Source organism: Sciurus vulgaris (assembly GCF_902686455.1).
Source record: "Sciurus vulgaris genome assembly, chromosome: 2".
NCBI lineage: Eukaryota > Metazoa > Chordata > Mammalia > Rodentia > Sciuridae > Sciurus > Sciurus vulgaris.
The window spans coordinates 67,562,543-67,634,631 of record NC_136462.1 but is presented as its reverse complement, the minus strand read 5'-3'; the positions used below and the strand labels follow the sequence as shown (position 1 = coordinate 67,634,631).

Below are 72,089 nucleotides of genomic sequence, written 5' to 3'. Positions count from 1 at the left end.
GTACTCAAGTTGCTATGGAAGAAACCCTAATGTAAGAATGTATGTCTAACTCAAGTTGGGATTTCCACCTGCTACTTCACTCTGTTGGGGCAAAACTCCACATTCTGCACTCAGCCCACCAATACTCCTATCGTCTAACCTAAGGTGGGAGCTGGTTACTCTGACAGCGTATGTGTGAGGTCAAGGGAAGGCAATGGGCACCAGAGTGTGGTCCACAAAATGCTACCCACCCATAATCTGTTACTGGCCTGCAACAAGAAAAGAACAGAAACTGAGTGTAAGTGTTCAGGAACTATTATAATAATTTTTCAGAATAATTTAATGTCTATCAAATCTAATTTTAAAAACCAAGAGCTTACATTTTGTATGTCTTTGCTTTTCCATTTCTTTTTCTAATATCTTATTTTTATTGTATTTTACAAAATTTAAGAGTGCATAAAAGATTGGAAATTTTAGAATATATATACACAAGTCCTTCATTGCCAATTGTTTGAAGAATACTACTTTAAATTCCCCTCCCCACTCTGGTCCAGGCCCCTTGACCATTTAACAAGCATAAAAACACTTGAAGAAGACAGGGATGCAGCTATCCCCTCTCTCCAAGGAAAAGAGATGACTCAAGCAGAAGCAAAGCCTATGGTTTCCATCTGACTCTGAGGAGGACCAGTCCTAGGATCAGTCAGATCAGTGGCAGGGCCTTGGACTTAGGCTCAATTGCTCCAAATGTTCCAGTATAAAAAAGTCTGTAAGACCCACAATACTCTAATAAAATTTAAACCAAGTATTCCAAGCAAGCCAGGAGGCACTTTCAAAAGCAAACTTTGGGGCTGCATGCTATTCATATGCTCCAGAGGTGAGTAAAATGTAAAAGGCTTGGGGGACTTCTAATACCTCTAGTCAGTGCTTCTTTGTGCCATCTCCCCAAAACTCCCCTACACACACACACATTTCATTCCTCCCTGAATCTTGTCAACTTCTTTGTGCAGCATCACTTTCTCTTGCAGCCAGTAGCAAGAACACAGGTGTGGAGGATGCATGGCTGACGTATTTCTTTATACAGACTTTGAATAGGACCTGCTTTATCCTCTCAAAAAGAGGAGGCCACTTGAGTTGGGGGGACTGGTGGTTAGCCTTCAGGCTGTACCCAAGCCTCTTGGTTCTAAATTCTTTCTGGGTAAGTCCAGAAAATGAAACATTGACATGGAAATATCTTTTTTAAAAGAAATATCTGTCTCTTTAACACATAAAAATAGAAAAGTATAAGAAGAGGAGAAAGGAATAAGTGAGAGGGAGAGAAAAAGAGGTGGGAAAGGAAGAAGAGATAAAGGGCTATCAATTCCATATGGGCAGAGATCAGGTCTGTGTCCCATTGCCTAGGGCAGTGCTGGGCACATCATGACTCTCAACAAATGTTTGCTGAATGAATAACAAAAAGAAGAAAAGCAAGGAGGGAGAAGCCAGAAAGCAGATTCCTCCTGGCCTCCTGACAAGGACTGGTTGCTGACCTCCAGCCCTGGGAGTGAGAGCTCAGCCACATGCACGTGGCAGGTGCAGCTGGGCAGGGTGATGGCTGTAGCACATGTACTGCTTCTCCAAGGCAAGAATCCCTGCAGGTCCCCTGCTCTTTCTATTTCTCACCTTCAAAATATTGTTTTAGTGCAGGGATGAGTCAATGATTTCATTTGAAACAATTTCCAAACAGGATGTGGCGTCTCAACAGCTCCTAGGCCCTTGGCAATCATCATGTGCAGGTGTTTCAGACAAGTGCAGGGCCGCACGTTCCACTCTGAGACCCATGAGCACAGGGTGGAGGCCTGGAGAACAGCCCAGGGCACAGGAGGCTTGTGGCACGGAGCCCTGTAGCATCCCCTGTGTTCCAGGAATTGGACTTCTTCCCACAAGCCTCTCCCTGGCCTCTTGCTAACCTCACCTCCAGCACCAGTCTTTAGTATAATACAAATTGAGTTGTTCCTCTTGTTATTTCTGTAACTCATCAGATTTATTCATTTTTTTTTTTTTTTAAATTTAGTCCAAAAAGAGAAAATTAACCTGTGGCAAACAAAATGGAAGAAAGGAAGAATGAGAGCTATCTATAACAACATAAAAAGCTAGGATGAACTTTAGCAAACATGGGCCAGAACAAGCATAAACACTGAGAGTTGAATAAAAGGTTCATCAATAAAAATCAGCACGTGCACACACACACACACACACACACACACACACACACACACACATTTTAAATCTAGGTTACTAAAGGTAAAATGAAAACAAGAGGCATGAGCATAAAGTAATATCTCCAATGCATCAACTTAATAGGTAGCCCTGAACAGAGTTAAACATATGATTCAGCAATTACACTCCTAGGTATATAGCTAAGAAAAATGAAAACATATGTCTAAATGGAAATTTATAGCAACATTATTCACAATAGCTGAAAAGTGGAAACAACTCATAGGTCCACCAATTGATCAATGGGTAAAGTAGCCATACATCGTAATATTATAGAGCCACCCCCAGCCTCTTCCTCATAGCTCAAAAGGAGGAATGAAGTACTGATACATGCTACAACATGGATGAAATGGAAAACATGTTACGTGAAAGAAGCCAGACAACACAATGGATCACAGTATTCTTCTCCCAATTCTATCACAGGATTGGGGAAGAGGAGTAGATAAGGGGCTCAGAATTTCTTTTTAGGGTAATAAAAATTCTAAAATTGGCTATAGTGATGAATGATCAGCTCTATAAATATATTAAAAGCTAGTAATCATACATTTTAAGTAGGGTGAATTATATGGCATATGTCCATGTAAGAAAGCTATTTTTTTAAAAAAGCAGGGGTTCCCAAGCAGAGATAAGAAGGGTAGGGCATGGCCAATGGATTTTTTACTCCTTCTGGCAAGGAAAGGGTTAGGAAAGCATGTTAATTAAGTCCTGCAATGCCCAGAGTAGTTTTATCATATTCCTTTTCTTATGGGAGCAGGGGGATACTAGGAGTCAAACAGCATAGGGCCTTGAACGTGCTAGGCAAGCCTTCTACCATTGAGTCACACCCTCCACAGCTTCAGAGAAGGCCCTGGGAAGGAGTCCCTCCCACTGTGCTTTCATAATATAAATGACTGATAAGTAAAGTATTCCCTTCTAGAGTTATTTATATTTTCAGATTACAACCACAGAAATGTAGAATATTTGCGCCTTAGGAACACACTCTCCTACTGGATTTTTGTGTGCTCCATGAAGACTTTCAGGGCTGTGAAGTTGGATGCAAGAAGGGAAGGGGCTCAGGGCCTGTTATATGTTTTAGAAAAATGTTTTCTTCATATGACTTGAACGATTAAAATAAAATGCTAAAGAAATACAATTATGGCTAAACACTTGACCATCCAGGAAGAAGACATTATCTCAGCAACTCAGCCCTGAAGTTTCAGGAGAATTGACATTTGTACTTTTCCAAACCACAATGCACCATGAGGCCTACATTCCCTTTGGCGAGTTTCACAAAGTCATTCTAAAACTTCCAACACACAGGGCAACCGCCTTTCTCCACCTCTGGACATTACCCCAGACCCTTCTCTAGGCCCTTCCTGATGTGAAGTGCCCTACCATACTCTACGATCCTGTCAAGGTATGGTCAGTGGGCCTCAGGAAATAAATGGCCCGGGTCAAACATGGCCCCAAATACTTGAGTCTCTAGGAAAGCCTTCTGAACCTGTCCCTGAATGAGCCTCTCTCCTGTGTGATCGGTAACAAGCTGTTTCCATAAATAGGCCAGGAAAGAGGCCAGAGGAAAAACACACCTAAGTTTGTCCACCAGTCACATGTTCTCACACACACAGGAAATAAGGGCACAGCAGAATCCCTCGACCTCCGGCCAAACGGCTGAACTCTTGCATGAGGTTAGAAACTCTAAACACAGATGCATGCACACACACACACACACACACAGAAAAAAAACACTACCTTATAAACTATCAGATTTTCTTGCCCTTCACTAAGGTCCAAAGTGATCACCTTGACCAAGGTAGCATAAAAAGCCCCAGGGGGTCAGTATCTGGGAAGTCTGATTTCTATTTACATTTTTTATTTGAATTTTACCTCAGAGCCCAGTTGGTATGGAGCCCTTTCTCACAGCCTGCCTTACCAAAAGCTAGAATGGGTGCCTCGAAAATGTTGTTACAAATGACCTGCATTTTCTGATCAGTTAGCCGAGACCAGTGGCTCATGCCTGCAATCCCAGCAGCTCTGGAGGCTGAGACAAGAGGATTGTGAGTTCAAAGCCAGCGTCAGCAATTTAGCAAGGCCCTAAGTAATTCAGCATGACCCTGTCTCTAAATCAAATATTTTTAAAAAGGGCTGGGGATGTGGCTCAATGGTTAAGTCCCCCTGGGTTCAATCCCCAGTACCAAAAAAAGGAGGAGGAGGAGGAAGAGGAAGAGGAGGAAACAAAAAAATGGCAATTATCAAGAATACAAGTAACATTAAACGTTGGCGAGGATGTGGGGGGAAAAGGTACACTCATACATTGCTGGTGGAACTTCAAATTGGTGCAACTACTCTGGAAAGCAGTATGGAGATTCCTCAGAAAACTTGGAAAGGAACCACCATTTGACCCAGGAATTCTACTCCTCAGTTTATACCCAAAAGACTTAAAATCACCTACTACAGTGACACGGTGACATCAATGTTTATAGTAACTCAATTCACAATAGCTAAACTATGGAACCAACCTAGGTGCCCTTCAACAGATGAATGGATAAAGAAAAAGTGGTATAAATACACAGCGGAGTATTACTCAACCTTAAAGAAGAATGAAATGATGGCATTTGCCTGTAAATGGATGGAGCTGGAGAATATCATGTTAAGTCAAATATGCCAATCCCAAAAAGCAAAGGCTAAATGTTTTCTCTGATATTCTGATGCTAATTCACAATAAGGTGGGGCAGTGGCTAGAGAAGAATAGAGGTATTTTGGACTATGCAGAGAGAAGTTAAGGGAGGGGAGGGGGTATGAAGGTAGGAAGAACCATAGAATACATTGGATATTATTACCCTATGTGCATATATGACTATACAACCAGTGTGATTCTACATCATGTGCAACCAGAAGAATGAGAAGTTATACTACATTTATATAGGATGTGTCAAAATGCATTCTACTGTCATGTATAACTAAAAAAAAGTAAATTGATGAGTTAGCTAATTAAGTGAATTAATTAATGGTTTCAGAAGTAAAATAGCTTTGAACTCAAGAATATTACAAGTTGGTCTTCTCCATTTTTATAATTTCTCCATCATTTTATTTAGGACCTTCTTAACATAGTTTCAACATTATAGAGCTTGAAAGGGACCATACGTACTATTCATTTTTATTAACTTTACACTCTTACCTATAGCAATGTTCCAGAAGCCCATAAGGCCATTCAAGGGAACAGGTTGAGGCGAAGGGTAAACATATCTGAGATCCCCATTGCCATTTTGATTAATATATTAGGACAAGGCTAACCGCTAAAATAAATAAACCTCCATATTTCATATTTGAGGACCTTAACAACTCGAAATTTTAGTTTTGCTTATATAACAGCTCAATGAGGAGGTTTCTGGCCTGCAAGTGGCACTTTGCCACAAGAAGCCAGGCTTCTTCCATCTTGTGGTTCCTTTATCCCCAGGACCCCAGCCAGAAGATAGGTGCATGAGAGTAGAGGGCGTACCTGCTTCTTACCCACCTTGGCCTGCATGTTGGTCAAGGTCTTAGCATGAAAATGAAGCCCAGGACAGATAACATGACAGAAGCAATTTAACAGGGGCAATAGCAAGAACAGCAAAGCCAAGGACAGGATATGAGACAATCTAGAGATTAGCATCAGCAGGAAGTCACTCCCACTCCTGGCTCATGTCTCTTTTACCCCTCTGAACCACAGAGAGGGCTAATGGACAACTCAGACCATGGGAAAAGGGGGTCGTTCATTAAGAGCTGAGACCACAGAGATGTCACCTGAAGCCAAGAGATCAGGCCTAAAATACCCTTTTTTCCTTTCCTCCCTTCCTCTAATATCCTGCCAGTGCCTCCACTGGCCCAACCTAGCCAGAGTGAGACAAGGAAGTCTGGGAAACTGCAGTTGGCAGGAACCAATCCCCTACAGAAGGGGCAGAGCAGGAAGTAGATCTGGGGTCAAGCAGGTGAAGTACAGACAAAATCCAAAAATAAGACACATCACTTTTGCTCTCATTTTGTCATTATAGAGACACACTAAGAAGCAAGGAGTGCTGGGAAATTTCTTGGCTGGGCAACTGATTTCCAATAACATAATGGAAGGAGAAACACAAGGTAGCCATCTCTGCCACAGTTAATCTGGAATAGATTTTCAGTTCACCCAGCAGCTCCATCTTCACATCAGGCTCATGAGGGAAAGAACTATAATAAAAATGAAATGAATCTGGGGGGCTCTATGAGACCTAGAGAACTAGGGGTAGAGAAAAAAGATAATTTGACAGTGGTTGCTTGGTGCTCCTGAGAAGGGGCTTCTTGCAGGTGAAGAGATCCAGAGTCCTGGCTTCTTAAATGAACTATTGAAGTCAGAGGAACTTTGGGATGAACCCAGCAGGGGTGGGGATAGGAGCAGGAAAGAATTAGCAAACAAGCCATATTTGGCTCCCACCCTCAGGGACTCATGACTCTATTAGGAATTGCACAATCAGTCCTACGTAGAAAAGGAATGGAGCCCTGGGATGAAGGGTAACAGATCAGTTTGCTTTCAACACTATTTCAGTCGCCCTGCTTCTACTTCAATTCCAAACATTTATTTTTTGGTCCAGCTTCCTCTGCCATCATCTTAGAGGTATGTTTACATTCTTAGTTCCCATATTTATATTCCAATGAATACAGAAGACTTCCCACTCTTTAATCTTCCAACACAACAACGCATTCACATAAACTGTATTTCTGCTGCACTCTGACCTTCAAGTAGGTAGGCTTGAAGCCCCCATCCACATGGTCCAGAGTAGTTCCACTCAAATCTGTTTTAAAAATATGTAGCTAATCTGAATTCGAAGTTTTGCAAGCCATGTATTAATTCCTCCTTTTACACATGAGAAAGGAGAAGTCCAGTGAACCGAGGAGATTTGCCTGACAACAAGTATGATCAAGGAGATCAAAGTCTGCCAAGGAGACAGGCCTAGAATTTAGGGTCCCAACTCCAATATTCTACAATTCTCCTCAGGAACTCTTAAGAATAACTTCTCAAACATATGTTCTTCATGGAAAGTGCCAAGAAATTCTCTGCCCCTGGAGAGTACAAAGGTGCCTATTTCCTTGTTAATTAGTACTCCTTTGATTGCAAATGACAGTAATCCATTGAGAAAGCTTAGACCAAAAAGGGGGAGAGGGAATCAGGGAGCCTGGGGCAGGAAATACAGCCAGATCCCAGGTACATGTTTGAGCCAAGAATTCAAACAACTTTAGAAATTTCTCTCCTCATCCTCCTTTGGCTCTGCACATCAACTCATCTTCTACTTTCTGCAGACAATATTTTTCTACTTTGTGGCTTTACTATTCACATAGCAGAAGACAGGGTCCTACCAGCCCCCCAGGTTTATCTCCTAGGCTCCTGACTCCACACACACTCTTTTTTGGGGAGGAGGTCAGTTTTAATGGGGTATCACTTATATATGATAAAATATGTCTTTAAGTGTCTAATTCATAAGTGTTCATAAATGTATACAGTCACACAATGATAATATTTAAAATAAGGAAGATTTCCATCATCTCCCAAAGTTCCTTTGAGTTGTTATCAATTAATCCTCTCCACTAGCATTCAGTTCTAGAATCTGTTTTCTTATTCCTAACAGTTTGACTTTTCTAGAATTTCATATAAGTGAAATCATACCATCTGAAATATGACTTTTCTCAGTCAAGATAATGTTTTGGAGGCCCCATTGCTGTTCTGGGATTGGTGGTTAGTTCTTTTGTGTTATTCAGCAATATTACATTGTGTAAACATACCACAATTTGTTTATCCATTGTTGATTGACATTTAGATTGTTTCCAGTTTAGAAGCTATTATGAATCAAGCTACCATGAGCATTCATGTACAGGTCTTTGTGTGGACATATAATAGTGTTTTCATTTCTCCTGAGTAAATACTTATAAATGGGATTAGTGGGTCATATTTTAAGTGTATGTTTAATTTTATAAGAAACTCAAACTTCTTTCCAAAGCAGCCATACCAGCCTATTTCTTCAGTTATGTATCGACATTCCAGAAACTTCACATCCTTTCAAACACTTTGTGTGGCCTATCTTTTTAATTTTAGCCATTCTCATAGATAACACCATGGGATCCCACTGTGGCTTTAATTGTATTTTCTTAATAAATAGTGGTGTTTAGCATTGTCTCATGTGTTTATTTGCCATTCATAGTTCTTCTTTGGTGATAGGTTTAACTCTTTTGTCAACTTTCAGAAGGTTGTCTTCTTAGTAAGATTTTTTTTTTAATTAAGAATTTTTCACACCAAGGAGTGAGCATTCTGATTTTCAAATGGCCTATACATTGTCCCTGCACTGTGGAACACTGGTCTAGGAGATGGACATGTTATATTCAAAAGTGGGCAAAGTGTTGCAGGGCAGGGAAACATGTTGATTGAAAACGTGTTCAATGACAGTTTTGACAACAATGCTAGATGCCAGAGACCCTGTGGAAAGTTGGCAGCCATTAGGGGACAATCTATTTAATTACCTGTGTTTCTATGGGTCACTATAGAAATACCCTCTGTGTGTGCATGTTGATTGGTTCTGTGATTAAAGTTTTGAGTTTAAAAGAGAGAAAAAAAAAGAATTTTTCACATATTCTAGATTTGAGTCCTTTATCAAATAGGTGTTTCCCAAACATTTTCTCCTAGATGGTGGCTTGTCTTTTGCTTTTCTTATTATCACATCTCAGAAAGCAGATTTTCATGTTTATGAAGTCTAATTTGTCAGATTTTTTTCTACTATGGTTCCTACTTAGTACATCCTATCAAATAAACCTTTGCCAAAGCCAAGGACACAAAGATTATCTCATGCTTTCTTCTAGAAGTTTTAAACTTTTCTTCCATGATCCACTTTGGGTTCATTTTTATCTACGGTGCTTCTCTCACTCTTACTCACAATCTTTTTCTCTCTCCTCAAACCTAATTCTCTCCGGTAGGATGCTGGCCAGCGAACTCATACGTCAAACTGTATGGCCAGAGTCAGCGAAAAGTCTTGACCCCAACTTGATCACATGCCAGCCCTGGTCCAATCAACATATCCAGAGCTCCATAGACCTATGCAAAATATGTCTGCCAATAGGCCCATGTGCTTGGGGAAAGGGAAGATCAGTAACCAGAGAATGGGGATTTACTGTAGATCAGAAAGATAACCTAATGTGTCATTTGCTCTACAACCTATCTCTGCCCATTTTAAGCAATTAGCTTGGAATATTGTAAGATGTTTTATCATTAAACAGATTTTTATCAATATTCAACATTATTTTCCATAGGGCCCACAAAGTCTTAGTCCTCCTTCCAGACCTAATCTACTGAACACCACCACCATTGTGAAGCTGTTGGGGACTCCTCAAACACTTAGTACTACTGTAGGACTTAATACTTACTTGTTTCTCCAATAAACTGTTAGCTCCTACGGGCAAAAACCTTAATTTTGTCTCTATCTCAAAGGCAAGTTTAATTCCTGGGACACAATATTTTGGGGTAGTTTTATACTATCAGGCTTCTCCTGTACTGTTCATCAAATATTGTTCAGATAATGAGAGAGGGATGACTTTGAAGGCTCTCAAGTAAAGAAATTACCTTACAGATTTTTTTTTTCAGTTGAACCCAACGGCACTTAACCACTGATCCACATCCCATCCCCAGCTCTTTCCACTTTGTATTTTGAGACAGAGTCTCGCTAAATTGCTTAGGGCCTCACTTGGTTGCTGAGGCTGGCTTTAAACTTGTGATCCTCCTGCCTCAGCCTCCTGAGTCACTGGGATTACAGGTGTGCACCACCACACCCAGAATTTTTTTACAAGAAAAATTCTTACTAGAGATTGATGGCTCAAACTTAATGAAGGGGAAAAAATAAAGGTAGAGAATCCAATATCAATCTCACCCTGACATTTCACCCTTGCCCAGGGGAAACATAATTCAAATGTCTTTCTGCAGTCATGGTGTACGGTGTTGAGGTGAGACCCTCTTGCTAAGAGTTAGCATCATTACTAAAAAGTCCTGAGATCAGTGGAATCCAATAATTTCAAACTGTGCTCATTAACAACATGGTTGTTACTTTGCTAGACCAGATGCTAAGAGAATAAGCAAATATTAAAAGAGGAGTCTATGGTAGTGAACTATGATAAATGAAACATTTTGGAAAATTTATAAAGAAAAGTATTTCCTTCAAGTAGAGGTTTCTGGACAGGATTTAAGGTAGGAATTTTCTAGGAGCTAATCAGATCAGAGTAATAAGTTTAAATAAAAACTGCTATTAAGAAAATTCATCTGAATTCTGATGGTACTAAATATGGACAAAAAGTTATAATTGTCACACATTCTTTGACTTAAAAATAAAACATTTTAGATGTCTAGAACATTTAGAAATAAAATAATATATGGGAAAAGAGAGGCAATTTCCAAAGTAAAACCTTTAAATCTTAAGAAGTAGTGGTGAAAAGTGCACATATCCTGCTTCCGTTTCAAGTGCCAAAGGAGGATCCATGAAGGACACAGAAAGACTCCAGGGCGTGTAGGAATAACAGTGGCACAGGCTTTTCAAGGTTGCCATCATTCTGTGGTCCCTGTGCCCCCAACTTGCTTCCCACTGAGCCCACCCCTGTGTGCTGCATGTTTGGGTAATCCTGCTGATGTCTTCCATGCACGTGTAACATAAAAATGGGGAAACAAAATGGCTTCTGGATCTTTCCATCAAAGGATAAATGACTCCAAATCTAGAGAAGAATAGATTAATAACTCATCTGGAGAGAAGGAAGAGGACAGGTAAAGAAAGAAAAAAAGAAGGAAGGAAGGAAGAAGGCAGGAAGGAAGGCAGGAAGGAAGGGAGGGAGGAAGGGAGGGAGGGAGGGAAGAAGGAAATGGTGAGGGGGAGAGAGAGAGAGAGAGAGAACATACTGGGGATCGAATTTTGAATTCTGAGGCACTTTACCATTGAGCTACATCCCCAGCCTTTTTTTATTTTGAGGCAGGATTTCACTAAGTTGTTGAGGCTGGCCTCAAACTTCTGATCCTCCTGCCTCAACTTCCCAAATCACTGAGATTACAGGTGTGTACTTCAACATGAAGTAAGGGTTTCACTTTTTTGCCCATTTATGCCAGGGCAATGTACAGAACTTGTATTTGATTTACATTTCCTATGATTTTTCTGCCAGTTTAGGGAGCAGTAAAGGGAAATAAGTTCTAAGTTAATAGGGCTCATATAACAAATTCCAGCAAACAAAATTTTATATGCTTATTACTGCTTTATATGCTTATTCCTGCACTAACTTAGTCACCATTCTTATAAACTGAATTTCAAAAAGAAAAAATATAGACTCCTATTTAAGTAATTGCTATTTTAGAAGTCCCAAAAGTTTATTAAAATTTCATACTTATATGTTTTTGCCCCCTCTTATTCACTGGTAGGATTATTTACTATTCAAATTTTATAATGTAGATAATTTCTTTACAATAGTAATTCTCACACTGAATTTGGGGGCTCTGGGAGATTCCTAGAGATCAGACCCACTGACCAGTCAAGAAACGTGACACTGGTGCCTCTGAGTTATCTGGACAGGTAACTGGCACTTCTGTTTCCAAACAGAAATAGCCCCACCTGAATAGCTACCTAAAGTTCTTTTTCCAACTATCAAAAACATCCTGCCTTACACCAAAAAGTAAGTGCTACGGATAAGTGAATTTTTTAATATGATGGACCAAGAAGCTCTTTTGTGTATTTGTTCAAATTTCACATTGGCCCTACAAAACCCAACCGCAACCAACCTAACCAAAAGCTAATTTGGTAGAAAGTAATTGCACTATTCTGTCAAAATGAAAGAATTTAGGTGATGTAAACATTTGATTGGAAAATATTGGTACTGGTTACCAATATATATTTTTTCAAATATTACTAACCTAGAGGCTACACTTCTTAGGTCACTTCTTGAGAATTGTTGAAGTTTTTTTCCCAACTTTAAAAAATTCAGATTTTTGTTTCTTTGTTTTTGTTTTATAATGCTGAGGACTGAACCCAGGGCCTCATGCTTGCTAAGCAAGGGTTTTGAGCCACATCCTCAGTCCTCAAGATGACTTTCAGTCAATCATTTCTTCTTTGCTCTGTTTATGACAGTGAAACTTTGGAACCACCTAAGTGTCTAACGATAGGGAATGAGTCCCACACTTGAGTAGCTAAGAAAATTCATGACTATCATCCTTAGGCAACAAATTGCTTTGTTTTTACCCCAATTCTCCCTCCTCTACTCTAACTCTCAACAGATAACTTTTCTTCCTTCTTTCAGAGCAATTAGAAAACACCAGACATGAGGCTTCATAGTCCTCCCGGACCATCTAAATCTTACCCACATCCTTCTGTCTCAGCAATGAAAGGATCCTGCTTTTACCCAGGACTGCTCCTACTGTGCTCTGCAGCTTGAGCTCTGTGCTTGAAAGTACTTCCCTCCCCCAACCCGTGTGTGTGTGTGTGTGTGTGTGTGTGTGTGTCTGTCTGTCTGTCTGTCTGTCTGTCTGTCTGCCTGTCTCCCTCCTTCCCTCTATCCCTGTGCCATCAAACCCTTCTTTACTCAATCAGCACATCAAGTCAGTCACTAGTGTCTTCATCTTAAAAGACATTAAGAACTTTCAACTTGACCTTCCCCTCCAACTCCTCTCCTTCCTGCCTTTCACAAATCTCCACATGGAGTCATCAGCAATTCTTTCTTCTACCTCCTCTCTTCCCATTCTCTCCTTAACTGGTTCCAGTCTGCCTTTAGCTAAGGTTGCCAAGGCCAATCGCTGTGATACTATCAAGTTCAATGGAGATGTTTTCATACTTACCTTACTTGACCTCTTCATAGCATTGGTTGCCAACTTCTTATCAAAACTCCACTTCCTGCCAGGCAGAGTGGTGCATGCCTATAATCCCAGCAGCTCAGAAGTCTGAGGCAGGAGGATCATGAGTTCAAAGCCAGTCACAGCAATTTAGCTGTGGCACAGCAATTTAGCAAGGCCCCTAGTAACTCAGTGAGACTCTAAATAAAATATGAAAAAGGACTGGGGATGTGACTATGTGGTTAAACATCCTTGGGTCCAATCCCTGGGTTCAATCCCTGGTTTAAAAAAAAACTCCATTTCCTTAGCTGCCATGACAACTCCCCTTTTTGACTTTCTTCTTCCTTCTACAGTCACTCCTGACTCTCTCCTAGGGGCCTTTCATTACCTACTTACCTTTTCAAAGATCACTGTTTCCCACCCCCTCTTCTTCAGACTTCTGCTCTTCTCCCTCTACACAGTCCCTGACCCACCATAGCCCATCTTTGTCCTGATGAACTTCAGTAAAGTGTAATAGTTGAATATGTGGACTTTGAATTCCTTGTCCCATCATTCTCTAGCTGTTTTTCCTCCAACAAGCTCTCATAGTCTCAGTTTCCTCCTCTGCAAAATGGAAATAACATCAGGAGGCTGAGGCACTATCAAGAGTTCAAAGCCAGCCTCAGCAAAATCGAGACACTAAGCAACTGAGTGAGATCCTGTCTCTAAATAAAATACAAAATAGGACTGGGGATGTGGCTCAGTGGTTGAGTGCCCCTGAGTTCAATCACCCGTACCAAAAAAAAAAAAAAAGGAATTAACAAATCCTTTCTTGAAATTAATGTGAGAACCAAGTGTAATAATGAATATCAACAATTAGCATAGTGCTTAGAAATGCACTAATAACTAGCTCACTAAATGTTATCTATTATTATCATGCATTGAGCTCCAAATTATCTGGAAGGCTCAAAAAGTGTAGCTCATTATTAGTAATAATATAACTTCAATCAGAAGATGGTAGGACGCATCTCTTTCTCCTTCCCCTACATCCCCTCCAGTTCATACACAGTTATCCTTGAATGGGAACATAGGACGCTCATTGCTTCGTCTCCAATCATCTTTCATTTTCTACCCTTCTGTCCTCTGTTGGGGTTTCAGTTCCACCCTACCAGCATCTCCTCATGTGTGTCTGGACCATTGTTGTCTCTGCTCTTGGTGAGCACCCACAGACTTTTCACAGGAGTACATCTGGGTTTCCAGAGTCTTCCATGTGAGTCCCACAAACCCAACTCTAGCTAAGAACCACAACTTCTCACAGCATAATTTGATGTTTTTTTTTCCATAAGATTTTCTACATCTAGGGGGAGAATTTGAAGGGACAAGGAACTTGAAGGGGACAGAGAGGCTTATTCTTCCATCATATTATCTTTTGTTATTTCATCAGAGTTAATAAATATTATATGTGTAGCAAATTGCATTTAGGCCAAATATCCCCCTGTACTTTAGATTAAAATACACAATAGCCAAATTTATAGGTAGTAAAATGTCTTACTGGGGCTGGGGTTGTGGCTCAGTGGTAGAGCACTTGCCTAGGATGTGTGAGGCACTGGGTTTGATTCTCAGCACTGCATATAAATAAATAAATAAAGGTGCATCAACAACAAATGAAAATATTTTTTAAAAGTCTTACTATACCTTAAGTTCATTATGCCTAACATTAAATTATCTTTTATCCCTGAACAATTCCTTCTATTGTATTTACCACTTACCCATATGAACCAGCCAGGAACCTAGGTACCTATTCAGCCTCCTCCTTATCCCTTATCCCCTCATCCACTTCTACCTCCTGAATAGCGTACCTGCTCTTCATTGTTCCCACAACTACCATTACTCAGATCCTCCCTTGAGTCTTGTCCTACACCAGTTTATTTCTGAATTAGATGACCCTCTGCTGGTTGCTAGAGCAATCTGTACCTCTCTGTGCTGATTCTATCAGGCTGTGGGAGACCTGTGGATCTCAAACACAAGAATTTCATGTTCTCCGTGTCTAAAAGAACTGAAATCTAGCAAGTGCATTAAATATCTGGTAAAAGCAGGGAGGAAAGGAAGGCAGGGAGAGAGAGATGGATGCAAGAGAGGAAGGGAGGAGAAAGAGAAATAGAGGACAATTATAAATATTACAATTTTTTTTCTTTTTTTAACAGCAGAAAAGATGATTTATTGTACACTCATTACACTGGCCACAATAGAGAAATGATCTAGTCCATAATGCTAAAGATCCTGGATAAGGGACCAACAGGAACTGTTATAGGCAAAGTGGGTCTTTTCTCAGTGTTGGTCTTGGCAGTGGAATGGTGATGTAAGTTCTAAATCCGCAGAGACAAACTCTGGACAGTAGCAGGCAGTCCAATGGCTTGTACCAACGTCCATTCCAGGCCTCTCACGTCCCTTATTCCTACTCCTTTGGCCTCCATGGTGCACAAGCTAGTTTACCTGGACCTCTGCCTCATCTTTCTTCTTTTGCACTTCAGCCTGCATATTTGCTTTTTCCTCCATTTGACTGTCATGGTGCAGAGATTTTCAAGAAGATGGCACTAAGATGGAGACAGCAATCTTTTTCTTTCAAGAACCATTTATAAGCCTATATTTGGGGGACCAAATGCTCAGACCATACATGCACTACCCCTTCTGTCAGGCTCAACTTAGGGCCTGAGGGTTAGGGCTTCATAGCACTGTGAAATCACATAAAATAGTTGTTTAACGCCTTATGGAGAGAAGGAGAAATTTCCTCTTAATGTGTCTCCCTTTACATTAAATATTCCCTAATCTATTTTTACCTTTAAGGACCCAGGTTCAATTCCTTTAGGTTTTACTGGGCCTTCTTCTAAGCTTCTGATCCTGGCTGTTTGCTTCCTCTATGGCTTGTTATTCTCCACAGAGGAAAGCCTAAATGAAGGACCAATGGCAGGAAAGACAATCAAAGACACTAGAGCACAAACAACACACAGTGATTGACACAGAGTAGCATCCCTGGCAATGATAATTCTGTCTCTCCAATTCTTCATTTCCCAATACATCTTCTTGCCTTTGGTATTAAGATTATTCTGCATTGAGATGCTTGAAATTTCTCCCTAACTAGCCAAGTAAATTTTTACTGTTTCAAACTTTTTTTAAAAAGAAGCCTTGGTCTTTTTCTTTTGAACATTTTAATAACTTTTGAAAATAATCAGAATCAAAAATACAAAGAACCCAATCAATAAATGGGCCAAGGAACTGGACAGACAACTTACAGAAGAACAGAAGACATACAGGCAATTAATAAATATATGAAAAAGTGTTCAACATCTCTAGTATTTAGAGAAATGCAAATTAAAACAACTCTAAGATTTCATCTTACTCCAATTAGAATGGCTATTATCAAGAACACAAACAATGATAGATGTTGGCGTGGATGTGGGGAAAAAGGCACACTTTTACATTGCTGGTGGAGTTGCAAATTGGTGCAGCTACTCTGGAAAGCAGTGTGGAGAATCTTTAGAAAACTTGGAATAGACTCACCTTTTGACCCAGTTATCCCACTCCTCGGTTTATACCCAAAGGACTTAAAATCAGCATACTACAGTAACACAGCCACCTCAATGTTTATAGCAGCTCAGTTCTCAATAGCTAGATTGTGGAACCAACCTAGATGCCCTTCAACAGATGAATGGATAAACTGTAGTATATACACAATGGAAAGTTATTCAGCCATAAAGAATAATATTATTATTTGCAAATAAATGGATGGAATTGGAGAATATCATGATAAGTGAAATAAGCCAATCCCAAAAAACCAAAGGCTGAATGTTTTCCCTGATAAGTGGAGAATAATATATAATGAGGGTGGGGGGTGGGGAGTGAGAGAAGAATGGGGGAACTTTAGATTATGTAGAAGGAAATGAGGGGGGTATGAAAGATGGTGGAATAAGACAGACATCATTACCCTATGTACATGTATGATTACACAAATGGTATGAATCTATATCGTGTACAACCATAGACACAAAATGATGTACCCCATTTGTGTACAATGAATCAAAATGCAATCTGTAAAAAATTAAAAGATAAATTTAAAAAATAAATTAAATAAATAAAAATCATGCATGCAATGTTCATACACTGAGGAAGGGAAAATGCCAGTGCTCACTTGTCAGGAGTGATATGGGAGATGGAGTAGAGATGAAGTTGGTCAACACTGTGATTCTTTCAGCAGGAAACTTACACAATAGTGATGTGCTTTTGAAAGTTAACTTTATGATAGTAAAGAGACTTCATCTTGTATAACGCCACCTGCCTAAGGAAGAAAGCGTTTGTTTCTTTATATGCCAGTATAGGCAAAATTACCATGTCAAGGCACACATTTTCCTGAAATATTTCCTCTGAGTTCCCATGGATTCCCTTTCACTCCTTGTGACTACAAAATGGGGATTAGGTTTGGATCCATTCTTTCTCTTTCTCTCTCTCTCTCTCTTTCTCTCTCTCTCTCTCTCTCTCTCTCTCTCTCTCTCTCTCTCTCTCACACACACACACACACACACACACACACACTGCTTGTATCTTTCACAGAAATTGAGATGTTCTCCCTACCAAAGGGGCATTACCTTGCCTAATCAAAAGCAGGATGAGCATACCAAACCCCAGCACTCCTGTGAAGTCATTTCCTCAGGGATTCCAGTCACTTCGTGGCTGCCAATCAGCCTCTTTTCAGTCCTCACCTGAATCAACAAAGTGTTAGTTTTTGTTGATAACCAGCTCCTTCTTGAAGCTCCCTTGATCCACTCAGAGAATCAGTCCTATTTCTACTCAGAACAGAAACCACGAGAATGAGCCTGCCCCTGGTGTGGAGGTTCCTCCAAACGGCCCATGCGGGAATCAGAGAGGTATATCTTTTTGTCCAGATTGCACTCTTAGGCCTGTGCCAGAAAGTAGGTCATTATGCAGTTCCTGTGGGAAGCGAGACTCAGGCTGAGGGAGAAGGATTAAGGTCTTCTACCTGAGGAGTGAAACAGAAGGCAGGGATTCAAGTGGAATTCCAGTTATTACCTCAGCAAAGGAGTCAGGAACACAAAGTGGAAATAAAAGCTCTATGAATTTTTTAAGATTCTCTAAACCTTATGGGTTTGTTAACATCATTATTCCCATTATATTATGCAGCAGTGATTAGGAATAAAATGTACTTCAAAAATAAACAATCAATAAGAAGGCAGGGTTGTTTGTCGTCAGGGACCTAGAGGAGTTCGAAGCAGCTGAGGACACCACATCTCTCTAGAGGACAGAACTTCCAGGGGCTTGGATTTGGCTGTGCCAGCACCAAGGAGGAGAGGAAACAGGACTGTGCCTACAAATCTTGTGCAAGGAATTTGCAAATGAGAACACTATCTGGTCTGAAAAGGACATGTGGGGATTCTCGGTCTTCTTTGCTGTTTCCTTTTCCTTCACCCTCCCTTCAAATGCTTAAAACTCTTGCATCTACAACCCTCCAGCCCTGCCTCTCTCCTGAATCAAGTCCCCCATTCCCAGTGATCTACTCTGCACCTCTAGCTCAGCATACACAAGATGAATTCATCACCTTTCAATCCCCACCCCATATCTGCCCTTTCTCCAGTATTCCTTTTTTTTTAAATAATGATGTGCAGGTTTTTTTGTTCTTTTTAGATATATATGACATACATACTTGGAGTATAATTTATTCTAATTAGGATCCCCTTCTTGTGGTTGTACATGATGTGGAGTTTCCCTGGTCTTGTATTCATACATGAACATGGGAAAGTTATACCCGATTCATTCTACTGTCTTTTCTATTCCCTTCCTCCGTCCATTCCCCTTTGTATAATTCATTGAACTTCTATTCTTCCCTCCCTCACTTTATTGTGTGTCATCAGAGAGAATGTTTGGCCTTTGGTTTTGGGGGGTTGGCTTATTTCACTTAGCTGATAGTCTGCAGATTCACCCATTAACAAGCAGAAGTCATAAAGTCATTCTTTTTCATAGCTGAGTGATATTCCATTATGTACATACACCACATTTTCTTTATCCCTTCATCTATTGAAGGGCACCTAGGTTGGTTCCATAGCTTAGCTATGTGAATTGAGCTGCTATAAATATTGATGTCCTTCTTTAGATTCTTTAGCATTGCTGATCTCCCAAGCAGCAACTAGACCCACAGCATCAGCTCAAACTATCCTCACTATTCCATCAGGGCCCATCAGTTAGAGCCTGTGTCCCACTATGTGTCCCACTCTTTCACTTCTCACAGCCCCTGTCTTATCTCAAGCCCTGTCTTCTATTGCAATTGCCCCTGCCTGCTCTCCTCATCTCCAACAGGTACAGTTTCTATAGTTAATCCTCATGACTCAGTTGAATTTATTTCCACACTGAACTGCATATAGCTCTTGAGGTCATATTTCCATACATGGTTAAAAAATGTGATGCTATCATCTATGGTTTAAAGTTCTTCCAAATCCTCAACTCCTATTCCTTGGAATTGCTAGCCAAAATAAACTACATACATTCAAACCTTTTTCTCAGACTCTTTATTATGGGAGAATTCAGACTAAGATGTCCCCAGTCCTATAGTCTGGAAAGCTTCAAAGCTACACTCCCTTACCCCTAGCATGCTGCAAGCAGCCTAAATTCTACCAATCGTAAGATGTTTAAGGGCCTAAGTGAGCTGTGGGGGATTGGGAGGAGGTAAGGCAAGGAGACAGTGTGGCTGACAAGACTCTGTTCTTCTGTGGCAGATGTGACTGAAGTTCTAGTCTCTCAGTCCCCAGCTCACAAATGCCAAGCAGAGGACAGAAGCTCTGGTGGGGTTTTCCCAAGACCCATTAACTGTTATAGTGTTTGACCCTCAGAGTTCGGGGCTACAGTGCTCCTGGCTGGATACTTTCCAGCCTTGATTCTCTGGTCTTCCTGGAAATTCCAGAAGCTACTAATACCCTGTCACAAATTCCTTTCTATTAAAAATTAGCCTTTGTGGTTCTGTTTTCTGAGATTAAGAATCCTCACTCAATGGTTATTTAAAGTCTTATTCAATAATAGAGATTTATTTTTAGTGGTTTTTTTTTTTTAAATAAAAGGTAGAAGCCATCACTTTATACTTACTGTTGAGCAAAAATATCCAGGTATTGAAAGAAATTTTTATACAAGGTTTTGCTTTTAGTTCCTATGTTCTTATCTGTAGTGATTCATTTAGCAAGCATTTAATAAACACATTGCTCAATCACAATAGCAAGACTTTATCAATTTTGGGTATGAAAGGGCCTATTAATACTGTAATGATAGCTACATTTTCACTATCTACCTTGTGTGTTATTAACGCGCTCTCGGTATCTGGTATCTAAATAACCACAAAAACTGTAGTTGAAATTACACAAATTGTTGACAGATTTAGTATTTTCACTCAAGTCTTTCTGACATGGAGCCCATGTTCTCTCCCCTGTACCACATTCCTCCCTGACCAAAGACCATCTTTGCATCTAAGCATCTAATCTAAGCATCTAAGACCATCTTCTGGCTGGGTTCAAGCCTCCAGTTGACACTACACCAACTCCCAGGGGAAGTGCTAGATTCAGGATATATACACATAAATACATATATAATATATATGGACTTATGAATATCATATATATGATATATATGGACTTAGTATGTGTGTGTATATATATATATACATATATGTATATGTGTGTATGTGTATATATATATATATCTACAGATATAGAAATAGATATAGATATATAAAATCCATCTGCCCTACTCTAAAATGTACTTGTGATCTACTTAGTTGAAAGAAATCATCAAGATATCTTCCTTGACTCATAGTTGTTATATTAAAATTCAATTCTTCTACAAATAACAAAATAATCCAAAACAAGTATAGTTTAATCAAATTAGTTTATTTCTCTTTTACTTCCAAAAACATATAGCAATTGGTTAGTCCAGAACTGAAATGGGACACTACACTCTCAGGCACCTCTTATCTTGCTATTCCCTGTAGACAGTTTCCATTCCCAAGTCACCAGGGCCCACAATGACTGTTGGTGTTAAGCTATCACATCTAAACTGCTGCCAACAGGAAGGAGAAAAGGAAGAACAGAAGCACAAACCTCCTTTCCTGTCAGGACATCTTTATGTTGTACTCAATACTTAACATCCACTAGTAAGAACTTAGTTGTCCATCATAGCTGGAAGGAAATATGGGAAATGGAGTCTCTATTCTGGGAATCTAAATGCCAAGCAAAGCCTAGGTTTCTATTGTGGTGGAATAAGGGGAAGACTGGCATCAAGAGGTAACTGCCAACTCTGGAACCAGGGTCTTTGATGTAAATAATCCATATTAGGCTGGGGATGTGGGAATGCCAGGCATTCCGGAAGCCCTGGGTTTGATCCCCAGCACCACCAAAAAACCAAAAAAAAAGTGTCCAAATGATCCATTTTGGTTCCTTAAACACTTGTTTCATGGAGGGAACAAGAAATGTCAGTTTGTCTTCTGGGAGGGGGAAGGTCAAATCTTAGAGAAATGGGAATGACTAGATTTCTATCTTATTATGTCAAAATATAAAAATATAGCAGCTTGCTTGTCCCCAACTAAGATTCCCCCAAAACCTACCCATTATTTCAGCTTTTCAGGAACTCCTCTTTTAAATGACTCCACAGTTACCTCTCTGCAGGAATTAGACTCTGTAAGGAATCTTCAGTGCACGAGACAAGGAAGATGGTCAAAATCAAGGACAGAAGCTGAACACAGAGCAGAGGAATGAACATCTCTACAGTTCTCAGAGCCATCATTCCTTCTGCACGTAACAGTTTACCTCGACCTTTTCCTTCCCTTTCTTCCCATTCTTTGTACAGCACAACCCGCTTATTCATTCATTCACCCTACAAACATTACACGTTTAGGGTACATCCTAGGGAAGCTCACCACCTGCTAGAGGATACAAACCCTTGAATTAATAATTGTGAAATCATGTAGTAAGCATTATATAGAGGAGTGAAAATGTTCTATGGGAAAATAAAGAACCTCTAGATGCCCCAGAGGAGATGGCATTTCAGGTGACTGTTGATTCTCTTTGAATCCCCAATTCCTAGTACAGTGCCAGAAACAGAGTACATAATTTTTGAACAAAAATCTTAATTATCTTTTGACACTTGGTTCTCAAATCCTCATGATGAGCTTGAAATTATTGTGCTGCTCTACAGACACTGGTAACAAGAAACAGAACAGCTTTTTCCTGGCATGTCCATATAGGTGAACAGTGGATCATCTCTCCACAGCCCAGAAAAAAAAATACTTCTTTTTCCATTCCATTTAAAGATTCTATAAAAATCATCTATTACTGTGATCATCCTTAGAGCAAGTAAGAATATCTTTATAAAAAGTACTAATTTCTTACTGGAAACCAAATTCAGTTCTGATTTTAAAACCTACTAAAATACAAAAATAAGAAGTATTATGCAGACTTGTTTGTGGGTGGCGATAAGTACTTAGCATGTTTCCTTTCCTCACTTAAGATCATAATTTGATTAAAAATATCACTTGGAAGTGAATAAATTTTCCAGAAAGCATTTTTTCCATTTTCCAGAATAAAAGAAGAAGGAGGTCTACTTGTAATGTTAATTCATTTTAGCCAATTGTTTTTGTCCTAAGCTGGTTATAATAGTAAGTTAGAAAAGGTTGAGGTTCAACACAAAGGAATTGATTAAAGAAATTATAAATTATGAAATAGTATATATAACATACATGGAAGTTATAAAAATATAAACTGATTATTGTAAATTGAATTTTCTACAGTTGAACAAAAATGTTTTATTTCATGAAAATAAGACAGGCTTAATTAGTTGAAGATAAATCAAGTTTTTTTCAAACTATCAAAACATTTTCTTTGGCCTAAGGATTTTTTAATTTAATATAAAACAATGCATAATCATTTCTCTAATTTATAAGGGGACAACCCACAGCTGCACATATCAGAACAACTTAATATATAACAATCATTTTTCCATGTATATATTTGTGTTCTACCAAAATGGAGTAAAATCAAATATTCTGAATTATCACCCCCCCAAAAATATGAAGCTCCCCACTATGCTAGCATAGCAACATAATTAATGTACAAGGTTTGTCCTCAGAAACACTTTTAGGAAAGGCAGGAGTTCAGTACAGATTCTAGATACAGAAGGAAATGCTGGTGAACTCCTGCACTGAGGAGGATTGAGGATACCTTCTAACACCTGAATCCTGAGTCCAATTCTGCATCAAACATGCTAGAAGCAATAACTAAATCCTTCTGAATCTCCATTTCCTTCCCCATGACGCAAGGATAATCATGCTTATGTCTCACAAATGCTCTAAAAAATGAGACCAGATTTCTAATAAACTTTGAGTTTTGAAAAATTCTTAATATCTTACTGTTTACACCTGGTCATCATTGGTATTCTTATTGTATTACCTGATTTGGAATTTGAAACTCTTTTTAGGATCCCTTTATTGATTAGTCCCATGACATTTTAATCACTCCTTGATTTTGTTGTTGTTGCTATTTCAAGAGTTTGTCACTTTTAATTTACTTGAATGAAAAGTCTTAATTGTTTTTCATGGATTTTGTATTTTTTTTCCACCTATTGGTAAATTCCCATGTGGACAGGAAGCCACTTGAGGGACAGGGACTGGTATTTCCTGCACATTTCCCTGCTGCCCCCGAGACCCACACCATAGTGATTTTTGCAATGCCCATGTCTGTGGTAGACTCTCAGTATGTAGAGGACACTGTTGTCCCACAAATGCCTCCTTTTGTGGAGAAATAAGAGGGCAGGCCACTGAGGCTCTTGCAGGAAGTTGTCCAGATGGGAATGAATGATGCTGCCAGTAATCCCTTGCTGAAGGTTGCCTGAGGCCATTTCATCAGTAACCTTGGCAGAACTATAACATTAGGACTGAGAAAAGGTCAAAAATTAACACTAAACCACCTATCCTCAGCCTCCACCTCTGCCTCAAGAATGTCCAGCTCTCAGATCCCATAATCAGAGAAGTCCTGTATTTAAAGAACATTCCTTTGTGCTCCTAAGCCTCATTCGTACCAGGAAATCTATTGTGGGCCCACCAGGATAATCCTCTGAGATACAGGTGCTAATCTCCTAAAGACACATAGAACTTTTATAAACTAAATAAGACCTTTTTCTCCTTTAATTCCTTGTGTGTTTCTTTTTCTTCTAATTCTGCACATATGAGAAATAAAATAATCATTTTTAACTCTTCAAAATCTTCCCTTTTTCCTTTACCATAAATTCCTTCTTCATGAAATGAACTCAAGTCACCTTTATTAAGGAAAAAGCCCATGAATAATGTTCAGCCTCACTAGGGAATTCAGAGTCAGGGACAGAGGTGGTAGGGGTCTTTCATAGAAACATCAGCATTTCTGTCCCTTAGAACAGACAGGTTTGGCCCTCTGCCCCTTTCTCTTCACTCACAACCATTCAGGACCAGCAGAGATGGAGCTTTGAAATAACAGGCGAGAAAACAGGTGTCTTCCGGAGGGCCTGGTGCTTCCCAGATGGGAGAAGCGATTAAAGGGACAGGAAGTGTGACTGCTCCTCAGCAAAGCCAGGGACAGATTGAGAAATGTGCTGTTCTTATGAAAGTGCCAAGGTCATTATTAAATGGATGGAAACTATTGTTCATAAAAGGCATTTGTACAAACGTGAAACTCTCTTTATGGCCCTGTTTAAATTATCCCAAACAAAGGATTAACAATGAAGATTTGGACTGCTTCCCCTCCACAGCTTTAACCAAGCACACGAACACCCTGGAAATCTCCCAAGTCTCATTCTGGGAGGTAGCTGCTATCTCCCAACCCCCACTTCCTCAGCGAATCCCCAACCTCCAGTATCCCGTTTCAAAATGTCCAAAAGCTAAAATGCATCTCTACCTTAGAAACTAGCCCCTAATTCTTCACTCTGAAGCTTTAGAAACAATGACAAAAACAAAGTTACTGAATATATTTTCCTCTAGGTTTCCATTTTAAAATACTTTCTAATCATCTCCCTGCCCTCCCCTTTCCCAAAGTAGATTCTTTAGTGCTTTGATCTTTTCACCCCAGGCTGGCAGGAAAGCTGCCTGATTTCCTAGCAGGCTTGATTAAGCCCAGTGCTAGAAGCTACATGAGGTCTTGCCTATGTAACTCCTGGCCTGGTCTGGATTACTCATGCTCTCTCTTAAATAGATTGCATGTCACAAAACCTGATCCCAGGACTTGAGAACGCCAATGACTCCCAGCTCCTGTATCTGGTTCAAATGGAAGGTTTCCTAGTATAGAATACAGAGGCTTATAGTTTGAGCTTTTAGAAGATCAAAAGGCAATGAAGATCCAAAGATGACAACATACTTCTAATGTCAAAATTCAGAATCTGGCAGGCCTGTTGGCACATGTCTGTAATCCCAAAGGTTTGGGAGGTTGAGGCAGGAGGTTCACAAGTTCAAAACTAGCCTCAGTAACTTAGCAAGGCTTTAAGCAACTTAGTGAGACCCAGTCTCAAAATTAAAAGAATAAAATGGTCTGGGGATGTGGCTCAGTGGTAAAGCACCCTACATTCAATTCCTGGTACAAAAAAAAAAAAATCACAATTTGATATATCATCTGGCATTTATAGTCTCCACATGCTGGGAAGATTTAAATGTGTTTCTATTTATAGACTGGATTTGTACTGGTTCAGAGGTTCCCAAACCCAACTACCTACCAGAACTCCCTGGGTTTCTTCATTTAAAAAACATCAATTCCTAGATCCTCAGAATGACTACATCAGAATTTCCAAGAGTGGGTTCTAGAATTTTTCAAAGCCTGGGGTGGTTTGGAAGTCAGGTTTGGAAATGGCTACAACAGATGATCTGCCACATACCTTTCTGCACCCTTCTCCAACCCTAGAGAACTGTATGAGTTACTGAGTTTCCATGCACTGTTTGACCCACCCCCATGCCCCAAGACCCACATGCTAAAATGCAATTCCTTGGAAATCAATAAAAGAAAGAAAAGATAAAAGTACAAATTCATTCCCAATGTAAGTAAAGACACTGCAGTCCAGCCTCCTCTTCTGCCCAGGATACCTCTTACCCCAGCAAACAATGCACAGTGTGGAGCAGAAAGGGAGAAAGGAAGATAGTTGCAAGATTAATGCTTAAAGAGGGTTCTACCCCATTGACCTGTGGCACAGATGTGTTACGCCTTCCCCAGAAACACTGCCTACATAGGTGCCCCATATAGCTCTTGAACTTAACTTCTGATTAAGTCTGCAAGAAACAGCAATGTCCTCTCACTTCCTTCAGTCCATGAAGAGGAAGATCTGCATGCTCAATCCACATACGCATATGCTGTGCTCAACACAAAGGCCAACCTCCTCAAGAGAACAAACTCCCCTAGTAAAACTGCCTCTCACCTTAAGCCAAGCGCACGTGGTTCTCCTGCCACAGCACCCTCACCTCAACCCAAATTGAGCACCATTTAGGATGCAAGGAGGCTCACTTTATGCTTTAGCAAGACCCACACAATTTATTAACAAAGGAAGAACAGCAATTATGTCATTTTCAAACTGAACTAGACCCTTTCCTCTATTCTCCAGCTCAAGTTTAATTCTCAGTCCTTCCACCAAAAAAGATCACCAAAAAACCCAAATGCTCTGAATAGGAAAAGGTACTAGTATAGAAGATACAGAAGTCCATTTCCTTTTTCTCCATGAGCCTACCCTGACCCAAAATATACCTACTTATCCACTTAAGGTAAATGTTCAAAAGATGTAAGACAAAAAATTTATTTTTATGCCTCATTCCTTAAAGAAGAAACAGAATATCACAATGAAAAAGAAATTACATTGTCCAATTTGAGCAATATAAATCAATATCCATTTTACAAAGCTGATTTTTAACATTTAACCAAAGAAAAATGGTAATAACAGTAATTTCCTGACCTTGGATGGTTCTATTGTTTTGTTCTGTGATGGCAACTTGAAAACAAATTATTTTATAGGCACCTGGCTCATTATGCATTACAAATTAAATCTTCATTTATCTATATGCTCCAAACAGTACCTATCCATCGCCATCACTTAAAAACACATTGCCCTTCTTTCTAGCCTTGTTAATTTCCAGATGCTAATTAAATTTAAACTCATAAAAATATCTGTTTAGCATGCATGACAATATCATCCCTCAATATCCATTACCCACTGTACATTCCAGCATGTTTACCCACTGTTTTCAGTTTGCATTCTCATCTATATGCCTCGGTTGCAAGGGACAAAGTGGGGATTTAACCTGAAATTCAATCTCTTTCGCATTTTGATTCTACCCAAGTTGTCCTCTCTGCTTGATGCCTTTGTAAGCAACTTTCTTTCAAATTATCACTGAGAAGAATGATTTCTAGGTAATAGCACTTAAATATGGAACAGCCAAATGATAAAGGAATACAGGGGAAGAGCTATATTTCAGCCTCTTTTGACCAGACTATTACACAAAAAGAGAAGACTTTCGATCTCTAGAGATCCACAGTCACTTATTTATTGCCATAAGAAGGCTGACAGACAGTCTGAAAGCCAAGCGGATAATGAATGGCATTGCTCACAACCAGCACCTAACATAAAACATGCCACCATCCCAAAGGGGCATCCCAAAGGCCTGGGAGAAGATTCAAAGGATCACCCAGTAGGAAAATGATTTTCACATTCTAAGTGCTCGCTGACACAAGTCCTCACCAGTGAGAAAATGGCAGAAAAAAGAGAGAAGAGCCCTGAATGGAGATGGCTTGTATTGGGCCTGGCCCTCTGCCTCTGCAGAGATGGCTCAACTCTGGCCTGTCTTTCTCAGCTGGAGAGATGGTCCTGTCTCAAGAAAATTCTTACACTGTGCCTTCAGATTCACGTGTCCCAGGTAAGGATGTTCCCATGCCCACCTTAACAGAGATACACAGAGGTACGTCAGCAGAGATACACAATGAGACTCTGAATCAGAGGATAAGCAAAGGCTCAATGAATATAAAAACAGGCTGTGGTGCCCCTTTTCTTCCTTTAAACCAAAGAAAAGGTAAAGATAAGCACTCTGAGTCACAGTTCTGACATGACAAGAGGCATCCCTACCCCTCCAACCTTTATTACAAAGTGCAACAAACTTTTCTGAGTCAAATAGCAAACATTTTAGGGTTGTGAGTCACATAAAATCTTTATCATGTGTTCTTTTTCTTCAGTTTTTTGTTTGTTTTTGCAATCTTTTAAAAATATAAAACCATTCCTAGATGACAGGCCATACCAACACAGGCCATGAACCAGATTTGGCGTATAAGCCATAGTTTGACTATCCCATCTTATTATAAAATACCAAGTACAAATTGTTTGAATACCTCAAATGCATGTAATACACAGATGCCTTTTAAAGAAAAAAGAATCCTCATTGTTCTCTAAGAATATATTCCCAAATTCTGCTGCCACAAATCCCAAACTGAGAACTCTATTAAAATTGACTCTCTGATTTTAAGGAATCTCCATCCTATCCCTGATGCAACTGTTGCAGATGAACATACAACACAGACATTCTTAGTCATAAGGCAGTGGTCAAAGAATCTAAAACTGCTTATATTCATGTTTTGAGATTGCCTCTGAAATGAAAATGAACCTTCCAAAATAGAGCTGTGCTCTCCCAGAAGGCTGAAGTCAGTGATCATGTAAGTTACAGAGGGGAGAGGGAAGCCACATTGCAATCAATGGCAAAACTCAGGTTAACGTGACTGTGAACTTACTGGAAAAAGAAAATGTACTAAGTACTAAGTACTTAGTACTAAGTGGAAGTACTAAGTGGAAGTACCAACCACCTGTGTTTTCTCCATCTTTTCTATCTTGTCCCCAACCCACTTACTTCACACTTCTAACCTGCTTGAGTTGACTGCTGTTCCCTGGAGGCACAGGTGGTAATAGTTGGCCTATTGAGGTCTCTAAGTTCTCAGCCCCTAAATTCAAAAAACCTTGATCCAGGTAAAAGGCTTTCAGTGACTGGATGTCAATGAGTTCTACCTGAGGCAAGTCTTTCTACTTTCTGCACCACACCTTCGTTTCAGGCTGGAAAAAAAAATAATCTCTTCAAGTTAAGAGAAGGAAGTTCATAAAGGGAGAAAAGGGGACTTAGAAAGTTACACAGGAGCATCAGAGGGGATCAGGGAAATTGAAAAAAAATCTAACTTAAAGTTTTGGGATCCTAAGATAGTTGATTTGTGTTCTGATTTTTGTCCAGAATTTTGAAAGGCAGCTATTTCATAGATGTGTCCTGCTCTAAGTGTATGGGGTAGAGGTCAAGTGGGAGTAATAGAAATAAACATAAGGGTGATAACCATGTTGAAATTTGCCAGCAAGAGCTTTAAAACAACCACTATGAACATGTTTAAGTATTTAAAGGTAAGATGGAAATAATGAGTGAGCCACTGGGTGATCTCAACAGATAAATTGAAACTACTGAACTAAAAAAAGGACATTTTAGGACTGAAAAATACAATATTTGAGTGAAAAAATTCACTAGGCAAGTTTTTCAACATATTGGTCACTGGAGAAGAAAGAATCAATGAACTTCAAGACAGGCCAATGAAGGCTAGAAATTGAAGAACACAAGAAAAAATAAGCAGCTTCAATGACCCATGAGATTTCTTGTTAGAGAAAGAAAATGGAGATTGGGATGATATAATTAATAATTACATAGAGAGTAAAAATATAATGACAAAATTTTTCAAATTTGATTTTTAAAAATTATGAAGCCGCAGATATCTAGAAAGACAGAGTTTAAACTGGGGAGCAATGACTCCTAGGGTCCTTAAACGGTTGCCAGGAACTTCTGGGGCCTCACTGCTCATCTTTCAGTCCTAATCTCTTGCTCTGAAGGGAAGCAATTTTCTACCCTTTAAACAGAATAAACATTTGCCACTTTGTTAAGAAACCACATTACTATGAGGCATTTGTGGTATGAGAGAAAAGGCTTGTGACCCTCAATGTCTTGGAAAAGCCTGGAAGACCAGGCTGTGGCAATAAAGCTCACTTAATCCCTCTGCCTCCTTGTCTCTGTTTTTCACCTTTCCCCCTCATCTCCTCCCTCGTCCCCAAACTCCTCCTCCTTCTTCTTACTCGATCCTGTACTCGCTCTATCTCCCTCCCCTTTGGATATAGTCTTAACTAGTTTCTGCTCAAATCCCTTCTCAGCTAAAGACTTGAGGAACTTCAAAACTGGGCTACTTAGATGGGTAAATTCCTTTAAATTCCCCACTGAGTTCCCAAAGAACACTGATTCTTCCTTTGACTGGAACAAGGATCTGCCTTCCTCATGCTCTGAACTAGCTATTCCCAAACTATAAATGTGCAATTACTTCCCAGACAGCAAATGTGCATTTTGCTTTCTCCCTGCTATATATTTTCTGTGGTTTGCATTATCATTTGCTAAATACACTCAGACACCCTATTTACCTCTGGCCACAACTCTAAGACCTTTATGTGACTTCTCACCCTCTAGGAGCAGCACAGATAAATCACCACTCAGTCATTTAGCACACAAAGAGAAGATTCCAATTTTCCAAATAGGGCCATTTGTTTAATTTATTTGGCTGCTAGGGAGTTGTGGAAATTATGCTAATGCAGACCGAGAAAGAATACCACCAAGCCCTGCAGGTTTTACCTCACCTCTGATGGGACAGTCCAAATAGTTTTACCAGTTTCTCTTTTGAAAATGCATGAGTCTTTCATTCCTTCAACTGAGTGGTGGGTTTAGGAGTGTATACATTATATTGTTATTCCATATACCTATACATTCATACATAAATGATAAATGTGCTTAGCAGCTATTCATTTTTTGATTTAAAAACAACATAAATTCCATGCACTCCTTTTCCCCCAGTCTCTAAGATACAAAATGCCTTAACTTTTACACCAACTGGAAAAGTTACCACTTTGCAGAAAGCAAGTCAGAGTATGAGATTCTTCACAGGTGGTTAAATTTATCGTATATCCAAGAGACAGATCGTTGCACTAGGAAATTGGAAACTTGAGTTCTAATCCCAGCTTTATCCAGAGATAAGGCCATCATTAGTCAATGAATTCCTCAAAGACAGGGAGTATATCCTATCTACTGCTTCCCCTTAATTAATTTTTAATAAATAAATTATACATGATCTATTTGCCAAAAATATGTAATACTGTAAGTATAAATAAAATCTCCCTAGGAGTTCCTCAGTCCTTTCTCCCACTAAATGCCAAGAGATAACCACTATTATAGTCCAACATGCTTTCTTAACCAGGCTGCTTATCTCCACCTTAGAAAGCATGTTTTATTGATTTTTATGGTTTTTTTTTTTTTTTTCACATAAATGGTCATAGAGTACATATAAATCTACAACTTGCTTTTTTTTATTTTTAAGGTTGATCCATGTAGTATCTTATGGTGATGTCAATTTGTACTTTCTTACTGGCTTAATGAAGGTGAACATCTTATCAAATGTTCCTTAGCTTTTTATATTTCCCTCTTCATTAAATTCCACATTTCCTTATATCATTTACCCATTTGTCTATTGGTTTATATGTTCATGTGTTATTGACTTGTAGAGTTCTTTTTATATTCTAGTTACTAATTCTCTATTTTACATGTTGCTTTTGTTCACTTTTTCAAACACCAATGCCTCACAGTTTGTTGACTACTTGAATTAAGGAATGTGGCCCAAAAGCCATATATTGGACAATCACTCTGTTGTTCACAACATAGTCATGGCATTTCCATTACTTAGGCAAGTGGGTACATTAAATATGAGCCATTAAATGATGTTTCTTACTCATTTCTGAACCCTCAATTCTTAGGGCAGGGCTTTTTATAGAATAATCACCCAATAAATGTTGAAAGAACTAAATATCAGAATGGAAGAAATCAAAAGAGCCTCTTTCCTCTAACATACCTGAGAGACCAATTTTCCATCCCATAATAAGTTAGTAAGAATTATAATAAAATATGGTATGTAGCCAGTAAAAAGAAAAAATTCCATCTCTGCTTTCTCAAAATCTTTTGATCTCTACAGCAAAAAGGAAAAACAGAACCAGAGTGGTTTACCTCACAAGAAAAGCAAATTAAAGTAAAATGAATACTCCAAGTCACTTGAAGGACTGCTCTTCCCTCTTGCCCATCTCTTCCTCTTTCCTCCCCTAACTCCCATCTCACCACTTCAGGTGCACCCTTGACATTTTTGTTTGTTTGTTTGTTTTTTCTTTCCTAATTGTTGTTCTTATTTTTATAAGGTGTCAATTCCTGGGTTTTCCACGATTGTCAAGATTTCTCTTGAAAGAATCATAGCAGAAATGCCACCCACATTTACATACAAATAAATATGCTTCCTTTAATCTGCTTTTTTGCCCCATCAGGAGTTCTGTGGAGCTATTTAGTTTAATTATTTCTGGCACTTTGCCCATCAAAATGTGGAATTCTTCAAAAGGATAAAAATGACAGTGAATTTGCTTCCTCCTGAGCAATTGAGGTTTTTGTTTAAATCTGGTTGTCTTGGAAACAAGCAAGTTGCACTGAATGTATACCCACCATAATAGTCGAAGCATCAATGAAGGGCACAACTCCCCTGCAGTCCATTCCCTGTCTTACCCAAGTCATACGTTGGTCAGCTGCTCGAGTATAAAAAGTCTGTGACTCAAGACATCTAGATTCCAACCCACCTCTGTTCCTGCCCACATGATTCTAGACAGGTATCCTTTCTTGAACCTCTATTTCTTTATTAACAAATGGAAATAATAACACCACCTCTTCCATGCATCTTGGATTTTCTGGGAGGATCAAAGTAAGATGGATGTGAAAGAGCATGTTGCAAACTAAAAAGCTAAACAAATGTAATCACATACTTGAATAACTCTTTTCTTCTTGATAAACATGAGTCATGAGATTTTAACTCAGATATGTACCAATAAGTTCTCTGAGTATTATCTTTTTCCAGTGGTAAAACAGATCAGTCATAAAAACCTAAGCACCTGCCAGCTGAAAATTACCCCAGTCACCAATAGTTACTCATATGTTGGTCCATGATACTGAATGAAAAGTAACTCCATGAACACAGGAGGCAGAAGTGTGTTCCTGTTATTATTGACTGTGTGTTATACTAATAACCTAATATTGCTTCCGTTTCAATTGTCTCTGACTACAAAACAAACCACCCCAAAACTTAATGGCTTCAAACAATACTCCTCTTTTAATCATGATTTTCTAAATCAGAAATTCAAGAAGATCTTGCCTGGGGAACCTCATCTTTCTTTCCTACACATGATGTTGGCTGGGGCAGCTCTGACTGGAAGATCCACTGACAAGATGGCTTCTCCACTCACACGTCTTACTACTCAATACAGTTCAGCCACACTAGGATTAAAAGTACAAGGTCAATAAAGTATACAGTGAACGTTTGATCACCTCCAGACCTCAGAAGTTGGTGCTTCCTAAGAACCAAAGGAGAACTACAGATCAGATACAGGCTCCTAGGAAACTGCAGTCCAGTTCACTCGTATCTGGAACCAAAGTAGTACCTATTCCTCTGTATACCTAAGCATATTTCTAAGAGTACTGTGAACCAGAAACTGACCTGATACTGTGAAAAAAATGTGGTATCAAAAAAAATCATATTTATGTCTTCCCATACACATTTAACATATATGATCCTGGATTGGTTACATAACCTCTGTAGATCTCAGTTTTCTCATCTGGACAATAGAGAATTTATATCTCTATGAATTTACCTACCCAAAATTGTTGAGGTTATCAAATTAAATAATGTATACAACATGCTTCTTAAGTTGCAAATCCATATATTAATGCCAATTATTATATCAGAGAAGCCATAGAGGCAGATCCTAGTTTTGCCTCTTCATGCATGTATGACTTGAAGCAAGTTTACTTAAACATTCTGTGCCTCCACTTCGTCTTCCACAAAGTCTAGTTTGATATATCGGATTTTAAGCACGTAACAGAAGTCAGCATTTAAATGCAAAAATGCCAAACTACCTACCAAAAGAAAATGAATATACCTTGTAGCCACCATGGGAAAGACCAGTAGGTGTGGTGATTTTTTTCTATTGTTTTTTCTTTAAAATATTAAACAAAGCATGGGATAGCTGATAGAGGAGTTATGTCTTCCCCAAGAGTACATATAATGTACAGAAACTTAGAAAGGACTCTGGAACTGGACTTGGAGATTTATATCTTGATTCCAACTTTGATCAGCTGTGTGATCTAGTACAGAATACTTAACTTCTGGCCTCTGTTTCCTCATTTAAAAAATGAAGATAATTATGTCCTGAAAATGTTGTTGTAAGGATTAAATGAGTATGCACTAAAAACATATATAAAAACATAATATCCATTCATAAATGTTAGCCATTACTATTCATCTCAGTCTTTTTACATGTTAGATATACATGTTACGGTCACCCTACAAAAGCAGGAAGGGTCCCCACCCAAAGTTTGGTTTGAATTTCAAAACTAATGATCTTACACACACACACACACACACAAACACACACACACACACACACACACACATATCAAGAGGGCATGAAGAGGTTTAATACTTATATAATTGAAGTCTTTAAGAAAGGAAGGACAGGACTCTCAAGTGGATCCAAAATTGCTTAAGAAAATAAGGACAGAGACTGATCTGGGTTTTCACCATGATTGGGGTGGGGCTGGTGTTCTTGCATGGGGCAGGAGCTTATGTGGTTTGAATCTTCTACCAACACTAAAAGAGTGGGGCACTTTCTTATCTAAACCCCTGCGGCACAAGGGGAAGAACCATAAGGCTTAAATAAGTTAAATATCGAAAATACAGTCAGGCTCCTCATTATAACATCATAGAAGTCCTGCACATTTCTTGTTACGTTTATAGCTAAGACTAAGGGAAAGATTTTGTAAGTAGCCACTTTGAATAGGCACTTATGCTATCTGCAAATAATGGGAATTTTCTATTTTCCCTTTTTAATAATTATACTTCAATTTATTTTTCTTGTCCTAATACATTGGCAAGAACATGCTGTAGGGCACCATCCCTGGCCTGCAAATAAAACCAGGCTTGGTTGAGCCATTAGACAGAAATCCAGCTCTCAGGAACTGACAATTATGAAATATTGTTCCACGTTGCCTGGAGTGGTTTCCCTGCTGATTGGTCCACGGCTGGAGTTTGCAGGTCCTGGATGTGGAAATGACCGGCTGGAGTCAAATGGCTTGTTTAACTTGACCCCAAGCTGTTTCTCATGGAAAAAGCTCCTCCCGGTCCCCCTTTGATCTGTACTGCCATAAATAAACCAAGCGCAGCAGCCCTTCATTTGATTAGAGCCAATCCCTTATGGACAGCTCAATCGGTAGTGCCCCTGGTTCAAAAGATAATTCTGTCTCCTGTCTTTCTTTAGGATAAATAAATTTCTTAGCTATTATTTCACAGCCAGCCCATCCCTCTGACAGGAACCCTTTTCCTCGTGTGCAGGACGTGCAGTGGTGCAGTGATGATATGCAATACTGAGCATAATAATAGTGGTGACCATGGACATTCCTACCTTGTTCCTGGCTTTATGGGGAATTTTCACAAAGAATGATCTTTGTTATTGGTTTAAGGTTGACTTTTTGCTATGGTATTAAGAAAATCTCCATCTATCCCCTTAATATCAAAAACAACTATTAGTGGGCTGGGGATATAGCTCAGTTGGTAGAGTGCTTGCCTCATAAGCACAAGGTCATGGGTTCAATCCCCAGCACCACCACAAAAAAAAAAAAAAAAAAAAAAACAACTATTAGTTTTTATAAAGTGCCTTTATGAAATCATGATAAACTCACGTTTTTACACCTGAACTACTTATGATCTTGAATACAGTATTTTCCATAAATTAATATAATATTTCTTAATTCAATTGAATATTCTTGGACATAGAATATAGCTCTGTTTTATTCATCAGGAACAAAATTAAGGAACTTTTTTTTGTACCATATTTCAGGTGGGGGGGGGTGCTAATGGGATGAGGGCCAAATATTTTAGAACTTTGTATAATCTTTGTATAGTCTATTAAAGTTTTTAAATTTTCACTTCCAATTATTCCAGGAGTCACTTGAAAAATATTCATGCAGATTTTTACAGCCTGCATAAAAGGTTTCTAAAATCATTACTCCTTCTCACTCCACAAGTACTTTAAAAGCTACAAGTAATCTGCATTATCTTTCTGTTTAATACAGAAAAGCCACTCCAGCCAAGTAGACTATAGAGCCGATAACCATTTCCTGAAGATCTGCTGAAGTCCATAGTACGGGGAAGGTTTTGAATCAGAGTTTGCTGAAAATTGTACTTCATTGATGGGGGCTGTTCTCCAGACACATCTATATATTCCCTCAGCCTCTCTCCACTCCTTTGCGTGGTCTTGGATTCCTCTAGGGTTTCCTGAACTCCTCTATAATGTGAAGAGACTGAGAAGGCAGCCTTTCCCTAGGAATGAAAGTTTTGGACAAAAGTGATACATCTGCAAAGCCTTGTAAGACTGGTGACTCTGTGCAAAAATACCTGTCACCACATAGGGGAACAAATTTATCTCAGAGTTGGACAAGGCAATTAAATTCAGTTGCTTACTGTGTCCTCTGCTATAAAATTTAGAATAATTTCACACCCTAACTATACAGTTTCTTTTTTACAGGCTAAAAATGTAGATAATCTTAATCTGGTTTTGTTTGTTTGTTTGTTTGTTTGTTTGGTTTGGTTTGTGTGTGTGTGTGTGCTGGGGATTGAACCCAGGGCCTTATGCTTGTGAGGCAAGCACTCTACCAATGACCTATAGCCCCAGCCCAATCTTAATCTGCTTAACAAAGATATTCTCATTTATAATAAGATGTAATGAACCATTCATAATGCTGAACTTCTGTGACATTCAGGTATATGTAGAGGAAAAGAGAGTCATTAAGAGGTGGTTTGGGTGCAGAGAATCAAATTCCTACTTTTTAATCCACATGCACAGAACAGGGTCAAAACCTCGAAACTCGACTCCAGCAATGAGTTATAACTGGTCACCAGAAATTCTTAAGAGCAAATGTTTTCTTTCAGTGGGAGTTAAAACTGGTATGAAGTCACATTCAAACCGAATTATCAACTCCTGTGACCACAACATGGAAAGAACAGTGAGGTCCTTGACCCCAGGATGGCCTCAATCTCAGGCTCCATATGGTATCCCCCCACAGTTCCAGGTTCATGTTTTACCAGCCTCAAGTCCAGCAGAAACTTAAGCAAGTTTTGCTTTCAATAGTCCAAGGAAAACATGGACTCATTCAGAGGCAGAATAACTATAGGATACTGAGCAATGTTTCTGGAGCAAGACATCAGGACACAAGTGCCAACTCCAACACTTCTATCTATATAACCTTGAGGAAGGAGATTGGCATTTTACTGCCCATGAAAATCTGGTTGTGTTCACTATTCTTCCTTTGTCCTTCCAAGTCCATTCTCCATCCTCACCATCCTGGTCTGTGCCAGTGGAGGCTGATTTGTACAGCTTACATCAATGGGCACCCTTCCCCTTTGGCTTCTAACTGGGTTCAGTCAGTGGAAGGCACTGGTAAGAAAGTAGAGCATGAGAGGAATGTGAGATCAGTATATTTACTTTCCCTGTAGGGCCATGAAATGGCAGTATTGAATTCCTGTACCTAAGCCCACAATCCTTCTCGGGGAGCCCTCATTAATAGCCATAGGCGTCAGGGAATTCTCTCTTGATCAATGCAGGTCTCATCAGTTCCTGGCAGCCATTCCCAGTTCAAGGTTAGGTGTAATAACAGCTCTCTACTGTTGCTAACACTGGCAGTGTTTTACCATCCTTTATTGACTTCCTTAAATCTGTCAACACCTTTTGAGATCTCTTTATTAAACTTTCCTCAATTTCCCCATCCAGACCATCTGATTCTATCTAAAACACTGGTTCTCCATTTCTTGTTACCTTGAAGTATCGGACATCCCCATCTCCTTGAAGCTAAAGGCCAATAGAATGAGCAAAAATGAAGTCTGACATTTCTAGATGGAAACATTTAAGCACTATTCTCAACATGCTTCTGCATGTTCTCTCTTTCATTGCTTTGCAATCATGTTCATATGGAGATGCCATAATACTGAAGTAGCCTAAAATGCTAATCATGTGCCACATGGAAGACTGATACCCCAGAGAGTCACTTTGCATAAGTGAAACATAAAATTGTATTGTTAGGTCATGGTGAACTAGATCTGGTGGTAGTTGTTGCTCCAATATAGCCTAGCATATCCTGAAAAACACACATAATCTCTGTGCCTCATCTGTAAAATAGGTATAACAGTATCTACATAATAAGTTTCTGTGAGGTATTTGGAAGACAAATTTTTCCCTTATCTTTGTGGATTTAGTGGTTAGGAGCCTGGGAATTAAACTGATAAGAGACAGATTAACGAGATGAAAAACAGATTTTTAGGAGTTCACATAAAATTGTGGCTCAAAGAAGCAGTTAGAATTTGGTGGTTATATGCCAGCTAACAAGAGGAGAGGGTTGGAATTTCAAGGGATAATAAGTGGTGGGAAGTATTAAGTAATATATGGGGGAATTAATGGAAGATAAAGTTTAGTTTAACAAAAATCTGTTTATATAATTTCCCACCTCCGTTAAATTTCATCTCCAGTGACCAGAATTACTCTTTCCCCCTAGAACAAGAGGCTACCCAGAAGTGGGAAATCATAAAAGTTGACTTCTTTTGGAAGGCTCTGATTTTATACAACCAAGAAGTGTGTAGAGAAAGTCTCTTCCTGCACCTGTTGATTCTCAGATGCCTTCAACACAAAATAATCCTTCTGCCACCATGGCATATTCTAGATCACTTCCAAAGATTAGGTGCATTAGTAATGCTTAAAACACAGCGTAACACATAACAGGAACTCAATTAATGTAAGAGTTTTTTTGTTTTGTTTTGTTTTGTTTTGTTTTTACTTCTTATGGAAAATTTCAAACATATATTCAGAAATAGGAAGGGTGGTATAATTAACTTTCAAGTATTTATCATCCTGCTTCCACAATTATCAACTTGTAGTGAATAGTTTTTCATTCCACATACTCCTCTGTAATTATTCTGAAGCAGATCTATGACATATCTTTTTATCTGTAAATTTTTAAAGATTCTTTTTTAAAACAACTACAATGTTGCTATCACACCTAAAAATTAACAATAATTCCTTAATGTCATTCAATATACAATGTTCAACCTTTTCCAACTGTCTCACAAAAATTTCCAAGTTTGTTTGAACCAAGATCCTAGAAAGTCACTGAAGCCACTTTTTTTTTTTTAAGTTGGTTTCATCTAGAAATTTGATTGGATTCGTTTAATTGATTAACACTAGAATTTTTGTTAATTCACATTATTAACAGATTCCAAAAGAAAAGTGACATTTTCTCAATCAACAAAGAAAACCCTTCAATGACTGTATATAACATAAATATTTTTTGCTTAGCACATTTTTAGAAGTAGATTATCTCACCTTGAAAAGGGGTGTGTGAAGGCTTAGTTTTAGTTGTCAACTTGAGCAGACTGATGGTAGAACATACTTGTGGTCATGTTTGTGAGAGTTTTTACCAAGATGGGCATGTAGATCGGTGAAGTGAGTGGGAAAAACCCTCCCAAATATGGGCAGCAGCATCTAAAAGGCTGGAGGCCTGGATGGAACAAGAAGGCAGAAGAAAAGGGGAAAACAACTCACTCTACCCACAACCCTTAGGCTTTTCCTTCTAGAGAAGGCATGTTTCAGCTGTTACTGCCCTTGGACACCAGACACCAGGTTCTTTGGCCCTGGACTCTGGCACTTCTATCAGTGGTCCTCCATAGGCTCTTGGGGCTTCTGACTTACAGTAGAGGCTGCATCATTAGCCTACTGAAGTCACTTTTTATCTGTCAGCTCCTTTTCAGCTTTTTGCCTGTGATGTGTTTCTTGAGGAAACCAGTTTGTCCTGCAACATTTCTGTCTGGATTTTGCTGATTGTGTATCCTCACGGTATCATTTAACATGCACCTTTCTCCCCTTATTTCCTGTGACTTCACAGCTAAATCTAGGTTCAATCAGATTCAGGTTTGACTTTTCTGATCAAGACAACTTTGCAGATAGTGTTATGTGTGATTGACTCATTTTTGTAAAATTAGCAGGCAGTGATGATCATTGCCAACATTCATTTATTCATTAGAAGTTAAAAAAGATAATATTTCAATTCTATTATTGTTTATTCATATATTAGCTGGAGTAACTATATAAAGAGAAACTTCCCGAGGGTACAACACATAAAGGAAGAGTAAATGTTTGATTCTTTCCCTTTATCTGCCTGATTTCAAATAATGAGTTTGTTTCTTAGTGTTCTTTAAAAACTATTAATCAGGAGTTTTCTTTAAGTAATACTTCATGCTCATGGATTTAAATATACTTTTGGTATTTAAATGCATGGCATTTACTGTCATTATTGATGCTCAGTTTGTCCCATCTTTGGCCAGTGAGAATCTCTTCAAATCAGTTTGTGAGGATCTTTTGATACACCTCTAATAATTTTTGACCTCATCCTTGATGTTTACAGTATGTAAAGATTTTTCCAGACTCATTTTGTATATTTTCTCCCCAAACTTGGAATCTACCATTCCCAAAGAAGTTTTCCAGGTCCTTTTAGAGGGATATGGAATTTAAAGACCACAAAATGGCCCAAAGAGATGAGCAGTATCTTACTAAACTGGTCATTATTTCTTTTGTCTTTTCCATAGGCAGAATTGGTAAATGTGAAAAAACAAAAATGGTATATCTGAAACTTCTAAGGCATCAAGAAAAAAATTTATCTTCTGTACTAACCATAGACTCAAGGACTGAGAGACTTCCTTAATTAAATCAAACTGCTTTGCCACAGCTTTAGGTAAAACCTACTTCTGGGAAGCTTAAAGTAATTGATCCTGAAATTAAGCACTCATTCCAAATCTGGGCACAGGACTTTAGGTGTGACTCCTACAAAAACTCACAGGAACCAGAACAGGTTTCCCCTAGCTGATCCTTGAGAGCATCCCCTTTAAACTTGCCAGCCTCCTCCAATAGGAGATGAAATCATGCATGGGGTATGGATTAGTTATCATGTCATTATAGCAGCCACAGCCGTCTGTTATAGGTAAATTGCTAGGAAATGTAATAACAATATAATTTATTTACTGTGCAGGGTGCTTATCTACAAGAAATGTTTCATAGCATTCCACCCTTGGTCTCCAAAAATTCATGTCCTTCTCATATAGAAAACACATTCATTTTATCCCCAATACCCCAGAAATCTGTACTCATTCCCAGCATCATCTTAAAAGTCTAAAGTCTCATCTAAATATCACCTAAGTCAGATGTGGAAGAGACTCAAGGTACAATTTATCCCAATTTATCCTCTCCAACTATGAAACTGTGAGACCAAACAAGTTACATGCTTCCAAAACACAATGGTGGGACAAATGTGATATAGACATTGTAATTCCGGAAGAGAGAAATAGGCAAGAAGAAAGGGGTGACAGTTTCCAAGTAACTCCGAACCTGATCAGGCAAACAACGTGAAACCTTAAGGCACAAAATTTTTCTCTTTGACTCAATGTTCTGCCTTCCAGGCCATGGGGGGAGATATCAACCCCACAGCTCATTGGAAAAGGCCTGCAATGACTTTCTGCCTGGGCTCCACAGTTCTTTAAGGCTGGGGACCTGTGTCCATGGTAGTCTCAGGTGGATTTGAAATCTAGGTTGGGGCAGCCATGCTCACATGGCTCTGCAGGCCACAGTCCATGTCTCAGTACTGTGAGGGAGCCCACCTATGGGACACTGGGTGGGGGCACCCTGGCCTGCTGAACCAGAGAAAAGGACCTACCCTTTAAAACCACTCTTGCCCAGGCCCTTGCATTCTAGCCTGGAAAGAAATGGCAGCTCCGATGATTCCAAACTTCCTTCAGGGTCATTTTCCACTCTTTTGAACACCATCTCTTCACTTTTGTCGAGATGACTAACTAATCTCCTTATCAAAAATCATTTGCTCCGGCTGGAGTTGTGGCTCAGTGGTAGAGCACTTGCCTGGCATTTGTGAGCCCTGGGTTCAAAAACTCAGCACCACATATAAATATATAAAATAAAAAGATCCATAGACAACTTAAAAAATTTGAAAAGAAAATCATTTGCTCAAATGTGGAAGCTAGAATCAAATAAGGAAAAAGAAAGGAGGATCCCATGAAAATAGAAAAGAGATAGTGAAGTAGTGGAAAGGAAATGAGGGGGAGGGAGGCGGCGGGAAAAGGGAGGCACTGCAGAATGAAATTGATCAAATTATGCTATATACCTATACAAATATGCCACAGAGGATTCCACCTTTATATGGAATTGTACCTTATATCTATAAAATATAAACTTAAAGAAGCAATAAATAAATACAATAAAGACCAGTAGAACAGAGGAAGGGGAACAAGAAGAGGGAAGAGGGGAAATAAAGAGGAAGTACTAGGGACTGAAATGGAGTAAATTATATTCCATGCATGTAAAAATATGTCAAAATGAACCTCACTATTATGTATAACAATAATTCACTGATAAAAACATTTTTAAAAAAGTCATTTGACCATACCCTACATGTCTTCTCCCAGATAGGAATTCTCATTCTTTTCAGTATGCATAGACTGAGAATTCTCCATACCTCTAAATTCTGGTTCCTTTTTGCTGAATAATTCTATCTTTAAGTCATTTCTCTCTTCTTGAGTTTTACTATAAGTAGTCAGGAGGAACTGGTCTGATCCTTCAACATTTTGCTTAGAAAGTTCCTCAGGCAAATATCCAATTTCATCACTTTCAAGTTGTACCTTACACAAAACACTAGAAGGCACACAACTCAGCCAAGTTCTTTGCCACTTTATAACAAGGATAACCTTTCCTCCAGCGCCCAATAACATGTTCCTTATTTCTGTCTGAGACCTCAACAGAATGGCCTTTTCCATCTATATTGCTACCAATATTCTGTCCATCATTGCTCAAGCCTACCCTAAGATTGAGGTTTACACTCCAGCTCTCTTTTCTTTTGGAACCCTCACCAGAATCACCCTTCATATCCATATTTCTAGCATGTTCCTCAAAACTCTTCCTCCCTCTACTCATTACCCAGTTCCCAAACTGTTTCCACATTTTCAGATATTTCTTACTGCAGCATCCCCCTTCTTAGTACCAATTTCTGTTTTAGTCCATCAGGCTGCTATAACAGAATATAATAAATTGACTTTAAAAAACAACAGAAATTTATTTCTCACAGCAGTAGAGCCTGGAAAGTCCCAGATTGAGGTGCTGACAGATCCAATATCTGATGAGGGTACTCTCCCTGGTTTGGAGACAGCCCTTTTCTCCTATACCCTAACATGGTAAAGTGGCAGGAGAGATCTCTGGGATCTCTTTAAAAGAACACTAATCCAATTCATGAGAACTCTACCTTCATCATGTAATCACCTCTCAAAGATCCCATCTCCAACTATTGTCACACTGGGTATTAGATCTCAACATATGAATTTAAGGGGCCTTTTTTAGGGGGACACAAACATTCACTCTATAGGAATAATCAATGGTGATGAAATCAACTATCATGAAGCAAGGAGACTAAACAAAATCATCTAGAAAATACATGTACACAAAGATGAATTTGTCTAAGAAGTTCAGCAAAACAGAGGGATAAGGGGGGAAGGAGGGAGAAAAAAAATAACAGAATGAATAAAAACTATTACCCTAGGTAAATGTGTGATTACACAAATGGTATGCCTCTACTTCGTGTACAAACAGAGAAACAAGATGTATCCCATTTGTTTACAATAAAAATGAATTAAAAAGAAAAGTTCAGCAAAACAACCAGAACACTAGCTACTGAAGGTTCAAGAGATTCTAATTCCAATAAAGAGTTGAATTTCTCACATAAATCTATACAAACTCCATGCCTACAGGACAGACTTGGCAGAAAAATTTCTCAAGGTCTCTACACTCCAGTTAGGTATGGTCTGTACTTTTTAACCAAGATAGGAAAAGAAAACATAAGGGAAATCAAGAGTAATATGAAGCTATTTCATCTGTATTATAATTATATTCAATTAATTTCAATAAGCAATAAGCATCCACTAACCCTTCAATACCCCAAGCAATATGCTCTGAGTTGCAGAAGAGCATCAAGAGTGAATAAGACAAGGTTTCTGCCATCAAGGAACTTATGATGAATAAATCACAGACTTGTAGAAAAATTTGCTTTAGGCAAATTGATTTCCTCAATTGACTTTTGGTGAATTTAATTTGGCTAAACGACTTTGGGGAATTGAACTTCAGCAAATTGATCTGCTGCCCATGTGAGCTACTAACTTTAGGATATCATAATGGTATAAAGGATACAAATAAGCTCCTTTCGGAGCTGAAAGGTACAAGAAAATCATGTCTACAGGGGCATTCAAATGGGTCTTGAGGAATGAGTAGGAGTTTAACATGAGAGGAAGGTAATGGCATGGCACAGAAATTAAGTGCTAGGTCTGCTTTGTAATATCAAAGTCCACAGCTCAAGCAGGTGGAGGCCCTTTCCATGTGCTCTCAAAGAACAAAAAAAGGAAAATTCTAGTTCCTGCTCTCATTTCAAAAATGACTGTTCTAGATGGTCAGAAAGAAGCATAAGAATAAAGTCTGCCAAATTAAACCAACCATTTTTTTTTTTGCAGTGTTTCCATCAGAACTTCTGTGTGCTGCCCTACTTACCATCCTGACCCTAAGTCTGGAGAACACAGCTGGCAGCCCCAGGTACAAAAGAATGTTTCTCAGACCATCAGTCCCTGTCCAGGCCAATATAAAGGCAATGAAATGAGGCCTTATTCCCTCATTTCCCGTTTGCAGAAAGTCCTTCAGCCTCCAAGTCTGGAATTCCTCTTCCCAATGTCTTGTTTAAGTCGTAAAACAACTCTCTTAAAGGTAACATGACTTTTAAAAAGAAAAACAGTCCACCCTTAAACTTATTCAAATCAAGTTAGCTATGAGTTTGCCATCTCTGGCCTTTTATCAGAAGAGAGTATAGGACAACAGAATTCCTTAGCCAGATGGCTTAAGTTTTCTGAACATCCGGGCAGTTTATCATATCACTCAAGTGGATCATTTTTTTCTAAATATTTTTTTTTTCTCTTTCTGTTTCTCTCTGCATTGGAGCCTCCACCCATGAAATTGAAAGATTTCTAGTAGAAATTCCTTTGTTGCATCAGCTTTGGAAATATGGATTACAGTATTCTGTGAAAAACATTTATTACCCTGAACTGTGACTCAGGCGTTGTTGCATTTCTGGGGTTATAGATTTTCTTTCAGCTAAACTAAGGCTCTAAGTCACAGTGACAGTTGTAATGTGTGTAATACCACAGTACCAGATTCTATTACACACATATTTTTGCTAGAGGTTTACGATGTTAAAAATATTTCTTCTTTTTTCCAATACCTTTCTGTACCTGTTGTGTAAATATATTAGAACCTATAACACCAAAGTCAATTTCCAGATGAAATGTGCACAACAACAGTAGTTTGTCCTTTAAAGAAAAAAAAAGAAGGGGATGCTGCATACAAGCTAATGATATTCAAGCACAATATTGAATTGTAATAAAAGATGAATGAGAGAAAGTGTGTGTCATTGTGAGGGATGGAGAAGGTTACAGAAAGCTGAGGCCAGGAAAGGATTTATCATGGACGTTGCTGCAGGCATTGTGTTGAAAAATCTGCAGACTTATTTGCAAGTGTATTTTATGGGAAAACAGAGCAGTCTACAGAGGAAAGAATTTCTAAAGATTATCTTTTATACAAGATTAAGATAAAACTTAAAAAATACGTGAGAGAAATCTCAACGGATTCTCGAGGGGGTGGAACTTCAAATTCATCAGTGGGTCTTGTCGGTTCCATAAGTGCAGGGAGAGGTCTTTGTTAAAGTGCTAGTGGTACTATAATTTTTCAAGGTAGGTAAGAAAAGGCAGAGAAAAACGAAGTGGACTTAATTAGCACACCCATTTGCAAAACCTTAATCCATTAGAGTCATGCCAACAAATCCTTCCACTTTTCTTTAGAATCCAAATTTTACTTAACACTCAAAACAGTTCTCCTGGGTCTTTAAACATATTGCTGTCTTTCTTAAAAGAATCCAGTGTGACTAATACTTTTATGGGGAAAAAAATCTGATTGCAGTTGACTAAATCTTCTGAGGCAGAGAATGAAAAGATAACGAGAACAGAGATATTTTTAAATTCCTCCTTTTGACTGTGTTAGCTTCTTACAATTTTCAATCTTCTCCTTATTCAGTAATAAAAAGCAAAATTAAGTGAGTTTCACCTTATCTTCCCTTCCATAACTTCTACATTCATATGGAAGTGGTCAACGATAAAACAATCTAATGAAGACAGAATGAGAAGATCAGGGAGGCAGATCAAATCAGACAACCAGCTCCAAATTCCTCAATGAGAGATGATGTTCGCCTCAGAGTTTGTTCTCAAAGATAGAAAGTATGACTGTGTCTACTTTCATATCATTCAGTAATTACTGAAGAAAACCTTGACAATATGGAGTGGGGGTTGGGGGTATTTGTGGTGTTTTGCTTTTATTTTGCTGGTAGGGGAATTTTATTTCATTGTGTCTTGTTTCAAAAGTAAACCTAGAACACAGTAGAAAGAAAAACATTAAAATCCCTGTCTGTAATGAGCACCTAGTACTTGTTACTAGAGTATTATTTACCATAACTAATAATTCTAACAATTATTCACCATAACTAGAGTATAAATGGTACCATAAAAATGTTTATATCCTTGGGGCTGCAGTTGTAGCTCAGTGGTAGAGTACTCACATAGCATGTGTGAGGCACTGGGTTCGAACCTCAGCACCACATAAAAATAAATAAATAAAATAAAGGTATCGTGTCCATCTATAACTAAAAATATATTTTTAAAAAAATATTTACATCCTTCAACCTAATAATTCTACTTGTGTGAATCCCTGCAAAGAAAATGATTCAAAAGGAAAAAATAAAAACTTGAGCTTGAATATTTTATATGAAAGACTATTTCCAATACAAAGGGAGAAAATGTTCTTTAGTTACTTACCCAATAGCTGGATTATCTTCTGATCCCCTTGATAATCTGTTTAGGTGGCAGTGGCCCAATCCCAGAGGTAAATCCTGACAATGATCAGTCCAAGAATGGCCCTAAGACCCAGTTCTGGACAAGGTGGTATAAGGGAAAGCCTACCTCAAAAGGATTCCCAGATGTAGAAATACTAAATCACAAGGCATAAGTATTTTTACAGCTCTTAATAATTGGCAAAGTTTTCCTCCCCTCCCCTACAAAAAAAAAAAAGGTATATTTTAAGCCAGCTACTCCTGAGACATAGAAAGACCCTATCTTTAGGGGAAAAACTATATTTTTTTTATAACATACCTTTTCTATCCATCCTGTCTTCCTATTAAGATTCAGGTATATGGAGGCCATTTGGAGCTTCAGCAGCCATCTTAAAACTACTCTGGAAGGTCCTAATGAGTCACCATGATATCAACCCTGATCAACCCTGATCAACCCTTCCAACCACCTACTTTACTTTCAGACTGCAGACAAAAGCATTCTAACTGAAATAAATGAGTGTTAAAGATACTGTGTTTCAAAATGAGGTTTGCAAAATTCATTTACATGATGGAAGAGCTTATGATAAAACATTAAGTAAAATAAGAGCAGGTTAAGCTCTGAGCTTAAATACAATATCAGCCTCATATGAAAAAACATGCATAGAGAAAAACAAAATAGTAATAAAATGAAGAGAAAACGTTAAGAATACTTACTTCTAGATGATGGGACCATAAGCCATTTACCTCTCTGCTTCTTTGTGTTTTTCTGTATTTTTCCCATTTTATATAATGAGTATACATTGCTTTTATCAGAAGAAAAATATCAAGCAAAAAAGACTTGTGAGTTCAGAGAACTAAACTGGGAAATTATATACTAACTCAAAAATAATAGCTAGCGTGAATATGACCAAGTATCCTTTTTAGCCTAGGGCCATAGATTCTGAACACTTCCAAAGCCCTCACTTATCTTCATAGCCAGAGGGAGGATATTGTTGAATTAAGAGCAATCTCTGATAACTGGATTATCTATCCTTACCAATAACAGAACAACCACAACTTTTTCTTTCAAAAAATAAAACTGATTTTATTATTTTTACAAAAGTAACTCTTGCTCATTGTTTAAAAAAAAAAAAATCAAGCAAAGCAGAATATTTTGTTAAAGCAAAATCTCCCTACCACACCAGTCCTTGGAAGTAACCATTGCAGTGTGCATCTTCCCAAATATTCTGCTAGGGTATATACAAACTTTTTTAAACAAACATGAGCCCGTACTATATAAACTAGCACAAAAGTTGACCTATTTTCCTCCCTTGACATTATATTGTAGACATTTTTCTATGTCTACATGTAAGATTACTTCATTCTTTACAATGGCAATATGGTGCTCTACATAAAATGGGTGAACTACAATTTATTTAATGGACATTACATTGTTTAGAATTTTTCTCTATTACTGGAATTTGACGGGGCTATCAATAACACCTTCTATTTTCCTATTGGACTTCACACTGAAAGATAATGACAGTATTCAGACATAGAGAAATCAGAGTGAATAGAATGAAACATAAGCCAAGCAAACCTGTTCCTTGAGCTTCTCTGGCACTATGTTCTAGTGAAATTATTTATCTGACTGGACACAATTACAATAATGAAACACCAACATATTATTGGGAGCCAAGAAGTCAAATTTAACATCTAGCTGTACCAACTAATAACCTGGGTTAACTGAGACAACCCACTAATTCTTTCTAAACTCTAGTGGCTTCATCTATCAAATGGCAGAACAAGGAGACGAACCAGATCAGTTCAGTTTTCCAAGATTTCTTTTAGTGGCAGAACCCTTGTATAAGCACAAAATGTAAAGAGTAAAAAGAATACCTGTCTGAAGTCAGAATGGAAGACCCCAAGCCCCAAACCACATGACCTACAGCTGGTCCTCTGCAGTGCCCCCCCCACTCCACCCCAAGTGCTTGTAATGAAACTCTTAAGAACTTACTTGGCTCAATTTAAAACCACTGGGCTTAGAAGAAATGTAAAGTACCTCCCAATATGACTCTAGACAATCAGAATTTAAATAAATGGTAATTCTGACTTACTCTAATACAAAAACAAGTGCTTCTATATTTCCCAAGTCTGTTTAATTCAAGTGTGCTTCTAAAATCGAAGATAGTAAAAACTGATACAAATAGCATTTTAATGTGCTTCTTTTTTAACCTTTTTTTTTTTTTTTAGTTGTTGATGGACCTTTTATTCATTTATTTATATGCATTGCTGAGAATCGAACCCAGTGCCTCACACACAAGGCAAGTGCTCTACCACTGAGCCACAACCCCAGCCCACAAATAGCATTTTTAACATCTAAAATAGAAGATCCTAGGTTAGAATGGACCTAGGACTTCTAAAAGCCTTAAAACATCCATATTTGGGGGAAATGTTTATATCAATTTTTATAAGATTATCTTGTTGGAACCATAAGATCAAGATTTGCCCTGGATGTAAGGAAGGGATTTCCTCAAGATGGGATTTGTCACTTACATCATTGATTGGCTTGAGGAGACATCAACCCAAGAGTAGAAAGTAAGAACTTTGGGACGTAGCTTTAAATGAGGCTAGGAAAAAGTATCTCCAGGATTGGCTCATAAATTTTCAGTCTCAGGGAAAAATGAGAATGTGGGGTCTTTGTTCAACAATTAAGAATTTCACTTTGGCTAAAAGAGATCAAGTATGAACGATTCTAAGGATGGGACTTCATGCAACTGCACAGATGGCTCAGCTGCATGTGAAGCTGAGTATTCAACATTTAACGTCATGCCCCTGGGTCTAATGGTGAATTTGCCCTAGACTCTAAGGAATGGTGATGCCTAAGGAATATTTAGTGTAAACATGAAAGAGGAGAATTTAAGTTGACCCTGGCCTCAGAAGTGTCTGGGAGTAAGACAAGGAACTGTAGGAAACCTGAGTCCTGGTCTATGAAATAGACAAGTAAATTAGCCACTGCCCTTTCAGTACCCAGGAGCCTTCAGTATCAGGGATTAAACCCAGAGGTGCTTTGCCACTGAGCCACATCCCCAGTCCTTTTTATTTTTTATTTTGAGACAGTGTCTAAGTTGCTGAGGCTAGCCTCGAACTTGTAATCATTCTGCCTCAGCCTCTCCATAACTTGTTTTACAGGTATGTGCCACACCCAGCCAGTGAATCTTCTCAAAATGGACTCTGCCCATGCTTTGGACTTTTGGAAAAGATCTTCACAAAATAGCAAAAGAACCCAGCCTCCTCTCGGGGCGGGGGGGGGGGGGGGGGGGGGGGGGGGGACAGGGTAGATCACCACCAGCAGGGGACAGCTGTACCTAACATGAGCAAAGACCATGAAACAATGTGTCAAGTGCTATGCAAACACAGATGCAAATCTGGTGCTCCTCCCCACCTGAGGATTGGTCAGGGGAAACAGCAGTAAAGAAGAAACATTTGAACAATCAGTCATGGGGGAACATCATGAGAAGAGGGACAAGTAAATTGTCAAACATGTTCTTCTATAACCGTGGCTGGTAGGTTCTTTGAAACTACCCCCAAAAAAGTTCTCTGTCCATTATGATTTGGGAAAAATTACTCATTGACTAATTGATAGTGAATTAATGAAACAGTGATTTGGGAGTTCTTTGTTAAGGATTTTGCAGCTTGGTGTTAAGTAACCATTAGAACCAAAGAATGACTCACACAAGACAGTTACAGCAAATGATTTCACCTTCAGTGGGTCTTAGGACTATTTCAATAGCACTATTTTGCTAAATTCCAAGATTCCGCCAAAGACTCTAGGCAACTAAAATGTATCAAGCATTCACAGCATAGCATTGCCTGTCTTGCTAATGTCAGCTATAACCTTGACTTTTGTGCCCAAGTCTCAGTAGTCTCTGGATTTATCCACACAAACCTGAACAAAAACATATCTGTTTGGGTCATGCCTAAAGAATATTCACATCTGAAAGAAAAAAAAGATGAACAATATAGGCTTGGAAAACACCTTGTGGAGGAATACAGAAAAGGACAGTTATATCACTCATCTCACAAACAATGAAGCCTTCTTTTATCAAGATGTTTTTGTCTGCTTTGGCCAACTCTGGGAATTTCCCTTTCTCCCTTCCCACACTGAGCCCCATTCCCAGGTTCCTCTCATCACCTGGTACACCCTGAGCTCTCAACACCTTGGTCTTCTATTATGCCAGGTAATTCAGTTCTGTTCATCTCTTTTTCCAAATTAATATGACCATACTCTTAACAAGATCCGTGTTTCTAAGACTTTATCTAAGACTTTAGATTGATGATTTTTTTTTTTTTTGGGGGGGGGTTGTCCTTCTCTCCTTACCCCAAATGATGTTCATTCCCAAGGAAGAATTCTTATGAATCCAAGAATCTGCTTATCCCCAGCCCTTTTCATATTTTTATTTTGAGATAGAGTCTCAGTAAGTTACTGAGGGCCTTACTAACAGGCTAAGGCTGGCCTTGAACTCACAATCTTCCTGCCTCAGCCTCTCCAGCCACTGGGATTACAGGCATGTGGCAGCACAACCTGACTGTTCCTCCATTTTTTTGTTATTGCTATTTTTCTTCTGTTTGTTGTTGATGCTGTTGTTGTTTCATTTTGTTTTGTTTTTGGTTTGGGGATTTGGTTTTGTTGTTTTTGTTTGTTTGTTTGTTTTGCAGTACTGGGAATTGAAGTACTCTTATCACTGAGCTGCATCCCCAGTTCTCCCCACCCACTCCTTTTTTTTTTTTTTTTTTTTTTTTAAGACAGGATCTTACTATGTTGCTGAGACTGGTCACAAACTTGGAATACTCCTACCTCACTTCCCAGGTTTCAGACATGCATTACTATGCCCAGCTGTTTTTAAAGAGATTCATCAAACCTATTGCCAAGGAAAGTTTTGTCTACGACCACAGATTCAAAAACATTTAACCAGACCTGTAAGAAATTAGAGTTGTTGCATTGCAAGAGTAGGTTGCATCTTTGCTTTGAGGTCCCAGTAACTGAAGGGAGGAGAGTGGAGGGCACGGAAAAAGGAGCAAAAGGAGCTTTCTGTAGGCACGGTTTGTTTTGTAATGTAGATGGTCTCTTTGCAGATAACAGTGCCCTTTAAGAGCACAAACTGTCCTTAAAACACTTCTTATATCTAGTCATTATTGCCTAAGCATCACCAGTGTCTTCTCAATGCCTACTGGATAAAGGCCAGAATTCAGGCTGTCTACCATTTGACCCAACCTGAGATCACTCCCCTAAAAAGACCCTCTACTTCTGCCCAGGTGAGTGAACATCACTGCCCCACCCCTTGTCCTGGTCCTCTACCTGAAATGCTTCCTCACCACCTCCACCTATTCAAGTCTCACTCGTTCACTAGAATTCTATGTATTTTTTCCTTGTTTTGCTTTGTCACTTTTCCACCCTTATTTGTCTGCAATGAATATGTATTGCTTATATTGCTTTTAAAGCTATTTTTAATTTTTTAAAAAATATTTAGCCTATCTTTCAAAATACCATTTAAATTTTCTTTCTACCAGAATTATCCCAGATGGAAAATATATTAATAATAGCAGCTAACATTTATTACACACTTACCAGGAGCCCACCACTGTGCTAAATGTTTATATATATTATCTCATTTACCCTTCACAGGTACCTTATAAGATGTTCTAAACCTACAAATTAGAAAACAAAGTCTGAGAGATTGCTATGTCACTAACACGGGTCTCACTGTTGGCAAGTATCAGGTAAGGTGTGACCACAGTTCACTGACCCCTAGTTATGCCCTTATCAACCACTTTCCTTAAAATGGTCCTTAAGGCATTAGCCATGGGCTTTATTGAAGATCATTATTTACATTATTTAATTGTAGATAATTATTTGTCTATTTCTTCTCCTATATTCTAACTTCTTTGCATGTGTTTTGAGATCTTTCAGAGTGTCTAGCATAGATGTCTATACATAATGATAAATGCATTGAATTTTCCAGATAAGAAAACTAAGGCCCAATTTGTTGGTAAATGGATGGAGCTGGAGAATATTATGCTAAGCAACATAAGCTGATCCCAAAGAATCAAAAGCCAAATGTCTTCTCTGATATGTGGATACTAATTCACAATAAGTGGGGGGATGGCTAGGGAAGAATAGAGGTACTTTGGATTAAACAAAGGGGAGTGAAAGGAGGGAGGAGTGTGAGGGTAGGAATGATAGTAGAATGCACTGAACATTATTATCCTATATGCACATAGGATTACACGGCTGGTATAACTCTACATCATGTACAACCAGAATAAGTCATACTCCATTTATGTGTGATGTGTCAAAATGCATTCTACAGTCATGTATAACTAATTAGAACAAATTAAAAAATAATGTTAAGAAAAAGAAAACTAAGGCCTAGAGAGAAGCAACTTGCCCAAGTTCCCATAGCCATTCTGGGACAAAACCCATCAAGTCCTGAGTTAGTCCTGGTATCTTTTTTACCACACACATTGTCAGGGCTTGATATATATTTATTGAATGAATTATTCCATGGGCCTTCTTTATCTGATCCCCTCAAGTCACACAGTTTAGGCATAATTGCAAACTATAATGAATATTAATAATAATTGGGAATGTAAATTACAATTTGATAACTCACTTTCCCAAGTAGATTGAGTTGGTGAGATAAGAGTTAACACATAATATGATAGAGTTCTCTGCCAATTTTTATTTGATGAATGCGAAATAATTTTAAAGAACTGAAAAAATAGTGGCAAGAGATGGTAGAGATTAGTAGTGGTAAGAGATGCTACATGAAAGGTTGGCCTAATTAAACTAAGTACCAGATTTTTATTAGAACACATGTGTAAATTTAATCATCAAAGAACACTGAAATTCAAAGTACTTTTTATATATATGTATATATTTAATGGCTAAGATTATTGGAAAGTTATATTCTTAAGTTTTTCACATCCAGAAAAAAAATGTTTAATGCAATAATTCTGTTTACCATGGAAACTACAGTTTGATCTCCTACATCAGGAGTAGCTGAAAACACTGGATCTAGGCTATAAGACCCCCAAACCTCAGGCATAAGTTCAACAATCAAGGTTTCCTGAATCATATAGAAAGACTCCTTAGGGGCAATTTTTGTGTGAATAAAGAGAATACTTTTACCTTTAAAAATCAAGTAGTATATGCAAGTAGTATATGTTCATTATTTTGAAAAATTAGTTAAAAAAAGGAAAACAAATTATCCTAATCCCATTATCAAGAGATAATCAATATAAACAAGTATACCTCCTTCAAGAATGTTTCTATGCATAAAGAACATTTTTTCACCAAAAGAAAAAAAATGGGATTACACTTTACACATTGTTTTGGAAGCTGCCTTTTTAACTTAACATATTGTTAACTTTTTTTATAACAGTTAAATTTATGCATACATTACTGCTTAATGTCCACACAGCATACCATTGTAATATGTGCATCATAATTTGAAATAGGTGTAGAATGTGACTACAAGACATGAGAGTAAGATGGCATGTCTGGAGGCTCTGGGCTGAGGTCTTGGGGTAAGACACTGTAGCAGATGTTCTCATTGCTTAGTTTCTCTGGGCTTACTTTTCTATTCTCCTGCAGCTGCCGTGGACAATTCTTCTGTATAATACCTCAGTAGGGCTCCATTAGGATTGGCCCTCAATTGTCTAGAGCTGACTATACTCTTGAACACTTGGGAGAATTTTTAAGTGCAATCCATTAACAGAATGTGATTCCTATGACTAATCACTCTCCCACACGGAGAACAGTTGGTACGACAAACATCACTTTCTCCACCAGGTCACCTGTAAATTCATCCAGCATCCATCTTGAATAGCACAGGGTTCCCATTTCTCTCTGTTCTCCATCCCTCTTTTCCTATTTGGTCCCCTCACACTTTCTCTAGGGTCCCAGCTCCAACTTGGTGAAGATAAAAGCTGTGAGCAGAGCTCTAGACCCTATCCAGGCAAGGAACATCAGGTCCTAAGGAAGTTTGAGATCTTTAGAGTTGTTCAGAGAAGTATATCTACCAGAGAAACAAAATTGTTCTTGCTAATATTGACCACACCCACTAGCACCACACCTCACATATTTCCGGTCCAATCCTTGCCTTATCCATTTACTCAGTCTTCTGCTATTAATATTCCTCTTTAAGTTGACTCACTCTTTAAAACTTAAAGAAATGAGACGGCATCATAATCAACAATATCCATAAAATCGTATTTTTATGCTGGTTATATTTTTCTCATGATTATTCAAACAAACACTTCATTATTAAGATAAGAAATGTTTATACATGACCACCTGAAATCATCCCAGTGGTACACACATACCACAATTTGGAAAACACCATATTTTATAAATAAAAACCACAGACAAAATTTCAAGTAAGGCTCTGTTGTTTACTAAAATCTGCAGGGGAGAGGAAGAAAGCATACACACACAGCAGTGTCTCAACTCCCCACCCTTCCTAGAAGCTTGAAACAACAAATATTCCTTACACATCTTTATGTGGAAAAAATATGCAGAACTAGCTGAGTGACTTGAGCAAACTATATAAGACATCTTTTCCAAGAACTGCTGTTCTTTCAGTCAAGGGTGTCTTGGATTCAGGGGTCCTGTAGAGAGAAGTCTCTCATGACCAACAGGAAGTGGGTACTTCAAGCAGAGCTGGGGAGTAGAATCTTCCATAACTCATAACTTGATTTGGTCACAGTGTTGTTATTCAAGAAAATCTCTGTATTCTCCCTTCTTCTGCCTTACCAAAGATCTTATTCCTTTGGGAGAAAAGAGAAGAGATGGGACAAGAAAGAAAAGGAAAGGATAAGAAAACCCCATCTTGCCACATATGAACCAAATGGTCTCAGCCAGTCCCCATGACTTGTGCTTCTTGATTTACAGAATAGAAAATGCTACCGGCACACAGCCTCCTGGTCATGATGTGGTATAAGACAGAATTCAGACAAAACCCAGTGGAAGTCTTTGGAGGGGGGACCCACTTCCTCTCTGATGGTTAACATAACCCAGAAAGCAAGTGTAGGTAGGGATGTACCTCCTGGGATGTACCACCAAATTTGTAAAACATGCTGCCAACTCATGCCTCCATCTACAATGTCCAGATGTGCCACCTCTCTCTCAGGTCTCACAATCATGTGTCTTAAATTTCAAAAGAACTGGCTAGAAAGAAAGTGAACTTTTTACTAATTAAGCATCCAAAATCATCTAAAGTTTTTGTGGGTTTCAAAGTTAATTATAAATATTGTTGTTGCTAAATATAGAAATTTTTAATATTTTTATTTTAGATTTTTGAATCTAAAAGCATAAACAAAATATACCCAAAGTAATTGTCATTGTTACCATTTTAATAGTCTTATATCCAGTTTCTGTACATTTTCAGATCCTTAATATCATGTTTTTAATTTTTATAAAAAATTTTTATATAAATATTTAATGTTCATATTATGAAAGTATGATGTATTCATTTAAGGGAACATAGAAAAGAGAACATTCATGATCCTACCACCCTGGGGCAACAATCATTAATATTTAGTATAGGTTTTTTTTCTGATTCGTTTTACTTAGGTTTCTACACAAGCATTAAAATTCTGACAAACATCATTTGGTTAGGAGAGAGAAATTATAATTAACTTTTTTTGTTAAACTTATTGAAGCATAATTTATATATAGTAAAATTCACCACTTTTCGTATGCAATATAAGCTTTGACAAATACATAAAGTTGAAAAACCACCGCCCAAATAAAACATGTTTCATCAGTATTTTTATCACCCCAAAAGTTCCCTCATGTTCCTTTGTCTATTGATGAAAATTACTTTTAAGAACTAAAAAATGTTCTGTTTTGATGACTAGATAAAGAAAATGTGGTACATATCCACAATGAGGTTTCATTCATCCATAAAGAAAAAATGATATCATTTGCAGGAAAATGGAAAGGTCTGGAGGTATCATGTTAAGTGAAATAAGCCAGACTCAGACAAGTATCAAATGTTTTTCTCTTATATGTGGAAGCCAAAGGGGAAAAAAAGAAAGAAAAAAAAAAGTCATGAAAACAGAAAGAGGAATATTAAGGTAGAAGAAAAGGTTCAGGATGAGGGAGCAGAGGAGGGTAAGGGGAGGTATTGGAGAGTAAAATTGATCACTTCATGTTATTGCATGTATGAATACACCACAATGAAACCCATATAATTCATATGTACCAATTAAACAGTTTTTAAGTCAGATAGGGTTTGGTGGTTAAAACAAGAGCAAGTGTCATTTGTTACTGATTCTCTTCTTGTGATCAGTTAATTAACATTGCATACTACAAATAATAAATGATTCTACCCTTCAGGGATCAGGAAAAGAACCACACTTTCTTCATCATGATGTACATAAGCACTATCTTGTAAACTGTAGTAAAACCAAATATTTATAGTATTTTTAATTACAGTTCTATTCAGTTTTACACCCTCTGATTTACATCTATTAGAAATTCCATAATGTTTGACTGACTAATGATTTGTGAAAATGTAACCTAAATAGAAAACATGGAGAACATAATAAAATAAATTAATGGCATTAAAATACTGTTTTGTGTCTATAACATAATTCACTATTATTCCTAGTATTTAGTTATGAACAAGGACATAATTATCATCCTTATGAATAAATCTTTATTAACATTTTCAATTATTTCTCTAAGACACATCCCAGAATTACTGGGATTACTGGGTAAAAGGGGTTGTTTGTTTTGTTTTGAATTAATGTAAGGCTCTTAATACATATTTCCTATCTGTTTTCCAGAAAGGTTTTACCATTTTATACTTCTGCCACCAGCATATGAAAGGACTGCTTTATGACATGCTTTGCCAGTTAAGAATGTTCTCATTCTGTAATCTTTTCAAATATGACATGTGAAAAATAGCATTGCATGCAATACATTTGGTTGCTTTTATCAATGAAGTTCAGTGTGTTTAAAGATTTGTTAGCCATTTATAGATCTTTTATGAATACCTTTGTCCTTGACTGTGACCTTAAAAAATTAAGATTTTTCAATAATAACTGAAGTTAATTATTATCTCCTAAGAGCTTTATCTACATTGAGGTTATTAACCCTGTGTCTTCATACTTATTTCCAACATTTTCTCCAGAAGATAAATTATATATCTTCAAATTTTAATTATATTTTAAACATGAAAGATCAAGTCCATTGGTCCTTTCATTTGAGATCAAGAAATTAAATCCAATTCCTACATTCACAATATAATACTGTAATGACCAAAAAGTTATAGGATGGAACTTTTCAACTGTATTTATTTTCAAAAATGATTTGTCAAATATTTCTCTACATGTGACTTAATGTTTATATCTCCATAGTCTTTTTTTTTTTGTGTGTGTGTGTGTGGTGCTGGGACTCGAACCCATGGCCTTATGCTTGCAAGGCAAGCACTTTACTGACTGAGCTATCTCCCCAGCTCCTCTCCATAGTCTTTTGAGGTAAATTAACAAATCAGATCAAAATTTTTATCAGAGTTGGTATCTCAGTTAAAGTTTTTAAAAGAGAATTTTCTTTAAGAAAATGAAAAGACAAGACATACACTGAGAAAAAACTATTTTCAAAACACATATTGTAACCAAGATATACAAAGAACTCCTAACACTCGACAATAAGAAACCCAACGACTCAATTAAAAAAATATGTAAAAATCTGAAGAGACACCTCACCAAAGATAACATATAAATGGCAAATAAACATATGAAAAGATAATCAACATTCTATATAATTAGGGTATTACAAAGGAGACAGTACTACAAGCCTACTAGGATGGCTAACATCCAGTGCCAACAAGGATGTGGAGCAACAGAATTCTCGTTCATTGCTGGTTGAGAAACAAACTGGATAGACACTTTGGAAGTCTGTTTGGAAGTTTTATACAAAGCAAATACTGTCTTACCAAAATGAGTTGAAAATTTATATCTACAAAAACCTATACACAAATGTTTATATCAGCTTTATTCATAATTGTCAAAAATTGGAAGCCACCAACATGTCCTTAGTAGATGAATGCATAAACAAATTGTGGTATATCCATTCAATGGAGTATTATTGGGCAATAAAAGAGAAATGAGCCATCAAGCCATGAAAAGATATGGAGGAAACTTAAATATATTACTAAGTGAAAGAAATCAGCCTCATATAATCCCAACCATATGACAATCTAGGAAATGCAAAACTAAAGAGATCAAAGACAAAACTAAAAGATCAGTGGTGTCAGAGGTTGGGGAAAGTAAGAAAAAGGTGAATAGGTTGATTGAAGGGGATTCCTAAGGCAATGAAACTACTCTGTATAATACTATCATGCTGGACACCTGGTATTATGTTTTTGAAAAATCCTTTAGAATGCACAACACAAGGAATAAAGCCTGAGGTAAACTATGGACTTTGGTTAATAATGATGTATCAATATTTGTTCATCAATTATAATAAATATGCCACACTAAGATGTTAGTAAAAGGGAAAACCATCATGGGAGCAGGGAAAAGTATTTGGAAACTTTCAGTACTTTCAGTTCAATCTTTCTGTAAATCTAAAACTGCTCTAAGAAATAAAATATACTGGTTTCAGAGAGAATTTCTATGTATGCAAATCAATCAAGTATATATACATGTTAACTTCTCCCAAAAAAAGAATCACTTTGAAAGAACTTCTTTCCACCTGAAATAGTCTTCAGTAAGGGGTAGGAACTCACTAACAGTAGGATAAATGAGAGACAGAAGACATAGGTGGTTTGAGTATATGTGTAAGAAGTGGACCATGATTACATGAATGGTATGGATCTACATCGTGCACAACCACAGAAACGAAAAGATGTACCCTACTGGTGTACAATGAATCAAAATGCAGTCTGTAAAAATAAAAAATAATTTTAAAAAAAGGAAGAGGGCTATGAAGTCAGCCTGATCTAGATTTGAGTTGTTTCCTCATTTGTGTTAATTTGGTCAATTGAAGCTTTCTTAGTTTCAATTTCCTCATGTATAAAAGGAGGAAAATAAAAATTACCTGAGAAAGTTATCTTGAATGTAATAAAATAATAGATAATATAACACATATAATTATATACATTACATATTAATATTATATATAATAACACATAAATGACTCAGAATATACTCTTGCACAAAGTAAGCAAGGGATCAATGGTGGTTTTTACAACAATAATAATTTTTAAAAGGCAAAATATTTAATATTCTTAAACCTCGAAAATAATCAGACCAACCTGGATTTGGGTTTTGGCTCTTCCTCCAAGTAACTGATAGATCTTTTGCTCCTGGATACCACTTAAGAAGCAAGTTGAGGTATAAATAAGAAAAATTTGTTCATCATTCAATAAATAGGTACTAGGTATACCAAGCTATAGATACTGAGGGTACAAGAGTAGATAAAACAAAATTCAAGTTTGAATAGTGATTGTATAATAGGAAGCAGCTAATGACAAGTGGATATAGGACAAACTCCCAGGGATAAGTGAAGATAAAAAAAAATAAACAAGGAAAAGAGAGGTTGTGTTATTTTTATTTAAGCAGAGTCCTTAAAAAAATTTTTAAAAAGAGGTAAGATGCCATGCACATACATGGGAAAAGCATTCTGAACCAAGGGAACCACAAGGGCAAAGGCCCAGGTGGAATGAACCCGTTATGGCGAAGGAAGAGTGGCTGAAGTAGAGTGATAAAGGAAGGGAAGTGAAGTTAAAGGAGATGAAAGATCAGGAAACACCTGAGACCAAATCATGGAGGAGGTTAAGGACTTCATATTCCAAAAGTGATGGGAAGCCATTGGTGATTTTTGAAAAGGAGCACATTGTGATAGACTTGCATTTTAACAGGATCACTCTAGAAGTTGTTTAGCATATAGTCTATATGAAGATATGGTAGGACCTCTGAAGTGGTTTCGAACAATTCCTGCCTCCTTTGGCAGTCTTGCATAATCTCCTCCCCTTAAGTATGGGCTGAATCTATAATTGTGACTTGCTTCTGCCAAATGGAAGAGTACAGAAAGTAATGGTATGTCACTTCCAACATTAGGTTACAAAAGACTGTGACTTTCTTATTGCTCACCCTCTCTCACTTGCTATCTATCTAAGCACCTTCATACTGAAAGAAGCCACCTGCCACATTGGGAGTCCCATGGAGAGGCCCACATGACAGGGACTGACATCTCCAGCCACCTAACCAGTGAGGATCTGAGGCCTTCTAGTAGCCATATGAGCAAACAAGGAAGCAGAGCCTCCCCAGTCAAGTTTTAAGATGTCAGTAGACAACTAACCCTTTGATTTCAGCCTTGTGACAGACCCAGAGTCAGAGGACCCTGCTAAGTTGCACCTAGATTCCTGACCCTCAGAATAAACTATCTGTTGTTGAAAGCCTCTAAGTTGTGGAATAATTTGTCATGTAGCATTAATAGACAATCAATATGGAGATCAAGTTTGAAAGCAGGAAAGGCAGGTTTGTAGGATCAAGCCTAATGATAAGGGCAGTCTAGACTAGAACATAGCAATAGTAGTAGTGAGAAGTTTTTGAATTGAAGACCACTTTTGCAAAATGCCTGACACTTAGTAGAAACTAAACATGAGTCCAACCATTTCTGTTGCTTGGTAAGAATTAATCTGCCAGGAGCGGTGATGCACACCTGTAATCCTAGCGGCTCAGAAGACTGAGGCAGGAGGATTTTGAATTTGAAGTCAGCCTCAGCAACTTAGCAGGTGCTAAGCAACTCTGTGAGACTCTGTCTCTAAATAAAATATAAAAAAAGGGCTGGGGATGTGGCTCAGTGTTTGAGTTCCCCTGAGTTCAATCCCTGGTTCCAAAAAAAAAAAAAAAAAAAAAAAAAAAAATAATCTAAGCAAAGACTAGAATTTTCAGAGAAGCCTGAATTGAATGACCTTACCTGAAAAAAGCCATGATACAGTATAACAGACTATATGGTAAAATCCACATGACTCAAAAATATCTATGACCTATTATGGATTAAATTGTGTCCCCCCCAAAAAATGATATAATGAAATTCTAACCTCCAGTACTCCATAATGTGACCTTATTGGGAAGTAGTGTCCTTGCAAATGTAATTAGTTAAGATGGGGTCATTCTGGAATATAAGGGACCTCTAATTGAATAAAGCTGGTATCCTCATAAAAGACAACCACCTGAAAACAGAAGACACAGTGAGAATGCCATGGGAAGGTGGAAGAAGAAATTGGAATTAGGCTGACACAAACCAAGGGGCACCAAGGATCTATGGGCACGAAGGATCTTCACAGCAGATGCTGTGAAGATGCTGTGAAGAGGCAAGAAAATATTCTCTCCTACAGGCTTTTGAGGGAGCATGGCCCTAACAACATCTTGATTTTGAACTTCTAGCCACCTCAACTGAGAGAATAAATTTCTGTTGCTTGAAGTTATTCAATTTGTGGTACTTTGTTAAAGCAGCCCTATGAAACTAATACAATATCTATAAATGTTCTCCCTTATCCACCCACTGCCTCCCAGGGAAAGATACTGAAAGATACTGGAGTCAACCATCAAATCCAATCTTAAGCACCAACCCAGCCCCTTATTTATAAAGATGGTTAGGAAACACACAGTGGCATTGACAATGGCGATTTACTTTTCCTTTGTTGTTTCTAATACACAAAAGCCAAGTCTGTCCCGAATACACCAGAAATCTTTCCAATTGATGCTAATGGGTGACCAGCCTCTGGTTCACTCCGTGGGAAATGAGGCCACTAAGAGGAAGTTATCAGTAAGGGATTTATGTTTTAGTAGCATGTTTAATTATGATACAACCACTACTGTCTCTTGCACAGGAATTTAGCATGCAAGATTTATAGCTCTTAGCACAATTTTTGCCTTTGTTGTCTCCAAGCGCCTTGTTTCTGATGTTTTATTAGACTATGAATCTCTGTTCAATTGTGTCACACTGCCCCCTACTGCTTTGGTCCATAATCTCATCCTGGCTGCTACTATTTTGGGTTCGTTTTCAGAATGTGTTTCTTGCCAGAATTTTTAAGCCAGCCCACTCTCACGCCCCAACGAACACAGAACATTGAAACAGTGGGGTTGTGCGGGGGGATTATCTTTTTCTTTTACTAAAACCACTGAAGAACTGCAAATACATATATATATATATATATATATATATATATATACACACACACACTTGTTTCAAAACACATCATCTCACTGGCTTCAGCTTGCAAGGGAAATTAAGTTTCCAGGAGCGGATGAGATTCTTTTCTTTCCTATTTCTTGAGGGCGGCAAACATCTTCAAGAGATATCCTCTCTTTTCATGATATGACAACAGGGGGAAAAAAATTTTTTAAGAAGCTGATGAAATTTTAACTAATCCAACCAGCCAGAGGAAAGCAGTATTACAAAAGGGACCTCAAAAAAGGCTAGGATTTCTTTTCCGCTTCAAAGGTGTCACAATGCAGGGCATGCAAAAGCTGCCTGTGGAGGGGGGTCCGTGCATCCTATGCTGCCCCAGGTTGGGTGCTGGGATGGTCAGCCAGGACCTCGGGGCTGTCTGTCACTCCTTTCCCCTCCCAACTGCAGTCCAAATGTGGATGGGGACAGCCCCCAGCCGTGAGTTAAAGCAGCACCTCTGCTTTAAAATATGTAGAGATGTATTAGCAAGAAGAAAAAATTAAAAAGAGGGAATCTGGAAATTAGCTATCTGACCTTAAAAACAAAGTGATTCTCAAGGTATTCTGGGGGGTGCTTCTCAAGCCAAAAATAACAGCTCAGAACACATTTCCCAAGTCTGTGTTGGTGGTTTTAAAACATTTTTAAACAAATAAACAACAACGATCAAAAACAAACCATGCAGGGCAGCTTCAGTTGCCACCAGCCTGTTATTGCTCCCCTGTGGGTCTTCCCATGAATGACTACTGGGTCTGATCATCTGAACTGTGTTCCTGTGTGACCCCAAGCATATTTGTGTGACTGTAGATTTGCTGCATTTTGGCATACAAAACAGGACTGGAGCTAGCTCTCAGGAGAGTGCAGTTTCCTGTGAACCCCGTCTGGTTGGGGGCTTTATTCATATCCCTGGGTTCCATGCACTCATACCTTTATTCTTTGTGCAAGTGCTTTGTGCCCTGCCCTGTCTGAGCTGGCAGTCAGGAGGGGTGGGGGCAAGGGGAGCATTCTTATCTCTGCCTGCACGAGTCACTCCTGTCCTGGGCTTGGGGCAGTGCTCCTTCCCAGGGCGAGACAGGAGGGCAGGGATGGGGGCGGAGTAGGGACCATCACTGGAGAACATTTACCCTTATTGCCTTGTGCCAGACAGACTCAAAATCTATTCCATAAAAGATTTTTTATGTTGCATGGTCCAAGAGAATAGCCCAGCTGCTATCTTTGGCACGCCTCCATTTCTCACTCCCATTCATAAAATCTTTAGAGAAAGCCATGTGCTGCTTGCTCACAGAGTAGATTGAGTTGTGCTCCAATTCAGGATGAAGTTGGATTTACATTCAGGTGACTGGAAAGGACTTGACTATTCTTTCTGGCTACTCTGTCTACTCTAACTCTCCCTACCTAACCACCTCCCACCATGAATCAATAAATCATATGCTGAGCCTCTCAAAAGATTCAACACTGTGCCAGAAGCTAGGGAATCCAAAAGCTTACTAAACCTCTGGTTTTCATGGACTTAATACATGTAGCAGCCCCAGAGACTTGTGACCTATAGCAATTTGTTTTTGCTGAGACCCAAATTTTAATGTCAAATACCATGACACCAATATTTGGGAGACAGTCACTTAGTAAATGAGCCTGGTCAGCCATTTACTGACACAATGTTATTATATTCTTAATTTTCCATGTGCCAAGTACTATGCTAATTACTTTTCCTATGTTATCTCATTTAACCATGATTATAACAACCTTATCCCCATTTTATAGAAAAGAAAACTGAAGTTCAGAGATTAAGACGTTTGCTCGGGATCATATAACTAGTCCATGTGATTGAGCAAGACCACAAAGCGAGTGTGATTAAGAAATCACATAACTAGTTAATGTGACTTGAACAAGACCACAGTGCTAGTTACTATGATTAGTCAGAACTAACGGGGGCTAACTGAGCACAAACTGGACCCTAGGTCAATTTTTCTCTCAAGCTCAAGTAGTTAACCAACTCAATTCCACCTCCTATGTTGCTTTCTCCTTACTTTGATTACACAGCAATGTCCTAAAGCCATCAGAATTTTGTTACCATGTGGGAAATAGCCATAAGTACCCAAGATAACTTTGGTGAACATTGAAAAGGGTATTTGTTTGTGGTGTGAGAATACACAAAGATTACACTTGACTCTGGGTAGAAATAAAAGTCTGGAAAAGGGTAATCGCAGCTCTGGGAAGATGGCGGAGGAAGCGCAAAGAAAAAAGATCCCTCTGGTTCCAGAAAATCTCCTGAAAAAGAGGAAGACTTATCAGGCCCTCAAAGCTACCCAGGCAAAGCAAGCGCTTTTGGCAAAGAAGGAGAGAAAAGGAAAACAGTTCAAATTTAAGCGACTGGAATCATTCCTACATGATTCCTGGCGGAAGAAACGTGACCAGGTGCGTGTCAGACGACTAGAAGTGAAACCTCATGCTTTGGAAATGCCTGATAAACATTCCTTGGCCTTTGTTGTACGCATCCAAAGGATTAGTGGGGTGAGTTTGCTGGTGCAGAGGACCATTGCAAGACTTCGTCTGAAGAAAATATTTAGTGGTGTCTTTGTTAAAGTCACTCCGAAAAGCCTAAAAATGCTGCGGATAGTAGAACCTTATGTGACTTGGGGATTTCCAAATCTGAAGTCTGTCCGGGAACTCATCTTGAAACGTGGACAAGCAAAGATCAAGAATAAGACCATCTCCTTGACAGACAACACAGTGATTGAGGAGCACCTGGAGAGGTTTGATGTCATTTGTCTGGAAGATCTCATTCATGAAATTGCCTTCCCTGGGAAGTATTTCTGGGAGATCTCTAAGTTCTTGTGCCCTTTCCATCTCTCTGTGGCCCGTCATGCTACCAAAAATAGAGTGGGCTTCCTCAAGGAGATGGGCCTACCTGGTTATCGGGGTGAACCCGCATCAATCAGCTCATCCGCCAGCTGAACTAAACCCAGAATATCTGAAAGCAGTGCATTGAAAGCACATGTTTTTGTTTGATGGAATTGTTATCAAGTATCTTCAGAGAAGATTATTTTCTGCCTTAAGAAAATGGAAGAAAGGGATTGGGGAAGAAACAGTAGTCATGATCATGGCAGGGACCTGTCATCACAGACAAGTTCCAAGGAAAAATTTCATTGTTTCCTACATTGACCCACCTCTGCCTCTGAAATCAACACATGCCATGGAGAAAGAAGTCCTGCTTTGTCAGGGGTTTAATGTTGGTGAATGAGTAACCCAAGCATGTATACAAGGCCCCCTAAGACTTGTAGCAGTTGACCAAGTTTAGGAGCACACTTGAATCTAGAGGTCCCAAGAGTCTTGTTTTGAAAAGACTTGAAATACTTAGGAAGTACAAAATCTGTGCTCTTCTGTCTCTGTTGAGTCCATGTTCCACCTTTTGAACAACAGCTTTGTGAACTCTGAAAAAAAAAAAAAAAAAAAAAAAAAAAAAAAGTCTGGAAAAGTCTAAGACCCTTATAAAAAAAACTTTTATGATTTTGAGAATTCGAAAGAATCTGGGGGATCAACAGCTTTATATACCAAAAGTCTATATATCTAGCACTATATATGTGTATGAATATCAATGTCAATATAGATAAGACATATTTCCTTATCTCAAGAATCTCATGTCATTAACTCACTGTGAAGAAGAGCAATTAGAAGATAAAATTTGCTGTGGGACTTGTATACTGAAAGAGTCCAGAAATAAAAGTTCTTTGAAGCAGTCAGAGAATGGCCTGAAGAAGTTAAGCTTGGGCTGAGCCTAAGATGATGAACACAGTTAGATGGGTAGCAGAAGAAAAGAGAGATTTCAGGCAGATGAAACAGACAAAGATTCAAGATTCAGAGATATAAATGAGCATAACAGACACAGGGAGTTTTATCCTAGACCAGCACATGGCAGACACTCACAAACTACATGTTGGTGGGGAAAAAAAAGGAAGGAAAATGAAAGCAAGGGAGGAGTAGAGGGAGCAAGGGAGAGAAGAAAGACTGAACTGAGATGGGAGCTGAACTGGGAGTTGAGATGTTTACACAAAAGGAGATGTGTGTTGGGAGTGAAGTGGAATAAGGTTGGTAAGATTGAGAGGAACAAAGGAAGGGCCTTGACCAAAGTCAGTACAAGGAATCTTAGAAATAGGTAGATGAAGGCAGCTGGGCATTCATGGGCTCTTGAGCATAGAAGATGCATATGGAAAGCCATGAAATATGAATCAGCAGTTCAACAGTGTAAAAGCTAAACAGGAGAAGACACCAGGTGGAGGCTATTGTGGCAATCAGGACATGAGAAAAGGATAAGAGTTGAACTTGTGGGGATGGCAGAAGGAATGGGAGGAAAACCTGTTGAATCAAAGAACCTATTTAAATGGCAAAATCCATACAGCCTTGGTAATAGTTGGGACAATGAAGAAGGTAAGAAGAAATAGGTCAGATTTTCTTGTGAGGAATCTGGAAGAGTAGTGATAGCATGCTTAGACACAAGGAGATTAATGTGACTGAAGATGAATTGGAGGAGATATTAATCTCAGTATGTGACATACGATTTTAGAAACCTCAAATATAGATCTGAATCTATAGATAACCTTCATGGTACAAAATCCAAGGATTTGTTCATAGTTTCATATGTGTGTCTGTCTGTGGGGTCAACATATATGGCAGAGCCACTGAACAATTTTAACTGGACGACAGAATTTCAGAATTGAAAGAAATATAGAACTGTCCAACACTTATATGACACACAGTATACAGGTTCAGGACACTTGTACAGTGTCCAGCAGTTATTTGTCAACCCCTATCTAGTTAAATAACCTACAATGAAAATAGTTCACTCCTCTTTCTGTGGTTGGACAGTTCTGTCTATTAGAAAGCTTTCCCTAATACTGACATCTTTGGCAGAATGAAACACTTAAATCCTAATGGTTAAGAACCTAAATTCAGTCATTCTACAAAACAGGTGAGGAAGATACTGCAACTCTTCCAACAATCCATTCTCCCCTTCTTCCTTAGAGAGAGACAAACAACAATTTTAGTGGGACGCGTGACCACCCAGAATAATGACTACCTTCCCCCAATTCCTTCCCAGTTTGTTGATCATGTGACCTAGTTCTGGAGGCAGAAACACTGTGGAAAATTTCAGAGTCCGAGCCTTTAAAAGGAAGGAACTTGCCTCTTTTTTTTTTTTTTTTTTTTTTTGCATAGGGGGTGGTTACTGGGATTGAACCCAGGAGCACTTAACCACTGAGCCAAATGCCCAGCCCTTTTTAGATTTTATTTAGAGACAGGGTCTCTCTGAGTTGCTTAGGCCTCACTAAGTTGCTGAGGCTGGTTTTGAACTCATGATCTTCCTGCCTCAGCCTCCCAAGCCTCTCGGATTACAGGCATGCACCACCGTGTATGGCTTTTCTTCCTTTCTTTCTGACTGGAATGTCAGGGGGATGCTGGCAGCTGGAATGTTTATCTTGAATAAAATGGAAACTGATGTTGAGAATGGCAGAGCAAGAAGACAAAAGGAATCTGAGGCTCTGACAATTGTGTAAATAATGTGCAGGCAGGCTCAGCCCCAGAACTTCATGGGAGAGAAATTAGTCCCCTTTTTTTTAAGCTGTTTTATTTGGGTTTCTGTTTTAGCAGCCAAATTATATACTGCCAAGTACTGGGGCTTCTAATCTTTGGCTTGTCATTTACTAACCAGTCACTTAACTTCTCTGAGACTCAGTTTCTTCATCTGTAAAATTTAGCCTACTCCATAGAATTAGCAGGCAATATTAAATGCCCTTAGCACAGTGAATACTGTAGTAAATTGTTGCTGTGATTGCTATTACTACTCTTTAGTAATACAAAATTTAGCTATGACAAAAATAAATCCAACCAACTAGAAATAGTTAAAAAAAAAAAAAAAACTTCTTTAAACACTTTAACATAGTATTTGAGGACTAATTTGTTTAATCTGAACAAGTCTGATACAGAATAAATGTCTTTATTTTATGTCAAAAGGTCCAGAAAGGTATAAAAACTATCTCAGATAATATAAGTAAATGAAAACATGAATTAATTTTATATCCTTTACCTCTTTGAGGGTCAATCATTTGAGGAGCAAGCAATAGAACCAAAGTGTACATGTATAGGGTATGCGTGTGTGTGTGTGTGTGTGTGTGTGTGTGTGTGTGTGTGTGTGAGAGAGAGAGAGAGAGAGAGAGAGACTGTTCAGCAATCTTCCCATCTTTCCAACCCCAAATCTATTGTTCCTAAAATACCCAAAGGTCAGCACCATGGAAAAGAGCTGGCCCTGTGTGAAGAAGCTATTCTTTAACTACTCCTCAAGAAATCCTTCTGGCACTTTGCAAGGATCTCAATAATTGAGAAGACACTAGTGTGTCCCTAGTGAGGAGATATCTAGGCACACAGTGCTTGGACCACCCTAAATCACTGTCCTAACATCCTTTCCAAAATTCCCCAGCTTCTCAAAGTTTCCCCTTTCCCTTTCCTTCACACAGCTAATAGCTTATCAGAGAGAGCTGTTTTGAGAATACTGCTAAGGTCTCTTCTACAAAAAGTTACTTTTATTAGGCTATAAAAAGCATTAAGTGGCACAAAACACTAAATATTTGTGGGCTGATGAATGGTTAAAGAGACAAAAAGAAGAAAGGGGTCTTACTTGATTCAATGAAAAAAAACTCCATAAAATTAACCATATCATCTGACAAAATCAAGAAAATGTTGTTATGAGGAGGAAAGCATGAAAAAGAACAATTGACTTGTTAAAAGATGGATCTGGGTCTCAAAGGGAAGTTTTGTTTTTGTTTTGTTTTTAAAAAAACTAAAGCATTCTCATTGCAAAACATTCACATTTTTAAAAAATGAAGACAGACATAAACCTCCCTCCCTTTTGACACCGCAGCTTGGCTTCCTAGAAGTAGCCTTCTTATTTTCTTACATAGCCTGCTGGAAATTGTCCTGAATGTATAATAGTATATTATATATCTATACATATATCCATAAAATTATATATATTTTCTTATTGCATTATTTCTAAAACTATCGATGAAGTAATTATTTTTAAAATCCTCATTCTTATAGCAAAACTTTCTACTAAAAAGAAGTAAAAGCCACACACAACAAACTCAGGTCTTTACAAGTCAGCAGAAGTCCAGGTATTCTGTGAAACAGAAATAATCAAATGCCTCCAAATATTTAATTTTCTATTCCAGGAATGTGAAACAGGTGTAATTAAAAAAAACACTTTTTTAATTAAGTGACCTCTCTTGACCAACCATCTGTGAATAATTCAGATTTCCCCCTTATTATTACTGTAAAATTAAAACGAGGACACATAAACAGGAAGATCCTCTTTAACTATCTTTAAGCACCAGCAATATATATTTTCCACCAGTTAAAATCCTTAATGATACAAAAAATCTGTCAAGCATAACTCCCCCAATTCATTTGCCTGAAACCATCAATATTTTATCATGCACTTGCAGTTGGCTTTAATTTAACAGTCCAGGTTACTAATCAAACAAAACACCCAAGTCATTAAAAGTTAGCGTGCCATTTAGAAAGTGCATTTCACGTTTATTAAAATATCTTTCATGCAGCCATTAGAAACCTAAAGTTTTAATTACAATCAGATATTTAGTTCTACTCCAGTTATGCATTTGGCACTCACTTGCAACTGCCCTGATTAATCTTCCAGACCAAGTTCATCCATTACCTCCTGAAATTATTTTCCTCTCAACTTCTGCAGAATTCATCTTTTTACCCCACCCGCCACAAATAAGTAAAATGCATTTTAAGGTGTGCAAAATGACTGCCCAAAAGATAACCCATTTAAAAGATTTCATTACAAATGTAATTTACCCTTCATAAAATACCTAAGAGGCATCATTCAGAAAGACAAATTGAAATTGAAAATTAGCTCTTCATATCTTTATTGTCAATTTTCAATATTTATTTTTCTTTCTAATGATGGGAAAAGTTCAGTGAGTATTTTCTTATAATTTTCTAACTGGGTAATTCAACTAAATGCTCCTTTTGTTTAGCTTTCCAATCTTTCCTACTTCTGTTCCTACCCTGACTTCCCTAAACATTCCATGAATGGTATGCCAACAGGTAAAATGAGCTTGCATGTTAAATCTGGCTCCTCTGAATTACAGCATTTAAACCCTCTGTTTTAGTCAGCTTTTTCATCACTGTAACTGACAGGAACAATTAGAGGAGGAAAAGGTTATTTTGCCTCACAGTTTCAGAGGTCTCGGTCCATAACTCCATAGCTCTTGGCCCAAGAGGCAGAACTTCATGGCAGAAGAACTTGGCAAAGAAAAGCAGCTTAGCACAGGCAACAGGAAGCAGAGAGCCACAGAAAGGCATGCCCCCAGGGACCTACCCACTTCAGTCACACCCTACCTGCCTACAGTTACCACCCAGTTAATACATATCGAGTGGATTAAGCCACTGACTAGGTTATAACTCTCAAAATCTAATCATTTCACTCATGTTCTTGCATTGTCTCATGCATGAGCTTTTGAGAACACCAGATATCCCAACCATAACATCCTATATCAGACATACTTACTGTG

The 72,089-nt window shown here is 38.3% G+C and overlaps 1 pseudogene across 1 annotated transcript; it reads left to right on the top strand.

Moving 5' to 3' along the window:
• The first annotated feature begins 65,696 nt into the window (after positions 1 to 65,696).
• Positions 65,697 to 66,879, top strand: LOC306654706 (ribosomal protein uL30-like; annotated as a pseudogene). The gene has a single exon. The product of its transcript is annotated as a ribosomal protein uL30-like (transcript).
• Positions 66,880 to 72,089: the final 5,210 nt, after the last annotated feature.